The sequence below is a fragment of the Anolis sagrei genome, chromosome 6 (assembly GCF_037176765.1).
Source record: "Anolis sagrei isolate rAnoSag1 chromosome 6, rAnoSag1.mat, whole genome shotgun sequence".
Lineage (NCBI taxonomy): Eukaryota > Metazoa > Chordata > Lepidosauria > Squamata > Dactyloidae > Anolis > Anolis sagrei.
This window is the reverse complement of record NC_090026.1, coordinates 124,053,401-124,125,489: the sequence shown is the minus strand read 5'-3', so window position 1 is coordinate 124,125,489 and position 72,089 is coordinate 124,053,401. Positions and strand designations below refer to the sequence as shown.

General features: G+C 43.6%; 1 protein-coding gene across 1 annotated transcript; it reads left to right on the top strand.

Moving 5' to 3' along the window:
* The first annotated feature begins 17,843 nt into the window (after positions 1–17,843).
* On the top strand, positions 17,844–67,717 carry CSRNP1 (cysteine and serine rich nuclear protein 1). Its single transcript, XM_060782627.2, has 5 exons — positions 17,844–18,029; positions 48,118–48,325; positions 61,194–61,453; positions 62,974–63,270; positions 64,372–67,717. The coding sequence occupies exons 2-5, from the start codon at positions 48,142–48,144 to the stop codon at positions 65,386–65,388; spliced, it is 1,758 nt and encodes a 585-aa protein (XP_060638610.2). The 5' UTR covers positions 17,844–18,029; positions 48,118–48,141; the 3' UTR covers positions 65,389–67,717.
* Positions 67,718–72,089: the final 4,372 nt, after the last annotated feature.

Sequence of the window (72,089 nt, the reverse complement as noted above, 5' to 3'; positions counted from 1 at the left end):
CCGGGGAGCAATCACCGAGAAGGCCCTGTCTCTCGTCCCCACCAATCGTGCCTGTGACAATGGCGGGACGGAAAGCAGGGCCTCCCTGGAGGATCTTAATCTCTGCAATGGTTCATAGGGGGAGATGTGTTCGGACAGGTAATTTGGGCCAGGGCCGTTTAGGGCTTTATAGGCCAAAGTCAGCACTTTGAATTGTGCCCGGCAGCAAACTGGCAGCCAGCGGAGCTGGCCTAACATGGGAGTTGTATGCTCCCTGTATGCCGCCCCAGTTATTAACCTGGCTGCCTCTCATTGGACTATTTGAAGCTTCCGAGCAGTCTTCAAAGACAACACCATGTAGAGTGCATTGCAGTAGTCTATCATAGATGTAACAAGAGTGTGGACCATCATGGCCAAGTCTGACTTCCCAAAGTAGGGGTGCAGCTGGTGCACAAGTTTTAATTGTGCGAACACTCCCCTGGACACTGCTTCAACCTGGGATTCCAGGCTCAGTGATGAGTCCAGGAGAACTCCCAAGCTGCGAACCTGAAAGCAATAAAAAGAGTTTATGGTAACTGTAAAAGAGAGCTTGACACCCATTTCTTTAAAGAAGGGTTGTTTGAGGAAAGAGAAGGCAGACAGGTCTATTTTGCACTAAAATTATTATGTCTTTGGCTCCATCCATCTTGATTACTATCTTTGCCAGGGACAGGGAAAAGAAAGCAAGGTCCTGTTGTTGGTTTTTTCCCTGTATGTTCTATTACAAAAAGTACATCAGGACAGGATTGCATGAAATTACAGTTTGGCACACTTTGGGCAGGTTTTGTTGACTCCTGAAAGGAGAAGCATTACTGCAGGTGAGAAAGGTGGACCTCAGAAATTATGGTTTAAAACTGTGTTTCTAATGCTGTGACCCCTGTGTCTTACCATTATAAACTTATAAACCACTGCTTTCTTTGATCTCTGCTTCACTCCAGCAGCCGGAAAGGGTGTAATCCAGTGTTTCTCAACCTTCCTAATGCAGCAACCCCTTCATACAGTTCCTCATGTTGTGGAGACCCCCAACCATAACATTTTTTTAGTTGCTACTTCATAACTGCATTTTTGCTACTGTTATGAATTGCAATGTAAATATCTGATATGCAGGATGTATTTTCATTCACTGGACCAAATCTGGCACAACTTCCTGATATGCCCAAATTTGAAAACTAGGGACTGGTGGGGTTGGGAGGGTGGGGGTAATTTGATTTTGTCCTTTGGGAGTTGTAGTTGCTGGGATTTATAGTTCACCTACAATTGAAGAGCATTCTGAACTCCACCAATGATGAAATTGAACCAAACTTGGCACACAGAACTCCCGTGACCAATAAAAAATACTGGCATTGGCCCTAAGTTTTGGAGTTGTACTGTAGTTCACCTACATCCAGAGAGCACTGTGATGGACCCAAACAATGATAGATCTGAAACAAACTTGGCACTAGTACTCAATATGCCCAAATGTGAACCCTGGTGGAGTTTGGGGAAAATAGACCTTGACATTTGGAAGTAGTAGTTGCTGGGATTTATAGTTCACATACAATCAGAGAGCATTATGAACCCCATCAATGATAGAATTCGGCCAGACTTGGTGCACAGAACCCCCATGACCAACAAAAATAACTGTGTTTTCTGATGGTCTTTGGTGATCCCTCTGACACTTCATGACCCCCCCCCCCCCGAGATACTGAACCCTAGGTTGAGAAACACTGGGTAAAATATATGGGTTGCATCTACACTGGGTAGGCAGTTAGAAATTGGGGACCATCCACATGACCAACAGAAAATACTGTGTTTCCTGATTGTTTTTGGTGATCCCTCTGACACCCCCTCACAATCCCCTCAGGCATTCTGACCCCCAGGTTGAGAGACGCTAAGGGCTCTTCCAGGGAGGCCAACCTTTCAGTCAGTAGTCCTGCTGGCATAAGGGTTTAACCCATTGCGCCACCAGGGGCTCTGCAATATTTGAACTGGGTTATCTGAGTCCACACTGCCATCTATTCCAGTTCAAAGCAGAAAATGTAGGATCTTCTTCAGCAGTGTGGAAGGGGGCGTAGGCTCATATAACGCAGTTCAATGCATTATTCCTCCAGTGCATTTCTATGGTATGCTTCCACCGAAGGTAAGTCAGGAAGAACTTCCTGACTGTGAGAGCCGTTCAGCAGTGGAACTCTCTGCCCTGGAGTGTGGTGGAGGCTCCTTCTTTGGAAGCTTTTAAACAGAGGCTGGATAGCCATCTGTCAGGGGTGATTTGAATGCAATATTCCTGCTTCTTGGCAGGGGGTTGGACTGGATGGCCCATGAGGTCTCTTCCAACTCTTTGATTCTATGATTCTAAGTTGTTTACTTCAGTGCTCTATTACACTATGTAACACAATCCACATTATCTGCTTTGAACTGGATTATCACAATCTACAGTCCCTGGTCAAACCCTTGTGCCTGCAGGACTGCTGACCGAAAGGTTGGCAGTTCCAATCCAGGGAGCTGGGTGAGCTCCCATATGTCAGCTCCAGCTTCTCATGCGGGGACATGAGAGAAGCCTCCCACAGGATGGTAAAACACCTGGGTGTCCCTTGGGTAACGTCCTTGCAGAGGGCCAATTCTCTCACACCAGAAGTGACTTGCAGTTTCTCAAATTGCTCCTGACATGGAAAAAAAAACAAAAACAAGAACTGCTGTATAATTCAGTTCAAAGCAGATAATCTGGATTTTATATGGCAGTGTAGAAGGGGCCTATAAATTGTTCCATGGTTTAGAACTTCTAGTAACACAATGTAACACAATTTTTGTTCCTGGGTTATAAATGTCATTTCCTCATTGGTTCAATCATAAAAACATGGAAAAGTTTTATTAAACTGCAAAAAAACTTTGTTTTTGTGTGACATCCTGCAACACATTTTGCTATAGTTTTCCAATGAATATCTCAACCAAATCAAGCTAGTTTGTGTCAGCCACAAAAACAAAGTTGCTGGAGAAGAACAACTACTTTCAAAGTAACTACCGCACAATTAAACAGGAATAACACTTTCAAACCAGGAACAGAAAAGTTTGTTACATAGTGTTATTGGCTGTTTTGATGATCCATGAAATGTCCTGGAATGTATCCATTACAAATAAGCAGGCTGTACTGTACCATGTTTTCCCAGTATGTGTTAATGTGCATTGAACATGTTTTCAATTGTTTAAAATTTATGTTTTAACTGAATGGGTAGTTTAGTGCTTTTAAGACTCTCTCACCACCTATTGTTCTTACTATTTTGCTTTAACTTAACATTGTAAACTGGTTTGGGTCCGATGGTGGACCCAACTCTGCAGTCTTACTTTTCCTGGATGCTTTGTGGATAGATAATGAACACTGACTAAAGGCCCTAAAGCAGTGGTTCTCAACCTTCCTAATGCCGCGACCCCGTAATACAGTTCCTCATGTTGTGGTGACCCCCCAACCACAACATTATTTTTGTTACTACTGCATAACTGTAATTTTGCTATTGTTATGAGTCGTCATGTAAATATCTGAGATGCAGGATGTATTTTCATTCACTGGACCAAATTTGGCACAAATACCAATATGCCCATATTTGGAAGTCCTGTCGGGGAGATAGAGCGATATATCAATAAAGTTTTGTTGCTGTTGTTGATTTATTTGACTACTGGTGGGATTGGGTTGATTTTGTCATTTGAGAGTTGTAATTGCTGGGATTTATAGTTCACCTACAATCAAAGTGCATTCCAAACTCCACAACGATGGAATTGAACCAGACTTACAACACAGAACTCCTATGACCAAGAGAAAATACTAGAAGGGTTTGGTGGGCGTTAACCTTGAGTTTTAGAATTGTAGTTCACCTACATCCATAGAGCACTGTGGACTCAAACAATTATAGATCTGGACCAAACTTGGCACAAATACTCAATATGCCCAAATGTGAACACTGGTGGAGTTTCAGGAAAATAGACTTGAAATGTGGGAGTTGTAGTTGCTGGGATTTATAGTTCATCTACAATCAAAGAGCATCCTAAACTCCACCAATGATGGAATTCAACAAACCTGGCACACAGAACTTCCATGACCAAGAGAAAATACTGGAACGGTTTGGTGGGCGTTAACCTTGAGTTTTGGAGTTGTAGTTCACCTACATCCATAGAGCACTGTGTACTCAAACAATGATAGATCTGGACCAAACTTGGCACAAATACTCAATATGCCCAAATGTGAACACTGGTGGAGTTTCGGGAAAATAGATATGAAATTTGGGAGCTGCAGTTGCTGGGATTTATAGTTCACCTACAATCAAGAGCATCCTAAACTCCACCAATGATGGAAGTGAATCAAACTTGGCTCGCAGAACTCCCATGACCAACAGAAAATACTGTGTTTTCTGATGGTTTTTGGTGACCCCTCTGACACCCCCTCACAACCCCCCCAGGGGTCTGGACCCCCAGGTTGAGAAACACTGCCCTAAATGTCTTGCCCCTTTTTGGATGCTAAGCAGGGCCCACCCTAGTTAGTGATTGGATAGGAGACCGCCAAGGAATCCTTGGTGCTGCATTTCAGAGGAAGGAGCTGGCAAAACCACTTCAGAGGATTCCTCTTTTGAGAAATGACTATAAAATTCATGGGGTGCGACAGGTGACTTGGAGGCATGCGCTCTCCAAAGGTGAATTAAGGACAATTGTGATTCACTGTATAGGTTAGTTATGCAATGTCCTTGTATACATCCATAAGGTGTCATGCCATGGTGCCAACTCTACCAGTCTAATTCTATATCCGCTCCATTCTTCATGTCTGGAAAATACCTTCAATTCCCAAATGTGTTTATCTGTTGCACTGAGGTCTAAAAACTCACCAAGAGATACAATTGCACATTTTCTGCTGTAAACCACAGCCAAAATATAGGGACTTGTCATGGAGAAAATAAACACAGGTTGCATACTACCTGTATTAATAGGATAGTCAGTAATGAAAACAGTATAATAATGAAGTTAATTCTTCTACATTGTCATATAAAATCCAGATTATCTACTTTGAACTGGATTATATGGCAGTGAAGACTCATATAATCCAGTTCAAACCAGATAATGTAGATTGTCTGCTTTGATAGGAGTCCCCGGTGGTGCAATGAATTAAACCCTTGTGCTGGCAGGACGGCGGTTTGAATCTGGGGAGCGGGATGAGCTCCCATCTGTCAGCTCCAGCTTCCCATGCAGGGATAAGAGAGAAGCCTCCCACAGGAAGGTAAAACATGTGGGTGTCCCCTAGAATCATAGAATCATAGAGTTGGAAGAGACCTCATGGGCCATCCAGTCCAACCCCTGCCAAGAAGCAGGAATATTGCATTCAAAGCACCCCTGACAGATGGCCATCCAGCCTCTGTTTAAAAACCTCCAAAGAAGGAGCCTCCACCACACTCTGGGGCAGAGAGTTCCACTGCTGAACGGCTCTCACAGTCAGGAAGTTCTTCCTCATGTTCAGATGGAATCTCCTTTCTTGTAGTTTGAAGCCATTGTTCCCCATGGCAATATCCTTGTAGATGGCCAATTCTCTCACACCAGAAGTGAGAGAATTGCAGTTTCTCAAGTCAATCCTGACACACACACAAAAATCTGCTTTTATAATCTGGATTATATGGCAGTGTAGAAAGGGCCCTAGTTGTTCAGGGAAAACCAAACTGTTGCGGTCTCTCCAGCCCTTTCTCATTCTAGTTTGATTGCACACTGATATGGCAAATATCCCTGTTTGCAGGTCATGCCAGAAGCCCAAATCACAACTGTTAGGGTCACAATCACAACTTTGGAGCTGCAAACCATGAAAAAATGGTTCTGCTCAGAACAAAACTACTCTCAGCACTCTGACTTGGTTGTTTCTCCAGCCTGTGGTTGACCCATCTTGTGCGTGGAGATAAAGAGGGCCTCTCCTTATCTGGGTAAACATCACAGGAACATGATGAGCACAAGGTTGAGGAAGGTTCATTTCTCCCACCGCACTTTCTGCCGGAGGTTACAACCAAGAAAACAATAACAGCCCCGAGCCCCATCTGCTTAAAGCTGGGGGAGTGAGAAAGCTGGACCGAGGAATGTGCTTCTCCCCAAGGAAATTGGAGTGGGGGCTATCCCATCCTTACGCTAGCCACTGCATTGCCCAGGAGTTTCTAACTGGAAAGGCTTTGCATACCTCAGATGTAATCTGGGAGGCATTCAAATGCATATTTGCCACTTAGCAAGACAGCAAAGGTTGAACTGAGTAAATCAGGGGTTTCCAAAAAATGAGCAACTTTAGAGCAGGTTCAGATTTCCAAGCCTGCAGAAACCACAGGCTCTTGATATTTAGTTCCAGGATTCAGACAGGAAGAAAGTTTTTGGGCAGGAGCCAAGGGGTGCTGTGGAGTGTTTTAATTACTTGGATAGGTTTTAATGGTTTGGGGTGGTTTTAACTGTTTGTTTTTCGGAATTCAGTCTTTAGTTCTATTCCAATGTTTGGTTGTAGGTTGTAAATTGTATTATCGGACACAGCATATTATTTGAGAACACAGAAATGCTGGATCACTCTCACAACCACCATGTCAGACTACACAAAGAAGCCACTGAAATCCACAAGCATGTGGACAATTTCAACAGAAAGGAAGAGACCATGAAAATGATCAAAATCTGGCTGCCAGTATTAAAGTACAACAGCAAAACAACAAAGAGTAAACAATCAGGCACACCTAATCACCTCTCAACAAAAGATTCCCCCAGGCACTGCGAAGCCATCAAATGCTAATTAAGGTGGTCAGTTGAAACATTCACACCTAGCTCCAGCAGACAAGAGTCCTTTGTCCCACCCTGGTCATTCCACAGATATATAAACCCATTTTCCTACTTCCAACAGACCTCACTACCTCTGAGGATGCTTGCCATAGATGCAGGCGAAACGTCAGGAGAAAATGCCTCTAGAACATGGCCATATAACCTGGAAAAACCTACAACAACCCAGTAAATTGTATTTTTTAGGCTATTGTTTTGGTTGAGAATTCTAAGACTCCAAAAGTAACTTTTCCAAGCTCTGTGCTCAGGCAAGTGTGTGTGTGTGTGGGGGGGGGGGGGGTACTGCATTTTAATCTTGCCTTTCTTCCAATTTTGGGTAGGAGGCATACATCTTTTTCTCCTTTTTATGCCCGAAACAGCCCTGTGAGGGCTGTCCAAAGGGTGATTCTCCCCAATGCTTCTCCTTCATCCTGGAAAGCAGTGACGAGTGGAGTGCCACCCGCAGGGTTCTGTCCTGGGCCTGGTTCTGTTCAACATCTTTATTAATGACTTGGATGAAGGGTTGGAAGGTTTGATCATCCAGTTTAACACCAAATTGGGAGAGATAGCCAATACTCCAGAAGACAGGAGCAGAATTCAAAATGATCTTAAGAGATTGGAGAGATGGACCAAAACTAACAAAATGGTGTTCAACACTGAAAAATGCAAGATATTCCACTTAGGCAGAAAAAAAAATGAAATGGGGGGTGTCTGGCTCGACAGCAGTACATGTGAAAAAGATCTTGGAGTCCTCGTGAGGAGGAAGGTGAACATGAGCCAACAATGTAATGTGGTGGCTTAAAAAGCCAATGGGATTTTGGCCTGCGTAAATAGGAGTCTAGTGTCTAGATCCAGGGAAGTCATGCTACCCCTTTATTCTGCCTTGGTCAGACCACACCTAGAATCACACTGTGTCCAATTCTGGGCACCACAACTGAAGGGAGATGTGGACAAGTTGGACTGTGTCCAGAGGAGGGTGACTAAAATGATCAAGGGTCTGGAGAACAAGCCCTATGAGGAGCGGCTTAAAGAGTTGAGCATGCTCAGTCTGAAGAAGAGATGGCTCAGAGGAGACATGATGCCCATGTATAAATATGTGAGAGGAAGTCATAGGGAGCAGGGAGCAAGTTTGTTTTCCGCTGCCCTGGAGACTAGAATGCAGAACAAATTACAGGAAAGGAGATTCCACCTGAACATTAGGAAGAACTTCCTGACTGTGAGAGCTGTTTGGCAGTGGAACTCTCTGCCCAGAGTGTGGTGAAGGTTCCTCCTTTGAGGGCTTTTAAGCAGAGGCTGGATGACCATCTGTCAGGGATGCTTTGAACGCGATTTTCCTGCTTCTTCGCAGGGGGTTGGACTGGATGGCCCACGAGGTCTGTATGGTTCTATGATTCTATGATTCTAGGGAAGATAGGCCAAACATGAACACGGCTGAATCATTGGGAGCATCTCCACTGTAGAATGAATGCAGTTTGGCAGCAGTTCAACTGCCATGGTTCAATGCTGCAGAATCATGGGAGTTGTAGTTTTAGATGGTCTTAAGTCTTCTCAGTCAAAGCGCTGGTGCTTCATAGAATCATAGAATCAAAGAGTTGGAAGATACCTAATGGGCCATCCAGTCCAACCCCTTCTGCCAAGAAGCAGGAATATTGCATTCAAATCACCCCTGACAGATGGACATCCAGCCTCTGTTTAAAAGCTTCCAAAGAAGGAGCCTCCACCACACTCCGGGGCAGAGAGTTCCACTGCTGAACGGCTCTCACAGTCAGGAAGTTCTTCCTCATGTTCAGATGGAATCTCCTTTCTTGTCATTTCAAGCCATTGTTCTGCGTCCTAGTCTCCAGGGAAGCAGAAAACAAGCTTGCTCCCTCCTCCCTGTGGCTTCCTCTCACATATTTATACATGGCTATCATATCTCCTCTCAGCCTTCTCTTCTTCAGGCTAAACATGCCCAGCTCCTTAAGCTGCTCCTCATAGGGCTTGTTCTCCAGACCCTTGATCATTTTAGTTGCCCTCCTCTGGACACATTCCAGCTTCAGCAAACTACAACCCCTGACAATTCCATTTGAAGAAATTCCTTGTCCATGAAAATTATTTTCTGCCACTGAGCCAAAATTTTTAGGAAAACACAGCTTTGCACCATTGTGAATTTAAAATATTGTCAACTGTGACACTGTTCCCCTTCCTTTAGCATCTCTCTCTTTCTTTCCACTTTCATCACAGATAAGCTCTTCAAGAACAGACATCTTGGCTTCAAAACAAAGATAAGAGAATTTGGGATAGGGTCAGGGAGGACAGAAATCCATCTTGTTCACTCCCATGTTTTGGACAGATCATTAATCAGTTCCATTCTGAGGGACTAGAACTCCTAGAATCCCCTTGCCAGTGGCTGGGTAATTCTAGGAGGATGTAAGGTGCATCTACACTGCCAAATTAATGCAGCAACAATTATTATGATTAATTATCCTGCTTCTTGGTAGAATGGGGTTGGACTGGATGGCCTACGAGGTCTCTTCCAACTCAATGATTCTATGATTCTATGAATGATGTCCTCAAATTTAATTACCAGTCTTTACTCGAGTCTAATGCGCCATTTAATCTAATGTGCACCTCAATTTTCAAAATCCTGAAACCAAAAATTTGCTGCTGAATGTAATGTGCAAAGGCAAAAAGGGTGTTCCTTGCAATTTGGCCCATTATTGTTACTGCCTGCTTAGAATGCCTTCATTGTAACAATGGTGTTAGAGCACAAACTATTACTGCTGTTGTTGTATTTATTTATATCCAGCTTGTATTTCAGGAACCAAGATGCAAAGTGGCTCGTAGCTTTTGAAAGGCTATATAACTAAAAAAGTAAAAAATGTAAATATTAAAATACAATTAAATGTTACCACTTCCTTAGTTAAAATCCGGGACTCTCAGTGGTGCAGTGGGTTAAACCTCTGAGCTGCTGAACTTACAGACCTAAAAGTTGTTGGTTCGAATCCAGGGAGTGGGGTAAGCTCCCGTTGTTAGCCCCAGCTTCTGTCAACCTAGCAGTTTGAAAACATGCAAATGTGAGTAGATCAATAGGTACTGCTCCGGCGGGAGAGTAATGGACTCCATGCAGTCATGCTGGCCACATGACCTTGGAGGCGTCTACGGACAGCACTGGCTCTTCGGTTTAGAAATGGAGATAAGTATTAACCCCCAGAGTCAGACACGACTGGACTTCATATCAGGGGAAAACCTTTACCTTTAGTTAAAATTACATAGAAACAAATAAATTTAGAACATTCAGCAAAGGACAAGAGGGATCCTCTCACCTCTGCAGAAGTCTAATGTATACCATGCAGCTGTGGACAAGTCTATATAAGGACCCCCAAATGTAGTGACCAAACACGAAACAAGGAACATGAAAGGCACCGCAGACAACTTCAACCACAGAAGTCAGTCATAGCAGAGCACCTGATGAACTAACCTGGACACAGCATATTCTGGACCACAGAAATTCTGGACCACTCTCACAGCTACCATGTCAAGCTACACAGAGAAGCCACTGAAATTTACAATGTGGCTTCTAAGGAGACATGCCGCATTATCACAGGCTGTCTGTGCCCTTTACCACTGGAGAAATTACACTGTTTAGCCAGCATTGCACCACTTGACAACCGCCAGGAAACAGCAGCCAGTAATAGAAGGACCAAGGCAGTGACATCTCCAGCCCATCCCCTGTTTGGATATCTGCCAGCATGCCAATACCTTAAATCAAAAAATAGTTTTGTAAGATCAACAGAGATACTTGCAGGAACACCTCAGCAAGTGAGAGTCCAAAAGTGGCAGACTAAAACCCAGAACCTTAATACATGGCTGATATCAAATGAGAGACTCCCTTCTGGGCACCAGAATACTGGGTGACTTGGAAGGCACTGAACAGACTGCGCTCTGGCACCACGAGATGCAAAGCCAACCTTAAGAAATGGGAATGGAGTCCACAACATGTGTGTGTGGAGAAGAACAGATCACATATCACCTGCTACAATGCAGCCAGAGCCCTGCCACATGCACAATGGAGGACTTTCTTATAGCAACACCAGAGGCACTCCAAGTGGCCAGCTACTGGTCAAAGGACATTTAGTATCATGCCAAGTTTTAAAACTTTGTGTTTTCTCAAATACATCACAATTGTACCCTTGGATCGCTCCTTATATAATAAATAAATAAATAAATAAATAAATAAATAGTATTGAGCCTTGGCAGTTAAAGTGATGCCAAATGGCATTAATTTGACAATGGAGTCCCAAAAGTAACTTTGCTCTTGTTTGGCACTTGGCCTTCTTTGCTGGAACTAGCTGCTCTCTTCTCTCCGGACAGAACAGTGCGCTGAGTCTTGACAATGTGCGGCATGGACTGAACAAACAGTGCTCCTGTTGCCGTTGTTTGCAAGTTGGCTGATCTTGTACCAGCCTCCCCCCTCTTTCCAACCCTTACCCCTTTTTATCCCCCCCCCCCCCTTCAAACAACAAAAGCCTATATGTTTGAAGCTTCCCTGGAAAATGCATCAGGTAAAAGTGATTCATCGATAAGCTATGCAAGCCTGTACTTTACATTCTGGCCCGGGCTGTTAATGTGCGTTTGTTGAGTTTAATTGAGAAAGAACAGACCGGTTTGTGTTGTTAGGAGAAGTGTGTATGGGGGGGGGGGGGGGAGGAGTGAGATATACAAAGTGATTGCAGCCAAATAGCAGAGCTTAGAAAGTGGCTCATTACAAACAATACCAAGTGTGTCTATACTGTCAGATTAATACAATCTGACACCACTTGAACTTTTTTTTTGGTCGTGTCTGGAGTGACTCCTGGTGTGAGAGAATTGGCCGTCTGCAAGGACGTTGCCTAGGCGATGCCTGGATGATTTGATGTTTTTATCATCCTTGTGGGAGGCTTCTCTCATGTCCCCGCATGAGGAGCTGGAGCTGATAAAGGGAGCTCATCCGCCTCTCCCTGGATTCGAACTTGCGACCTGTCGGTCTTCAGTCCTGCTGGCACAGGGGTTTAACCCACTGCACCACCAGGGGCTCCCACCACTTGAGTTGAAGTTTTACAAGGTCTCTATGTCAGAGAGAGCTGGTGACTCACCAAACTACAGCTCCCAGACACCTACAATCAAAGAGCATTCTGAACTCCACCAATGATGGAATTGAGCCAAACTTGGCACACAGAATTCCCATGACCTACAGAAAAGGGTTTGGTGGGCATTGACCTTGAGTTTTGGAGTTGTAGTTCACCTACATCCAGAGAGTCGTGGTCCACATCCAACAATGATGGATGTGGACCAAACTTGGCACAAGTACTCAATATCCCCAAATGTGAACACTGGCTCAGTTTGGGGGAAATAGACCTCGACATTTGGGAGTTGTAGTTGCTGGGATTTATAGTTCATCTACAATCAAAGAGCATTCTGAACCCCATCAGCAATAGAATTGAGCCAAAACTTCCCACACAGAATCCCCATATCTTGAAGGGAACTGCTGGCACGAGCCTCCCTCCAGCCTTGTATGCTCTCCCTCTCCTGTACATGCACACTATACTACCATGCGCTGAACATGCCTGCTCTCCCATTCCCCACTTGGAGTCTTAGAAACAGACCTCTCCTTGGTTGAGAGGCTGGCTGAGAGGTTGGCCAATCACAGCAGAGGAGGACTTTTGGTGGGAGGATTTGGCATCTGTTTCCAAAAAACAAAGAGAAGAACAGGCAAAGGGGTTATCTGCCGAAGGGATCCCAAAGACCATCAGAAATATATGTTTTCTGATGGTCTTTGGTGACCCCTCTGAAACCCCCTCATGATCTCCCCAGAGGTCCCGACCCCCAGGTTGAGAAACACTGATTTCGATGCAGTAGTATTAGTGTACTTATAACTAGTTTCTTCTTTGGGTTAACAAAGGCTTGAAAACATTACCTTGTAACAATACCTAATGGTGCCTAACAACATTACAGTTAGCCCTCTCTATATCCACATATTCTGTTTCAGGCTTCAAAATATTAAAATAATAATAATCCAAAATAAAAACCTTGATTTTTGCATTTTGTATATGAGACACCATTTTATACCTCGAGATATAATGTGACTTGAGCATCCAGATTTGGAATCCATGGGAATCTTGGATCCAAACTGTAGCGTATACAAAGTATCTGCTGTTTAGTTACTTTTAAATTACTTCTTTGGTTAGCATGCTAATGTTTCTAGCAACTTTTTAAAGTGACTTGTTGATGGCATATTAAGCCTTTTTTAAAGATATTTGGATAGAAACTTATACAAGTTTTATACAATTCACAGATCAATCCCAAAATGTTTCTAAAGTAACATGAAAACAAACAGCAACAGAGGTAGTTGCTTTCTGGACTCTGTAATGAGTCACGACAACAGATGAGCATTTTCAAACACTGGAATGAGCTAATTAGGGGAGAAACGTCATTCAAGAAGCATTCTTTCCAAGTTCTGCAGAACGAGTCAGGAAGATATGTCTCATCTGTGGTTTACTATCTTGTTTCCAAACACACTGGTCACACTGAGAAAACTTTTGAGTCCACAAATTTCTAACATTTCAGTAATTGAAAACTTCAGTTCAAAGTTTAGAAACAAGTTTGGGCACCCAAAAGTAAGGAATGGTAAAATGACAGGGATAATGCAAGTACAAACTATCTCAGAGTGCATCTACATGGTAGAATGAATGCAGTTTGGCACCACTTTACCCGCTCAGTTCTATGGAATCTTAGAATTTGTGGGTTAACATTGTCTTTAACTTTGTCTGTCAGAGTGTTGCTGTCTCACCAAACAACAAATCCCAGGATCTCACAGCATTCAGGCATAGCACTTAAAATGGTGCCAAACTGGATTAATTCTATAGTGTAGATGGACCCTCAGTCTCAGGTGAAGGCAATTTCAACTTCCCTGCAACCAAATCTCATGATCTGATTGCCTTAGGGTCACCTTAAATCGCAAACAACTTGGAGACACACAGCAACAATACAGTCAGTCTCTAATAACTTGAAGTCACGCAACAATAAACAAACCAGTTCTTATGCTGTCATTCAATTCGTTCTGATTTGAATTGGATGGCAGTTTGCCACTTTGATTGCCTATTTGAGTGCATGGAAAGGTGAGACATGAATTCAATAAATAAACATGTGCGCATGTAGTGATTTCACCAGAATCAATAAATAAGCATGCACGCTCATAATGATTTCACCAGAATCACAATCAGCATGGCTTTCAGTCGGCTCTGGGCTGCGGCAACTCAAAGGAAGTTGGGCTTGCCTGTTACTAAATTGGGGTTGGCCCAAGGCACTTTGATGCCCGAGGCAGAGTAGCTCTTTGTGCTCCAACCTCCCATGACCCAGCCTTAGCAATATGTGTGACATTCAAATCCAATCAAGGTATTTTTCTGGGTGGGGCAGAAAATGCCACAATCAATACCCATCCCTGGCATTTTAAACAGTCAAGAATGTGAAGTAGATAAGTCACTATATAGATAAGTCACAATGTAAAGGCATACCTCTGTTCACAAAGCCTCTGACAAAGAACGTGTATTCCATGTATTGTCGAAGGCTTTCATGGCTGGAATCACTGGGTTGTTGTAGGTTTTTTCGGATTATATGGCCATGATCTAGAGGCATTTTCTCCCGATGTTTCGCCTGCATCTATGGCAAGCATCCTCAGAGGTAGTGAGGTCCTCACTACCTCTGAGGATGCTTGCCATAGATGCAGGCGAAACGTCTGGAGAAAATGCCTTTAGAACATGGCCATATAGCCCGAAAAAACCTACAACAACCCAAAGTGTATTCCGGCACTATTATTAGTAAAAATAATAAGGGTTTGCCTTCATTTTAAATAGTACTAAATGATTACAAGCTTGTTATGTTTCAATTTATTGAACACCAATCTTGAATTGTTATGGCTCCATTTGATATTATTTTAGATGGCTTGGCTTTTCTATGATGTTTTGTGTGATGGGTATCTTTTGTTTTAGTGAGCTGTGACCGCACAGTAAAGAGTGATTGATTGATTGAATCATGATGATGATTATAGTGACAACCCTGACTCTGCGAGCTCTGCAAGAAAGTGTGCCCGAGTGCGCACATTAGCTCACATGCAAATGCAGGTTTTGGAGCAATTCAGAATTTAGAAAAGGGGTGCTCAATCAATAATAATAATGATGATGGTGATCATCATCAGACCATCCAATCTGATCTTCTGCTATGCAGGATTCACAGTCCAAGCCCTCCCAACAGATGATCATCCAGCCTCTGTTTGAAAACATTGAGATTCCACCACACTTTAATACTACTACTACTACTAATAATAATAAGAATAATAATAATAAGAATAACAATAATAGATTTATGCTGATTATTCGAGCCCTGACTCACAAAGTTGCCAGCACTATTCAGAAAGTGAACACGGAATTTGGAGCATTTCAGATTTTGAATAAGAGTTGTTCAAATAACAATAATAACAATAATATCATCATAAAGTTGGAAGGATCATCCAGTCCAGCCCTCTTCTACCAAGCAGGAAGATACAATCAAAGCATGCTTGACAGATGACCATCCAACCTGTTTCTATACCTCCAACATATCATCATCCTCCAATCTCGTATATGAGTCTTGATTCTGCAATCAGGAAAGCTCTGCAACCATGCAAATACCACATTGATACTGCCATATAATGAAGCTTCAAATAAGCGTGCCTGTGCGTGCACCCTAGCTCCTGTGCTAATGTTGATTTTTGGAGCCGTAATCTATATAAATAAAAATGTAATGTTCGTTTGTGGGATTAACATAATTTAAAAACCTCTGGACAAATTGACACCAAATTTGGACACAATACACTTATCAGGCCAACAAATTACCAAATGATGGAAGGAAAGAGTGAGGGAAGGAAGGAAAGAGAGGGAAGGATGGAACAAAGAGCAAAGGAAGGAAGGAAGGAGGGAGGGAGGGAGGGAGGGAGGGAGGGAAGGAAAAGGGTAGAGAAGAAAGGAGAAAAAGGAGAAGGGAAAGAAAAGGGGGAAAGGAAGGAAAGAAGGAGGGAAGGAAGGAGAGAAAGAAAGAAAAGGAGAGAAAGAGAGAGGGAAGGTTGGCCAGAGCAATGCGTACCAGTACAGCTAGTATAATAATAATGATAGTCACATATGAGGTGCAAGCAGTAAAGGTCTGCAGCTTCACAGAACCTTCAGTGACAGTTAAGAAAATGAACTTGGATTCTGGAGCATTTTGAGTTTTGGATAAGGGATCTAACTAATAATAATAATAATATCGTAGAGTTGGAAGATACCCTGGAGATCATCCAATCCAACCTCTTTCTGCCATGCAGGAAGTCATAATACAAGCACACTTGATAGATGGCAATGAAGTCTATGCTTAAAAAGATTCCACATTATTATCACTACTGCTATTATTATTATTATTATTAATAATAATAATAATAATAATAATAATGTGATGATTATTATAATATGAATCCTCTGTGAGCAGAAGAAGTCTGCAGTCTCACAGAGCCATGGATGCCAATAAAGAAAGTGAATGTGGATTTTGGATAAGTGATGCTTAATAATAATAATAATAATAATAATAATATCCTAGAGTTGGAAGGAGCCCCCGGTGGTGCATTGTGTTAAAGCACTGAGATGCTGAACTTGTTGACTGAAAAGTCACAGGTTTGAATCTGGGGAGCGGGGTGAGCTCCAGCTGTTAGCCCCAGCTTCTGCCAACCTAGCAGTTCGAAAACATGCAAATGTGAGTAGATCAATAGGTACTGCTCTGGCTGCTGGCAGGATGGTAACAGTGCTCCATGTGATTTTTAATGCTTATATTGTCTTGTTATGTCTATGTTTATGTTGTTTCTTTTCCCCCCAAACTCCATCTGAGTTCACATTTGAACATATGGAGTATTCGTGCCAAGTTTGGTCCAGATCCATCGTTGTTTGAGTCCAAAGGGCTCTCTGGATGTTGGTGAACTACAACTCCCAAACTCAAGGTAAATGCCTATCAAACCCATCTAGTGTTTTCTGTTGGTCATGGGGGTGCTGTGTGCAAGGTTTGGTTCAATTCCATCATTGGTGGAGTTCAGAATGCTCTTTGATTATAGGTGAACTAGAAATCCCAGCAACTACAATTCCCAAATGTCAAGGTCTGTTTTCCCGAAACTCCATTTGTGTGCATATTTGGGCATATGGAATATTCGTGCCAAGTTTGGTCCAGATCCATCATTGTTTGAGTCCAAAGGGCTCTCTGGATGTTGGTGAACTACAACTCCCAAACTCAAGATCAATGCCCACCAAACCCTTCTAGTGTTTTCTGTTGTGCAAGGTTTAGTTCAATTCCATCATTGGTGGAGTTCAGAATGCTCTTTGATTGTAGGTGAACTATAAATCTCAGCAACTACAACTCCCAAATTACAAACTCAATTTTTTGAGTGAAGGACATACATTGGGTCAGTAGGTGTCTTGTGTCCAAACTTGGTGTCAATTCGCCTAGATGTTTTTGAGTTTTTTTAATCCCACAAACGAACATTACATTTTTATTTATATAGATAGAAGATTGTTATTCATAATAGTATTATTAATAAGGGGGTGGTGATGGTGATGCTGTCATGAGCCCCGGCTGTGCCAAGAGCCGAGCTGCGCAGAGCCTCCAGGCTGCCGGTGTGCCCGCGTGCGCGCCTGGGCTTCACGTGTGAATGCGTCCCGAGGAGCAGGAGCCGCTGGCTGGGCTGCGCCAGTCCTCCTCGTGCAGGAAGGGAGGCAGCTGAGCCGAGCAGAGCCGAGCCCAGCCCGCCGCCCGCCTGTCTGCCTGCCTGCCTGGCTGCTCCTCCTCCGGGGAGGCGGCTGGCTCCTCTCCTCTCCTCTCCTCTCCTTTCCTTTCCTCTCCTTTCCTCGGAGTCGGCCGGGCAGGAAGCGTGGCGTGGGCCGGCCTCTTTCTTCCTTTCTCTCTCTCTCTCTCTGCTGCCCTCCCTCTTTCTCTCTCTCTCTCTCTCCGTGTCTGGGGCTGAGACTCGGCGGCTCCTGCGTCAGAGCGCAGGAGTTTTCCACTGACGAAAAAGGGCAGAAGGAGGAGGAGAAGAGGAGGAGAGGGAGGAGGAGCCGCTCCAGCCTCGGCTCAGTTCAGCGCCAGGCGCAGGCGAGGCAGGATGCGCAGCTGAGCTCCTCTTCTCGCCTCTCTTTTGGGCTCCTCTCTCGCTCCCACCGGCTCTGGTAAGTCCAAATCGGGGGCGTCAGGGTCAGCTTGGGGGGAGGGGGCTCCCTCCTTTGCCACCCCCTTTCCCCCCTGGGGTCAGATTTCGCCTTGGGAAGGGAAGGGACCCGTGCGTAAAAACCTGTGCGTAAAAACCCGTGCGTAAAAAGCGGTGCGTAAAAGGAATTCTTTGGGGGTCTTTTCTCTCCTTGGGGATTTGGGGGGAAACAAAAAAAGGAGGGGCGTTTGGGGAGGAATGGGGGGGGGGTTGAGGGCACCAGGTAGAATGGGGGGCAGTAGTTCCCGCAGCGTCCAAAAGGGGGCGCCCTAGAGCAATGGGGTTTTTGGCGAAGTCTGCGCGCAAGGAGAGAGTGGTATTTTCTTTCCTGGAGAAGGTGCTCAAAAAGTGATTCCCAAACGCTACTCTTCTCGGTGTTTTGGGATTTAAAATCCCAACAAGCCTCAGACGACAGGAATTTGGAAAATTCTCACAGAAACTCCAGGTATCTTGGCAAGTGATCAGGAATTCTGGGAACTGAAATTCTGGGAATTTTAAGTCATGAACTCTTGGAAAGAGCAGAGTTTTGGGGAAACACAGAAGGAGCACCCTGGGAAAATGATGTAAACTTCGAAAAAGTCCCCAACTTAACTTAGAAAGGGCTCCAGAGGATATCCGGTCAAACATCAGGAATATTACTATTATTTTTATTACTATTATTATTATTATTATTATTATCGATGCCACTAAAGTGTGAATGTATATTATTGTTCAATGTATTGTCGAAGGCTTTCATGGCTGGAATCACTAAGTTCTTGTGGGTTTTTTCGGGCTATATGGCCATGTTCTCACCTCTGAGGATGCTTGCCATAGATGCAGGCGAAACGTCAGGAGAAATGCCTCTAGAACATGGCCATATAGCCCGAAAAAACCCACAAGAACTTATATTATTGTTGTATTGTCGAAGGTTTTCATGGCCGGAATCACTGAGTTGTTGTGAGTTTTCCTGGCTGTATGGCCATGTTCCAGAAGCATTCTCTCCTGACGTTTCGCCTGCATCAATGGCAGGCATCCTCAGAGGTTGTGAGGTCTGTTGGAAAACCCCATTTTCCTAGTTTCTAACAGACCTCACAACTTCTGAGCATGCCTACCATAGATGCAGGCGAAACGTCAGGAGAGAATACTTCTGGAACATGGCCATACAGCCTGGAAAACTCACAACAACCTATATTGTTGTTTTAAACTGGTCAGTTTAATATGTTTTATACTTTTTATCAATATATTTGGACTGTTGTTTACATAATTTTAATATGTTTTAAACCACTTTGGGTCCACTGAGTGAGAAAACCAGGATATTAATAATAATAATATTTATATTTATATTACACTTTCTACTCTTAAACAAGGCTCAAGGTGGCTTAAAGCACTCAAAACAATTGGCACAGTCCAAGCACTCAATTGAAAATCTCCCAAGAAAGAGGCGCCACCACACTGCCAGCCGAGGAATTGCATGCTTTGAGGTTGGTGGCATCAGTTTGGGGGTTGGGAGGAAAGAAGGAAAGGAAGGAAGGCAGTGTCTCTGGAGAAGCAGAGGAGGGGCGAAGAGAGCACTTCCCAGCCTCTTCCCTCATTTGCTCTGCCCTCAGGGCATGGATTTATTCAGCAGTGGTTTCCAACCTTTGATCCTTAGGGGGGTGGGATGTCAGCTCCCAGAATTCCTGATAATTGGCCAATATACCTGGGGCTTCTTTGAGCTGAAGTGCCAAACGCCTGGGGTCCATCTATATTGTTGAATTAATGCAGTTTCACAGCACTTTAACTGTCCTGGCTCAATAATACAAAATTATGGAGTTAAATTAATGGAGTTAAAGTTTGGTGAGGCATCAGAAACTATCAAAGAAGGATAAAGACAGTCTAAAACTACATCTCCCATGATTTAGTAGCATTGACCCATAGCATTTATTTATTTATTATTTACGACATTTATATGCCACCCTTCTCACCCCGAAGGGGACTCAGAGCTTACAAGTAAAAAGTAAATACCATATATTATTATCATAGCACAATATTAATATTATATATTACATTGTATTATAACATTATACTGTAATATTATTACAGTACCCTGGTCATTCCACAGATATATAAACCCATTTTTCCTACTTCCAACAGACCTCACTACCTCTGAGGATGCTTGCCATAGATGCAGGCGAAACGTCAGGAGAAAAATTGCCTCCAGAACATGGCCATATAGCCCGGAAAAACCTACAACAACCCTGTAATATTATTAGTAATATTACATTTAATATAAAAATATAACTATAATATATTATTAGTAGTAGTATATTGTATATTGTAATTAACTTGGTGTCAAACTGCTTTAATTCTTGTTGCGGCATCAAAAACTATTTGTCAAAAAAAAGGATAAAGACTGGGTTATTGTGAGTTCTCCAGGCTGTATGGCCATGTTCTAGAAGCATTCTCTCCTGCTGTTTTGCCTGCATCTATGGATAAAGGCAAGAGAGAAAGCTTCTGGAACATGGCCATACAGCCTGGAAAACTCATAACAACTCAGTCATTCTGGCCATGAAAGCCTTCAACAATACAAGGATAAAGACCTTGTAAAACTACATCTCCCATGATTTTGTAACATTGATTCTTAGTGTTAACTTGGTGTCAAACTGCTTGAATTCTTGGTGAGGCATCAAAAACTATTTGTCAAAAAAGGATAAAGACTGAGTTGTTGTGAGTTTTTTGGGCAGTATGGCCATGTTCCAGAAGCATTCTCTCCTGATGTTTCACCTGCATCTATGGCAGGCATCCTCAGAGGTTGTGAGGTCTGTTGGAAACTAGGAAAATGGGAGTTATATATCTATGGAATGATGATCAGGGTGGGAGAATGAACTATTGTCTGTTAGAGGCAGGTGTGAGTGTTGCAGTTGACTACGTTGATTTGTACGTAATGGCCTAGCAGTTTCAAAGTCTGGCTTCTTACTGCTGGGAAGAATCCTTCTTTTGGGAGGTGATTAGTTGGCCCTGATTGTTTCTTGTCTGGAATTCCCCCATTTCACACCTACCTCAAACAGATTAAGAGTTCTTTCTCCTAGCCTGAGCATTCCACAGATAATATAAACCAAATTTTCCTAGTTTCCAACAGATCTCACAATGTCTGAGGTTGCCTGCCATAGATGCAGGTGAAACATCAGGAGAGAAAGTTTCTGGAACATGGCCATAGAGCCCGGAAAACTCACAACAACCCAATGATTCTGGCCATGAAAGCCTTCAACAAAACAAGGATAAAGACCTTGTAAAACTACATCTCCCATGATTTAGTAGCATTGACCCATGGCAATTTACTTGGTGTCAAACTGCTTTAATTCTTTGACAAATGATTTGTCAAATGATTTGTTAAAGAAGGATAAAGACCTTGTAAAACTACATCTCCCATTGTTTTGTAGCATTGACCTGTGGCAATTAGTGCGGTGTCAAACTGCTTTAATTGTGCAGTGTAGACGTCTGCTGGACCAAAAGTTGGGAACCACTGGATTAAGGGAAAGTTGTGGTCAGACATTTGGGAGCATTGGAGCAAATGAGAGTGAGCACACCGACTGGCACTGATGCCAGGCGGCACACATCCTGTCTGGACCAGAATGTATCCAGATTTGGAAATTGTGCTGATGTGAGGGCCATGGAGGGCAAGTTTGTGGCACTTTCTTTTCAGATCCAAAATAGGAGGGAGAGTTGTGACCTGATATCAAGAGTCTGAGATTTGTAGTGTGGCAGAGAGGGTCCACTTTCCCTTCCCTTTTGCTACCTGATCCCCTCCCCAGATGTCCTAGCATTGCAGAGGGGATCTTGCCCCTCTGGGGTGGATCATGGCCCCCTGTGCCCCAGCAAGCGATATCCTCAGCGACTCACAGTGGCCTTTCTTCACCTCCCGCCGTGATCTTAATCCGATCTTTCTTGTCTCTCAGTCCTTGCACCTGATCTCCGATGAGGCACCTCTTGGGGGCTGTCTGGGACCTTCTTTTGTCAGGAGGCTCAGACAGGCACCCCCTTCTTATTATTTCCTATGAAATTGCCTCTTCCGTTCATGTTTTTCTGGTCAACCCCTTGAGTGTAAGATTGTGCAAGATGTGTATTTCTTTCCCTTTGTGATTTGATCAGGAGACAACCTGAGCCATTTGCTCCCTTTCTCTGTTTTGGGTGTCAATCAAGAGATAAGAGGGATATTAATAAATATAATAATTATTTAGTATTATTATTGTTATTTCTCCAGTGCTCTCCAGTGAAAGACAAAAGAGCAGATCAAAAGAGTTTCCCAAATTTTCTCGGCCATGAGTGATGCGAAGAGTCCTTCCATTGGGTTGCTGTTAGTTTTCCAGGCTGTCTGGCCATGTTCCAAAAGCATTCTCTCCAGATGTTTCATCCACATCTGTGGCAGGCATCCTCAAAGGTTGTGGGGTCTGTAGGAAACTAGGCAAGTGAGATTAATATATCTGGAATATCCAGGGTGGGAGAAAGAAGCCTTGTCTGTTTAAGGCAAGTGTGAATGTTGCAATTGGTCACCTTGATTAACATTAAATGGCCATGCCTGGCGGCTTCCTGCCTGGATATAAACCTCACTTGCCTAGTTTCCAACAAACCTCACAACCTCTGAGGATATCTGCCATAGATGTGGGTGAAACATCAGGAGAGAATGCTTCTGGAACATAGTCATACAGCCCACAACAACCCATTGATTCTGGCCATGAAAGAGTTTTGACAACACAGTCCTTCCATCCTTTGGCTCCATGCTGGTCTATCAGCAAAGTTCAAAATGTGTGAGAGTAATTGTATTAGAAAACAATAACAACACCCAAAGAGGATTGTTGTTTCTCTCTTTGGGCTGACCCTTTGCAGAAACAGGATTCCCAGTTGCACCGCTTGCGGAAGTGAAATTGGTCTGGAGTTTGTGTTTGTGTGTGTTTACCTGTCTTCTCCTAGGGAGTTTGTTCCCGTTGTTGTTGTGCCTGTGCCAGGGAAGGACTGCGCTCAGCTCAAGTTTGATGCCAGAGTTACGAGTCATAGGACCGTAAACACTACCGGTTCTTGGTATTTTCTTTGAAATGACCAGGTCTGCCAGTTAATGCCATTGCGTCATGTCCAGCTCATTTGGTGCACAACAGGGCTGAATAACAGCACTGGAATCCAAAGCTGATGTCACACCAGGGCTTCCCAAATGTCTGAAAAGACCAGCCTGCATTCCTTCTTGCTGTCTTAGTATTTTGTTCTCTCTTTTTCCATGAATTAAAACGGCACAACAACACGCAACAGGGGAGCTGACCCTTGCTTGAGGGCAATGCTCCCCCCTCCTCTCGATGTATGTCCCAGTGTACAGTTCAACAATTTATTGGGTCACTTGGATCAGGCACATGTACCCTGGGCCTTTGTGGTTGTTAAAATTAATTCCTTTTGTCATGGAATTAATTAGCTGTTGACAGAGTGACAGGGAAGAGGTTGAGTCTTGGCGAGGTCGGTATTTAAACCCAGATTGTATAGATTGTGAAAGGTCTGATGTTTAGTTTTTGGATTGGGTTGCTTTTCTTTCCCCCCTGGTGCCTGCCTGGAAAAAGTTAAGGCTAGGTTTCCAAGAGAGTACATTTTTGAACTTTAGTTACTAGTAAACAGCCATGGCTGTTGTGGTCAAGCTCCTCTGGAAAATCTGATTTTAAGTTTGGTGTGGCTTACTCCTGAGAAAGCATAGTTGGCTGAAGTCACAGGGAAATACAAAATGAGGAATTCCTAGTGAATTGCAACATGGAAGCAGAAATTAATCGCCTCTTTGCCCACTTTCCAATTTGCTCATCCAAAAAATACTTCCATTACTGGTAGCGATTGTGTGGTGTTTAGATTATGCTTCCCAAACAAACATAGCCAGTGGATGATGGGAGCTGCAATCCAACAACATCCTGAGTGATATGCATTGCCTAACCTTGTCCCAAAGATGTGCTACATTTGTATTTACTTGTTTAAAGCATTTGTGTTACTCTTCAATAAGTGGATAACAGGGTGCATCTACGCTGTAGAATTAATGCAGTTTGATACCACTTTAAGTACCATGGATCAATGGATTAATGAATTGCTTATTGTGCCAGCCATCGGCCATGACATCAAATAATACACAATCTTTAAAAGTATTTTCCAATATAAACATTAAAACTTAATATATATACAGGCTCTTTCAAATTATAGTAGCAGTGACATGATAATAATAACAAATGTCTGATTTGTATCATCCCAAACTAGCTCCATTTCCATTTCTAGCCTCCACTGTGGACTTTACTAATTTAGCTCGGATTTTTTGGGCTACGACTGCAAATATGCAAGCTTTAATGTTATATTTTGGAGTAATCTGCTAACAAGTCACAGATAACTGCTGGCTGTTGCCATGCTGCCATGGCTCAGTGCTATGGAATGAGTGGGAGTTGTAGTTTGGTGAGTGAGCCGCACTTTAAGCTGAGCAGGCTAAAGCCCTTGTAAAACTATAGCTCCCAGGATTCCTTAACACTGGGCCATGGCAGGGTTTTTTTGTGTCAGGAGCTACTTGAGCAACTGCAAGTCGCTCCTGATGTGAGAGAATTGGCTGTCTGCAAGGACGTTGACCAGGGGATGCCCGGATGTTTGGATGTTTTACCATCCTTGTGGGAGGCTTCTCTCATGTCCTTGCATGGGGAGCTGTAGCTGACAGAGGGAGCTCATCAGTGCTCTCCCTGGATTTGAACCTCCAACCTGTCGGTCTTCAGTCCTGCCAGCACAAGAGTTTAAACCACTGCACCACCAGAGACACCTGGTAGTTAAAGTGGCATTAATTCCACAGTGTAGTTGCACCCCTCATCTTAGTGAATGATTTAAATGACTTTAAATATACTTATCAGTTACTTTTCTGCATATCCGGGGGCTAAGATAACTTTCTTTTCCTGCCTGTCAGCGTTCTGTGGAATCTGGAAGCCTGAATGTGAGCCAATCTTTTTGTTGTGCTGTTTGGTTCGTGTTTCTCTTTCTCTAGGACCAACAAAGCAATAGCAGTTTCTGTTCCAGTGCGTGTTTTATAAGAACGCACAATGCAGTTTTCTTTTCTCACTCTCGTTCTGTCTGTAGCTACAGCAACACCTACTGGCACAAAGGCGGACTCGGTCGGAACAGCTTTGTTTGCCAAACTGTTCTCTGGGTGTGACAGTCTGTAACATTCGCAGATAGGAGGATACGGATTGTCCTTTACTCATTCTCCCCAGAGGCTTTTTACAACACACTGTTATGACAGTTTGTGTGCCAAACATAATTTCAACAGCAGTGTCTCTTGCTGGAGAATGAGAGCGATAGTGCAGTCAGAGCCTGGAAAGCATTACCTTTGGGAGTGCATCTATATTGTAGGATAAATACAGTTTAACACCACTTTAGCTGCTGTGACTCAGTGCTTTGGAATCCTGGGAGTTGTAGTTTTAGAAGGTCTTCTCTGCCAAAGAGTGCTGGTGCCTCATTAAACTACAACTCCTAGTATTCCATATCATGAAGCCACAGCAGTTAGTGGTGTTAAACTGCATTAATTCAACAGTTTAGATTAGAGGTGCTCAACTTGTGGGTCCCCAGGTGGTTTGGTCTTCAACTCCCAGAAATCCTAACAGCTGGTAAACTGGCTGGGATTTCTGGGAGTTTCTGGAGACCCAGAGGTTAGGAACAAGAATGTAGATGCACTCTTGTACTCAGTTAATTTTTTAGACACCAGCTCCTTATTGACTGATGATGATCCTTGCATGTTTCATCTGGTTTTTAAAGGCAAGGAATACTTTGAGATGGATTTGCCTAGTTTCTTCCTAGAGGTATGTCATAAACAGGAGGTAGGAACAGTTCACTTGGTGCCACATCTTCAGCCGTGCACAGACCTCTGACGTCAATTCCTGTGCCAGAGTTGGGATGAAGGTATTACTTGCGCACACTCCATAGGTGGGATAGTAAAGGTGGAGTAAACAGAATGTACAAAGAGCTCTGTCAAGACTCCTTTTGTGCATAATCCTAGGGAATTAAGTGGTACATCGAAATCACGGATGGATCATTATAGCCAACCTTTGGTATCCATGGATTCTGCTTCCATAGACTCCATTATCCACAGCTTGTGTGTGTGTGTGTATATATATATATAGAGAGAGAGAGAGAGAGAGAGCTATAGCTATATAGGTAAAGGTTTTCCCCTGACATTAAATCCAGTCATGTCCGACTCTGGGGGTTGGTGCTCATCTCCATTTCTAAGCCGAAGAGCTGACATTGTCCGTAGACAGCTCCAAGGTCATGTGGCCAGCATGACTGCATGGAGTGCTGTTACCTTCCCACCAGAGCGGTACCTATTGATCTACTCACATTTGCAGAAGGTTGGCAGAAGCTGGGGTTGACAGTGGGAGCTCATGCCGCTCCCTGGATTCGAACCTGCAACCTTTTGGTGAACAAGTTCAGCAGCTCAGTGCTTTAACCCACTGCTCCACTGGGAACTCCATATATAGAGAGGGCAATTCTTCTGCCAATTTATATAAGGATACCATTGTAACAAGCTAATTATGTATAATTGGATGAGCATCCCCAGATTTGGGTTTCCACAGAGGGTTTTGGAACCAACCCCCAGCGGATATCAAAAGCTCACTGTATGCACCATCTAAAATGCTGATTCCTAAACTCTGGTCTTTTGGGTGCTTTGGACTTCAGCTTTCAGAATCCCTGATCATTGGCCAATTAGCTGAGGCTTCTGAGTGTCAAGTTCAAAACTTCAAGAGGACTAGAGTTAGGAATCAATGCTCTAAAGCAGGCCTGGGCATCTTGCATACTCCAGGTGTTTTGGACTTCAACTCTCACAGTTCCTAATAGCCTACTGGCTGTTGAAGTCCAAAACACCTGTAGAGCCCAAGTTTGCTCATGCCTGATCTAAAGTGTGCAATTATGAGGATGGAATCCTGTTGGTTCATCCCCGTTAAGAGTAGACCCACTGAATCAGTTGTTGAGTGGTGAATCAACACATAGATAAATGTAGTTACAGGTTCCCCTCTAATTGGGACTAACAATAGTATTTAGGCCCATCTGAAGTGGTTAATTCCCCATCTGCACTCATGAATTAAATATTTCATTTGCCTAGCAGTGCTCCAAAATGTACAACTGCCCATCTAAGTGCTAGCACAAGTCTGAGGGTGCATCTACACTTTAGAATGGATGTGGTTTGGCACCGCTTTTAACTGCCATGGCTCAGTGCTATAGAACCACAAGAGCCATGGAAGACTTAGTTTTATAAGTTCTCTAGTCTTTGCCAAACACTAGTGGTGCCCCCAACAAACTGAAATTCCCAGAATTCCACAGAATTGAGCGTAGCCAGTTAAAGTGGTGTCAAACTGCATTAATTATACAGTGTAGATGCATCCTCGGACATGCTTGATTCCACATCTTGATGATGGATCTGTGGTACTGGAAGTGGCCAAAGAAACGCTGACTCTTGGACAAGAAAATCCAAATACACATTAAAAGCAATGAGCAGGAGGCATGATCCACCGGTAAATTCTCCCTGAAACGAGGTTAGCATTAGCCAATATTCTGTAGCAGCTCCAGTCAAACCAGGACGTCATAACTTGTGACCCAGCAAAGCTTCCTGCAGGCATGCAGAGCAGCCCAGCAAAGGTTGGATAAGTTCCCCCAGCTTGCTGACGTCTTCGAAGAAAATGGACATTGCAATCTGCACTCAGGGCTCCAAGAACAGTGCTTACAAAGTGTGCTGTACTTAAGCAACACACAACTCCATAAATTGAAATATGGCATACTCCTCAGCAGAGTGGAGACAGAGACTAATGTAGTGTGATCGGGTTGTGAGTGAGCCAATTATTAATTATAACAATCAGTGCATGAATTGAGTGCCTAAGCTCACTCACCTTCTACACTATGAATGCAGTTTGACACCACTCTAACTGCCATGGCACAACGCGATGGAATCGTGGGAGCCGTAGTTTGCACCAGCACTCTTTACTAGAGTGCCGGTACAAATTACAAGGCTAAACACCTTGTAAAAGTATACTTCCATTGCATTGAATTGTGGCAGTCAAGGTGGTGTCAAACTGCTTTGATTATACAGTGTAGCTGCAGCACAAATTCCTTCATGGAATCTCTTGTTCAAACCCTGTGTGTGATCACTGAAAACACTGTCTGTTCACTTTCCTGTCTGTTGGAATATACATCTAAGCCAGGCGCACTGAGAATACTCCGTGTACTTCATACCGAATTAGCTTGGAGACCAGGCGCTGCCCGGGTTATTTGAGAAAGGCATTGTGTGCCAAGGTTGGTCTTTATCAGTTATTTATGTGGCCTCAGGAAGTTAGTGAAGGTACTGCGAGTCCCATCGTCCATGGTCCATCCTCCTCCAAACAGCACCAGGATGTAGAGTGGATCATGGGGGCTCTGTGTTCCAAATTTGGTCTTTATCAGTCATTGGATGAAGTTTGTAGCAGTCTCTGGAAGTGAGTGAAGGTACTTCAAGTCCCATCATCCGTGGTCCATCCTTATCCAAACTGCACCAGGATGTAGAGTGGGTCATGGGAACTCTGTGCGCCAAGTTTGGTCTTTATCGGTCATTGGATGAGGGTCGCAGTGATCTTGGTATGTGGGTGAAGGTACTCCAAGTCCCATCATCCATTGTCTGCACCGGGATGTAGAGTGGGCCATGGGGGCTCTGTGTGTCAAGTTTGGTCTTTATTAGTCGTTGTATGTAGATTGGAAGGGATGCAGTGATCGATGCCCTGGACCTAACTCCGCACACAGAACCACCATGTTCAACTGAAAATACTGGAGGGCTGTGGGAGGAACTGACCTTCATTTCTGGGAGTTGTAGTTCACTTATATCCAGAAACACTGTAACCACCACCGGTGACAGATCTGGACCAAACTTGGTACTGAGAACCCCTACGACCAAGTGAACCTACTGGAGGGATTTGAGGGGACTGACCTACCATGGTGGGAGCTGTAGTTTATCCTGCAGCCAGTGATCACACAGAAGCCCACCGATTATGCACTTGGAGCAAACTTGCCCAGCATGACAAACTTTAACTACTGATGGAGTTTCAGGGGGTTAACCTGGCTCGATGTGAGTTGTAGTTCACCCACAACATGCATTTCACAATAACCCAGGCAATGCCAGGTACCCAAGCTAGTATTCATGATAATGTAACAGAGTTAGAGTAACAGAGTTATACTGTTTTACTGTATTATAAAAAAAGTTTGTAAAGAAATTTAGAGTAGTGTTTCCTCAATTGTTTTTTCCAGTTGCTTGAGAATTCAGGTAGCTTGAGCGTCTAGGAGTATAGGTTCTTCTATTGCTTGCTCAAAACCTTCTTCCCTTCTCTATTTTGGAGGGGAAGCAGAAGTCATTGTTATGTTAATCCCACCCAGATTTGGAGGCTTAGCGCTGGCATGAAGTAGATGTCTTACCTCACTTCGAGACCAGTTTCTTGCATTATTGAATGGGGGTGTGATGCGCTGTGTAAAGTTAAAAAGGTAAAACATACTGTGCGTACTCACCGGAGGACAAACAAGAGAGCGGCCCTGAATTATTCATCGGTAATCAAACAGCTTTTTTATTTTTTTGCCTATAGACCAAGGGAGGGAAGTTTATATATTCTTGCATATGTTATGCTGGCATCCGCATTTGAATTTTGATTTTTAAGCATATGCCATTGTTTAAAACAGCCAAGCCTATTCATCATTGTAGTTCACCTTTTGCACATCCTGTGCGTTGAGCTTTTGCGAGAAAACATTTGGGTTTGGAAGCCTTTGGTTGGCTGTAGCATCTCTTGCTGTGCGTTTATACTGCCAAGTTAATGCAATGTCTTCTCAAAGGCATTCATGACCAGAATCACTGGGTTACTGTGAGTTTTCCAGGCTGTATGGCCATGTTCCAGAAGCATTCTCTCCTGACATTTCGCCTGCATCTATGGCATGCATCCTCAGAGGTTGTGAGGTCTGTTGGAAACTAGGCAAGTGGGGTCTATATATCTGGAATAATGACCAGGCTGGGAGAAAGAACCCTTGCTTGTTTGAAGTAAGCATGAATGTTGCAGTTGGCCACCTTGATTAGCATTGAATGGCCTTGCAGCTTCAAAGCCTGGCTGGTTGCTGCCCATGGGAATCCTTTGTTGGGAAGTGTTAGCTGGCCCTAGTTGATTCTTGTCTGGAATTCCTCTGCTTTTTGAGTATTGCTCTTTATTTACTGTCCTGATTTTAGAATTTTTAAAATACTTCTAGCCAGGTTTTGTTCATTTTCATGGTTTCCTTCTTTTTGTTGAAATTGTTCACATATCCTCGTGAAAGAAAGAAAGAAAGAAAGAAAGAAAGAAAGAGTTTTTTCTCCCACTCTGGACATTCCACAGATACATAAACTCCAGTTGCCTAGTTTCCAAATCCCAAATGTCAAGTACATTTTCCTCAAACTCCCATCAATGTTCACATTTGGGCATATTGAGTATCCATGCCAAGTTTGGTCCAGATCTATCATTGTTTGAGTCCACAGTGCTCGCTAGATGTAGGTGAACTACAACTCCAAAACTCAAGGTCAATGCCCACTAAACCCTTCCAGTATTTTCTGTTGGTCATGGGAGTTTTGCGTGCCAAGTTTGGTTCAATCCCGTTGTTCTTGCGGTTCTGAATGTTCTTTGATTGTAGGTGAACTATAAATCCCAGCAACTACAACTCCCAATTGACAAAATCAATCCTCTCTCCCAACCCCACCAGTATTCAAATATGGGCTTATTGGGTATTTGCGCCAAATTTGGTCCAGTGAATGAAAATACATCCTTCATATCAGATATTTACATTATAGGTTGTTGTAGGTTTTTTCGGGGTATATGGCCATGTTCTAGAGGCATTTTCTCCTGAAGTTTCGCCTGCATCTATGGCAAGCATCCTCAGAGGTAGTGAGGTCTGTTGGAACTAGGAAAAGGGGGTTTATATATCTGTGGAATGACCAGGCTGGGGCAAAGGACTCTTGTCTGTTGGAGCTAGGTGTGAATGTTTCAACTGACAACCCAGTGATTCCGGCCATGAAAGCCTTCGACAATACATTTACATTATAATTCATAACGGTAGCAAAATTACAGTTATGAAGTGGAAATGAATATAATGTTATGCTTGGGGGTCACCACAACCTGAGGAACTGTATTAAGGGGTCATGGCATTAGGAAGGTTGAGAAATATATGAAAGCGTTGGACTGAACTGATGATGCAGAGACATTTCTCATCCTTGCTGGGGCAAAAGGATTGCCTCATTGGTTTCAGAGAAAGAACGAGACCTTCCTCTCCTTGCCTCTGATTCATGCTTTTATTCTGGGATATGAAGTGTGTGTCTCCCCGCTTTCCATCCCGCAGCCAGCTCCGGGTCTATTTTTAGCCAATGAGAGGTTATGAAACCGTAGAGCCGGCCAGGGTTTTTTCAAAGAACGAACCCTCTTGAAGGGAGCGGGAATTCCAGTTTACCCTTCCCGAAATAAAACTGCTGAATGCGGGTTCGCCCTTCCTGAAGTCATCCTGTGTGCAAAAAATGGGGGCTTCTTCTTGCAGAGGTTTCTCTGTATAGATAATCACAGGGTGCTACAGGGAAGGTGGCTGGAAAAAAAGGAAAATAAACCCAGCATCTACTATGAAATACACCCCCCCCCTCCCACTTTTATTCCTGTCCTCAGAAGTACTACTTGTAGTTGCTGGATCAACTCTTGTAGGAAAGTGCCAGTTTCTTTTCCTCCTCTGTCCTTTTCTCCAGGGGAAATGCACCAACATCAAATCCAGGCCTGGAAAAAATGCTTGAAATTCCTGGGCATGTGCCTCACATTTCTAGGTCTGCAGGAAGCCAGGCAGCATTCCTCTCTTTTAAATGTGACTCTGAACCATTGGTTTTATGCATGCATTGAGCTTCCCTAGAGGCGTGGGATGGATTATCCAAAGGGCCATGTTTTCCTATACGAGCCTTTCTTGACTGCATCTGCACTGTAGATTGAATGCAGTTCGACACCACTTTTAACTTTTTTATTTGTCGTGTCAGGAGCGACTTGAGAAACTGCAAGTCGCTTCTGGTGTGAGAGAATTGGCCGTCTGCAAGGACGTTGCCCAGGGGATGCCCAGATGATTTGATGTTTTTGTCATCCTTGTGGCTTCTCTCATGTCCCCGTATAAGGAGCTGGAGCTGATAGAGGGAGCTCATCCGCCTCTCCCTGGATTTGAACCTGCGACCTGTTGGTCTGCAGTCCTGCTGGCACAGGGGTTTAACCCACTGCGCAACCAGGGGCTCCACCACTTTTAACTGCCATGGTTTGATGCTATGCAGTAGGCCTGGGCAATGCATGGTTCTAAATGGTTCTAACAAAATTTTCAAAATTTAATTATTATTTCATTATTGGCGATTTTTATGACTGAACCAGTTAGGAACTGCCATTTTTAATGAAATTTTGAGAGTTTTGTTAGAGTTCTGAAATTTTCACCACCAGAACTTTAGTTTTGTAAGTACTTTAGAACCATTTAGAATCATGCATTGCCCAGGCCTACTATGCAGTTCTGGGATTTGTAGTTTGGTGAGGCAGCAGCACACATTGGTAGACCTTATCAATCCAGGCAGTAAAATGGGTGCCAAACTGCATTAATTCTACAGTGTAGACCAGACATGGGCAAACTTTGATCCCAGGACTGAAGGGCCATGTTTTCCTATATGAGCCTTTCTTGAGTGCACCTACACTGTAGATTGAATGCAGTTCGGCACCACTTTAACTGCCATGGTTTGATGCTATCCAATCCTGGGATTTGTAGTTTGTTGAGTCATCAGCACACGTTGGAAGACCTTATCATTCCAGAACTCCATAGTATTGAGCCATGGCAGTAAAATGGGTGCCAAACTACATTAATTCTACAGTGTAGAGCAGACACGGGCAAACTTCAGCCCTCCAGTTGTTTTGGATTGAAGGGCCATGCTTTCCTATATGAGCCTTTCTTGGGTGCATCTACACTGTAGATTGAATGCAGTTCGACACCACTTATTTGACACCAAACCCTTCCAGTATTTTCTGTTGGTCATGGGAATTCTGTGTGCCAAGACTGGTTCGGTTCCATCGTTGGTGGAGTTCAGAATGCTCTTTGATTGTAGGTGAACTATGAATCCCAGCAACTACTACTCCCAAATGACAAAATCAATCCCCTCCAACCCTACCAGTATTGAAATGTGGGCATATTGGGTATTTGTGTGAAAATTGCTCCAGTGAATGAGAATACATCCTGCATATCAGATATTTACATTACGATTCATAACAGTAGCAAAGTTACATCTATGAAGTAGCAACAAAAATAATTTTATGGTTGGGTGGGTCACCACAACATGAGAAATTGTTTTAAGGCGTCGGAGTATTTGGTAGGTTGAGAACCACTGATGTAATGGAATCTTGGGATTTGTAGTTTGGTGAGGCACCCACACTCTTTGGCAGAGGAGACCTGTAAAACTAAAACTCCCAGCAATCCATATGGCAGTGCCAATCTGCATCAGCTAAAAGTGCCAATCTGCATCAATTCTGCAACGTGGATGCCACCCTCATTTGAAGTTTCGAGGAGCCTTCCCTTGTGAGAAAGCTAATCTTTTTTTCTTTGAGTGAATCTTGTGAAGTTTCTTCAGGAAAGGATGAGAGTGCTCTTGCTGTTATTTACAGCCCTTGGGATCCGAAAATAGCTCCCGTGTAGGTGGGTGTTTGCAGCCTGAAAACTGGTGAAACATGCGTGTGTGTGTGTGTGTGTGTGAAAAGAGAGAAAGAACGAAAGATTCAGAGAGAGATTGAGGTTGGTGCCATCCATGGGGCTGGCATGTTTTTGCAGGGCAAGGCCATCAATCATTGCTGGCTGATCTGAGCGCCCACACAGTTGGCATCGGCTCCATTGCAGGCACAAAACCAATGTTGGAAGATGCCGCTCCTGCTTCTGCAAAGTTGGCATTTTTATGCCATGGCACCCTGCAGCCTTTGGCTCTGTTTATGAGCACGCATATAGCCAGGTGTGGCATGAGAAGACCACCCCCCCCCCCCAGCCAAATGTTCTCTGCACCACTTTTCCAAAAACAGACCTTTCATACATTCAGGCAACTCAGAAAGTAGGAGTTTTCTTGGGAGATAGAGAGTGTAAAAACACATTCTCCCATTGGGAGTAATTATTGTCCTCTAGCAGCCCTGCAGACCAGAGGTTTGGTTGAGGTTGCCCATTTGGGTATTCTTGATCATATCCTCAAGGGCAGTGCTTTTTGCAATATTGGCTTGGAGCATTCCAAAAATGAGTCTTTGGGTACATTGAATGCGATTTTCCTGCTTCTTGGCAGGGGATGGCCGACAAGGTCTCTTCCAACTCTATGATTCTATCATCTACACTGTAAAGTTAATGTGGTTTGACCTCACTGTAAATTGTACACTGTACGAGTCGTCATTTTTCGTTTGTCTTGGGGACTTGAAGACAAATCTGTCATGGGGTTTTCTGAGGTTGAGAGTGTGTGACTCACCCTATGGGTTTCCATGGCTGATTAGGGAATCAACTCACTGGTCTTGATGTGTCATAGGATGCATCCAGACTGTAGATGTAATGCTGTTCAAAACCACTTTAACTACCTTGGCTCAGTGCTTTGGAATCCCTGGAATTGTAGTTTTACAAGGCCTTTACTCTTCTCTGCCAAACCGTGATGGTGCCTCTCCAAACTACAACTCTTGCAGTTCCACAGCATTGAGCCAAGGTAGTTAAACTGCACTGATTCTTTGGTGTAGATGCATCCCTTGATTTTGAAACAAAACTCAGGATATTGTCGAAGGCTTTCATGGCTGGAATCACTGGAGTGTTGTAGGTTTTTCGGGTTATATGGCCATGGTCTAGAGGCATTCTCTCCTGGCATTTCGCCTGCATCTATGGCAAGCATCCCCAGAGGTAGTGAGGTCTCACTATCTCTGGGGATGCTTGCCATAGATGCAGGCGAAACATCAGGAGAGAATGCCTCTAGAACATGGCCATATAACCTGAAAAAACATACAACAACCCAAGACTCAGGATTTTGAGGCGCAAACGTCTTCTTATGAGTGATTGTAGGTTTTTTGGGCTATATGGTCATGAGAATGCCTGCCATAGATGCAGGCGAAATGCCAGGAGAAAATGCTTCTAGAACATGGCCATATAGCCTGAAAACCTACAACAACCCAGTGATTATGGCCATGAAAGCCTTCGACAATACACCTTCTCATGAGCTAAAATGCAGCATGGCTTGAAAAATGACTGTTTTGAACTACATTTCCCAAAACATTCCTGACCACCAGGTTTTCATTAAAAACATACCTGTCACAATGCCTCCCTTGCTAGTATACTAGCATATCTAGTGTATACTCTATTTGTAGAATTTGGAGTCAGGTATCAAATCTTGTGTCGTGACAAAACACAACTTTGTTTTGGTGGAAAAGGAAGTAGTCCGAAATCTGGTAAGACACGTGAGAGTTGTGCATTGAAATATCAAAGGCAACATATTAGTTTAAACATGGACATTAGAATTTACTCTCAAATGTTATTGGTGTGTTATTGTTGGTATATTTATGTCCCATTTCTATTGACATGCAAAGCTGATCACAGCCTTGGGAAGCGATGCAATTTACAATCTAGAGCATGCAAATAGTAAAATAGAATTAAACATACAAGCCAATTAATAATACTTAATTGACTTGTATAGTAAACACTTTAAAACCGCTTTTAAAAAATACCCTTCATTACTCCCTGGCTTGCTCTTAAAAGTACACTTCTTTTTATGTAAATCTTGAAAAATGCTTGGCACCGGAATGTGTCCATGTGCAATCCGTTTGCACATGGATATTGGATTGCTCCATTTCAGAGAGAGGTTTTATTTATGGCTTTATTTGGAGGTGGCACTTCCCTCTTTTCTGCTGGTTTAAGCAAACCCCAACTCATATATCAGCATGGTTTTGACACATCTGAAGCAGGAGGATTATGGCTGAAGCATCTCTTCATAGGCACACATTCCTGCGCACTTTTGAGATGGCGGTACGTCTCTCTCCCCTCCCCTTTTGTGCCACGACCTCCACCCCTCTTCTGAAAGCCAAAATGTTCAAATCAGACTGGAATGCACATCTGGGCCGAATATTTTGCGAGGAAAGTATTCCCAGGATACGGAAGGTCGGGGCTGTGCCAAAAGGAGAATTCCTGCGGGTTTGATGTGCTCCATCATGTACTTTCTTTTCTTTTCTCTCTTTCCTTTCCCCCACTTTAAAAAAAAAACACTGTTCTCGGTCAAACAGGATGAGTAAGAAGTAGAAGCCCAGAACAAAATGTTTCACTTGGCAACTTCACAAGAGAAGATGAGATTGGTGTGTGTGTGTGTGTGTGTGTGTATACACACACCACACATATATACATAGAAACACATAAATATATTGTCATATATACCCAGTGTTACCCAGGTATGCATTCTCTTTCTGGTGCAGACTAGAAACTAATTGCTTGGAATCTGGGGAGCAGGGTGAGCTCCCATCTGTCAGCTCCAGCTTCCCATGCAGGAACACAAGAGAAGCCTCCCACAGGATAGTAAAACATCTGGGCGTCTCCTAAGTAATATCCTTGCAGATGACCAATTCTCTCACACCAGAAGTGACTTGCAGTTTCTCAAGTCGCTCCTGACATGAAAAAAAAAATCAACTGCCATTTTGATTGTAGGTGAACTATAAATCCCAGTAACTACAACTCCTAAATGACAAAATCAATCCCACCCCAACCCCACCAGTATTCAAATTTGGGTGTATTGGGTATTTGGTCCAGTGAATGAAAGTACATCCTGCCTATCTGATATTTACATTATGATACATAACAGTAGCAAAATTACAGTTACGAAGTAGCAACGAAAATAATGTTATGGTTGGGGTCACTACAACATGAGGAACTATCTTAAGGAGTTGTGGCATTAGGAAGGTTGAGAACTACTGGTGGTAGATGGACCCAAGGACTGATTCTTCTGGATTTGGGGGCAGAAATGCTGAAATGCACCGGACAGATACAGGGTAGAAAAATGCTCCCTGTACAATTGCTTCTAGATATTTTAAAGTTGCTATTTTTATCCTGTGGAATCATGAAAGTTGTAGTTTTGCAAGGTGTTTCTCTACTGAAGAGTGTTGGTGCTTCACTAAACTACAACTCCTAGGATTCCATAGCAAAGAGCCATGGCAGTCAAATTGGGATCAAACTGCATTATTTTCCTTCAGTGTACATGCAGCTTAAAAAAATTCTGTTGCAGAGTAAATTGAAAACTGAAGTAACAGCCAGGAATCGAAGAGTTGGAGCAACTAGTTCGGTGAACTTTTTGTGTTGTGCGTTGTTGTGTGTTTTCTGGGCTGTATGGCCATGTTCTAGAAGCATTCTCTTCCTATATTTCGCCTGCATCTATGGCAGGCATCCTCAGAGGTTGTGAGGTCTGTGTTGTGTTGTGTTGTGTTGTGTTTGTTGAAACATCTCAAACCATTATCCGCTTGTATCATAATTCTGAAATTGTTGATTTAGTGGGTTGTTGTAGGTTTTTTTTGGGCTATATGGCCATGTAGAGGCATTCTCCTGACGTTTCGCCTGCATCTATGGCAAGCATCCTCAGAGGTAGTAAGGTCTGTTGGAACTAGGAAAAGGGGTTTATATATCTGTGGAATGACCAGGATTGGACAAAGGACTCTTGTCTGCTGGAGCTAGGTGTGAATGTTTCAACTGACCACCTTTATTAGCATTTCATGGCCTGGCAGTGCCTGGGGCAATCTTTTGTTGAGAGATGATTAGGTGTCCCAGATTGTTTCCTGTCTGTTGTTTCGCTGTTGTAATTTTAGAGTTTTTTTAAATATTGGTAGCCAGATTGTGTTCATTTTCATGGTTTCCTCCTTTCTGTTGAAATTGTCCACATGCTTGTGGATTTCAATGGCTTCTCTATGTAGTCTAACATGGTGGTTGTGAGAGTGGCCCAGCATTTCTGTGTTCTCAAATAAAATGCTGTGTCCAGGTTGGTTCATCAGGTGCTCTGCTATGACTGACTTCTCTGGTTGAAGTAGTCTGAAGTGCCTTTCATGTTCCTTGATTTGTGTCTGTGTTTGGTGGTCCCTATGTAGACTTGTCCACAGCTGCATGGTACATGGTAGACTCCTGCAGAAGTGAGAGGATCCCTCTTGTCCTTTGCTGAACGTAGCATTTGTTAGATATTCTTGGTGGGTCTGGAGATAGTTTGTATGTTGTGTTTCCTCATCAGTTTCCCTATGCGGTCAGTGGTTCCCTTGATGTATGGCAGGTAGACTTTTCCTCTGGGTGGATCTTTGTCTTTACTCTCATGGCTTGTTCTCGGTCTTGCAGCTCTTCAGATATCTGTGGCGGAGTCTCCATTGGTGGAGTATCCATCCATTGTTGATTTAGTGTTTGGTGCAACTCAAAAGTTGGTTTGTTGGTAGTCATGTAGGTATCTTCTTTACCCACCCCAATGATGAATAGGAAAAATACAACATGCTTTTAGAGCCAACGAAAGGAAGGGAGAACCAATGCTTCTACAGCAGACGTGGGCAGACTTTGGCCCTCCAGGTGTTCTGAACGTACATTATTGGCGACTATTTGGGAAAGGCTACCTGTGCCCTTTTTGCAGATCCCTGCCTTGGACTCTCATTCATTGAGCCTTTCTTCCCAGAGAGGAACAGGATGTGCATGGATTCCCACCCGGTCCTTTGCGCCGTGCCAGAAGCTAGGACAACGGAAGAGAGCGACTAATTTGGGCTTCCTCTCTCTCATTGCTTTCGCATGATGTGCGAAAGCTGCCCTTTGGAAACTTTATCTGGGCGCCGTTCCAGTTTGGGCTAATAAAACGAGGGGTTGGAAGGAAGACAATGGGATTGATGCGTTTGGGGTGAGCCGGGGAGAAAAATTACACTAAAAGCTTTCTTCCATTAATTAAGAATAAAGCAATGCTTGATCTCCATGTGCCTTGCCATAAAAATTCACGGGGAGTCGCCTCACCCTTTGTAAGTGCTGCTTTTCCTCGCTTTTGGAGAGAGAGTTTTTTGGACAGGGTCTTTCTTTCCATATAGGAGCCCCCGGTGGCGCAGTGGGTTAAACCCTTGTGCCGGCAGAACTGAAGACTGACAGGTTGCAGGTTCAAATTTGGGGAGATCATGGATGAGCTCCCTCTCTCAGCTCCAGCTCCCCATGTGGGGACATGAGAAAAGCCTCCCACAAAGATGGTAAAACATCAAAACATCTGGGTGTCCCCTGGGCAACGTCTTTGCAGATGGCCAATTCTCCCACACCAGAATCGACTTGCAGTTTCTCAAGTTGCTCCTGACACAAAAAAAAATCCACATGTTTCATAGCAGGGTGTTGTTAAAATTAGCATTTGATCCTCTCAAAGTTTGGAGGAGCATCTGACCATGTGATGAGTGCATTATTTCCATGGGTGTGTCTACAATGTAGAATTATCGTAATTTGACACTACTTTCACGATCGTGATTATTTGGAAGACAAGGCCAAAGACCTTGTGAAACTACAGCTCCCATGACTCCATAGTATTGAGCCAACACACTTCAAGTGTTTTTATTTCCATATCAGGAGTAACTTGAGAAACTGCAAGTCGCTTCTGGTGTGAGAGGATTGGCCGTCTGCAAGGATGTTGCCCAGGGGATGCCCATATGTTTTACCATCCTGTGGGAGGCTTCTCTCATGTCCCTACAGGGGAAGCTGGAGCGGACAGATGGGAGCTCACTCCACACCCCGGATTCGAACTGCCAAACCTTTGGTCAGCAGTCCTGCCAGCACAAGGTTTTAACCCATTGTGCCCCTGGGGAGTTCCAGTTCAAGTGGTATCAAACTGTATTAATTCTGCAGTGGAGATGTACCCCATCTACAGGGGGTAAGTAAAGGTAAAGATTTTCCCCTGACATTAAGTCTAGTAGTTCCGACTCTGGGGGTCGGTGCTCACCTCCATTTCTAAGCTGAAGAGCCAGCATTGCCCGTAGACACTTCCAAGGTCATTTGGCCAGCATGACTGCATGGAGCACTGTTACCTTTCCACTGGAGCGGTACCTATTGATCTAATCACCCTTGCATGTTTTTGAACTTCTAGGTTGTCAGAAGCTGGGGTTAATGACAGGAGCTCACCTTGCTCCCCAGATTTGCACAGCTGACCTTTTGGTCAGCAAGTTCAGCAGTTCAGCGGTTTAATCTGCTGCTCCACAGGGGATACACTCCTCAGTTTAACATGGAAATAGGAAACTATGGATAATAGTGAACCCTATAGAAATGAACTACTTCTGGAAGATATCATACAGTTCTGGAGGACCTAGAAAATCCCTAGAGAGAGAGCTTTTCCAGGTCCTCCAGGGCAATTCTATGGAAGCATACCTTAGAATGGCATGGTGAGAGTTGACACTGATAGGATGACGTTTTGCATTTTCCCTGGGAATACCAGGGCACAACCCTTTCACGGTGTGGCTTTGTGATATATTTAGGGCCACACCTATCGAAAGCAGCAAAGGTTCAGGCAGGTAGATGTTTGATGTGGGTTTTCCTTTCAGGGTGTTCCTTCTTCCCAGTTTGGCTCTTAGATCCAGAATCCTCAATGGCTTGCAAAGTTCTGCAGATAATACTCTGAATGCCATTGCTACCAACGGATTTTCTCTTGAAGTGCATCTACACTGTCAAATTAATGCAGTTTAGCATCACTTGAATTGCCATGACTCAGTAGTATGGAAACCTGGCAATTGTAGTTTGACAAGGCACTAGCAGTTATTGACAGAAAAGGTTAAAGAACTTGTAAAACTACAGCTAACCATAAAATTATTTTCGTTGCTATTTTACAACTGTAATTTTGCTATTGTTATGATATGCAGGATGTATTTTCATTCACTGGACCAAATTTGGCACAAATACCACATATGCCCAAATTTGAATACTGGTGGGTTGGGGCATGGGGATTGAGTTTGTCATTTGGGAGTTGTAGTTGCTGGGATTTATAGTTCACCTGCAATCAAAGAACATTCTGAACTCCACCAATGATGGAATTGCACCAAGCTTGGCACACAAAACTCCCATGACCAACAGATAATACTGGAAGGGTTTGGTGGGCATTGACCTTGAGTTTTGGAGTTGTAGTTCACCTATATCCTGACAACAGTGGTGGATCTGGAGCCCAAATGTGTACACTGTTGGAGTTTGGGGAAAATAGATTTAACATTTGGGAGTTGTAGTTGCTGGGATTTATAGTTCACTTACAATCAAAGAGCATTCTGCACCCTACCAACGATAGAATTGGCCAAACTTCCCACACAGAACCCCCATGACCAACAGAAAATATTGTCTTTTCTGATGGTCTTTGGCGACCCATTTGACATCCCCTTGCGACCCCAGGTTGAGAAATGCTATTCTATAGCATTGGTCCAGGACAATTGAAATATTGTCAGTCTGTATTCATTCTATAGTGTAGGTACACTGCTGGTAAGCCTTGTGGAAGGAAAGCAGAGGTTTGAAGTCTGAAAATAAGATTAAAAAACTGGTCTGTTTCACGGAAGCAACATTGGAGCAACCACTTCCTCATATCAGCAGAATTGCAGACCCCATGCCTCTTTCTGGTGAATGTTTAACTTTTTTCCTGCAGTCCAAAGCGGCCTTTGGTAAAACACGTCTTATCACAAAGCTTAACCTTTTAAAGGCTGTCGTGCAACGGAGAGCTTCGTGTCCGCTTTCTGCACAGGTTTCCAAAGATAGAGAGATTGCAGTGTGTTAATATTTTGTGTGACATTTCTACAAAGTGTAAAACCTTCCCCTGCAGAAGTTTTAAAACCTCGACTAGTATGGAATGACTCTGAACATGGAGTGATAAATACCGCAGAATAAAGAGTACAGACTGAAGAAAAAGTGTTACCTTCATTCAAGTGAGCAAAAATAAATCAAATGCCATCAAAAGTAGAGGGTTGCGTTGAGATCTTTCTCTCTGCTCAGCTAGCTTTTGACTTACAAGGAAATTGTGCAATAATTGGTACAGGCATGTGTCAGAATGAGGTAATTGGATGGATTTTTAAACAGAGACTGGATGGCCATCTGTCAGAGGTGATTAGAATGCAATATTCTTGCTTCATGGCAGGGGGTTGGACTGGATGGCCCATGAGGTCTCTTCCAACTCTTTGATTCTATGATTCTATGATTTTCAGTGTTGGGGGTCGCAAGGAGGGTTTTCAGAAGGGTTCACTAAAGACCATCAGAAAGCATATTTCTGATATGTCTTAGGAGCCTTTTGGCAGAGAAGGCTGAAGATCTCTTTGCCAGTCTTTCTCTTCCTTTTTGGAAACGGACAGTGAATCCTCCCACCAAAAGCCCTTCTCTTGCTCTCTGGATGTAGGTGGACTACAACTCCAAAACTCAAGGTCAGTGTCCACCAAACTCTTCCAGTATTTTCTGTTGGTTGTGGGAGTTCTCTGTGCCAAGTTTGGTTCAATTCCATCGTTGATGGAGTTCAGAATGCTCTTTGATTGCAGGTGAACTATAAATCCCAGCAACTACAACTCCCAAATGTCAAGGGCTATTTTCCCCAAACTCACCTGCATTCACATTTGGGCATATTGAGTATTCGTGCCAAGTTATGTCCAGATATATCATTGTTTGAGTCTCTGGATGTAGGTGAACTACAACTCCAAAATTCAAGGTCAATGCTCACCAAACCCTTCCAGTATTTTCTGTTGGTCATGGAAGTTCTGTGTGCCAAGTTTGGTTCAATTACATCGTTGATGGAGCTCAGAATGCTCTTTGATTGTAGGTGAACTATAAATCCCAGCAACTACAACTCCCAAATGACAAAATCAAACCCCTTCCCAACCTCACCAGTATTCAGATTTGGGCATATGTGGTATCTGTGCCAAATTTGGTCCAGTGAATGAAAATACATCCTGCATATCAGATATTTACATGACGATTCATAACAGTAGCAAAATGACAGTTATGAAGTAGCCATGAAAATAATGTTATGGTTGGGGGTCATCACAACATGAGGAACTGTATGAAGGGGTCACTGCATTAGGAAGGTTGAGAAACACTGGATTATACCCTTTCCGGCTGCTGGAGTGAAGCATAGATCAAAGAAAGCAGTGGTTTATAAGTTTATAATGATAAAACACAGCTAATTTCCCTGCAAGTAAACAATTAGCAAATCAGGGAAACGCAACCAGACGCAATGCTCTTCTCTTGCTCTGATATTTTGTTTTGTATTCACATTCTGCTACATGTGAATACAAAGGTCATTCATATGGCACTGGCATATGGTTAGGGACGTATGTGACATTACAATGCAATGGTCTCTCTTTGAAGTTGGTTAGAAAGCCAGGCGTGATCTGCTGACGATGTTGCTGGCGACTTCTGCCTAGGAATAACAATGCATGTCCAGCTTTCTAGTTTTTTTTCTGAGCTTACCACCCACTATATTCAAACGGAAAGATGCGAATGAACATCTCTGCGTCCATCACATGCATCCTTTTCCCAACATCTAGTTTGGAAAGGCAGGTTGCGCTGAGTTGCAACTCTTGGTATCTCTTGCTTCTTTAGTCCTGTAATTCGGCAATCTCTCTGTGTGCATTATACGGAGAAATCAATACGAGCCACTGTGGTTGGTGTCACTTTGTGAGTAATCTCGACCCTAAGACGTCTAGTTTTGTGCTCACCCAAGCTCAAATAAACAGGCAGGCATTAAGTTTCCTAACAGCCACTGGCATACTTTGATTTTTTGCCTTTTGAAGGGAAGGAGAACTATTTCTTCTATCTGAAAAATATTTTATAGACTATATGGATGAAGAGGTTGGCAGGTGAGAGGAAGTGGCTTCTTTTCTTCAACATCCTTGCTTGTTGTTGGGCTGGTTGGGTGGCATTCCAGGTGTCATCCGGAGCAGTGCCTTCCTTCTTCATGATGCTAGCCAGATACATTCAAGGCAAGTAACTGGGGCTTGGTTGGAAATCTGATAGGTGCTGAGCTTCCTCTGGTCCATAGTGGGGCTGAAAGGATGTGTTGGTCCCAGGTGTCATGCATGTCCAGCCTTTTCGCTTGGTCAGCAGTAGGATATGTGTTGAGTATCACTTATCCAGAATTCGGAAATATCTCCAAATCTAAAATTGTCCGCCAGTATTCAAATTTCGGCATATTGGATATGCGTGCCAAATTTGGTGCAGATCCATCGTTGTTTGCATTCTCAGTGCTCTCGGTACCTAGGTGAACTATAATTCCTATAAATTAAGGTGAATTTTCCCCTAAGCCCTCCTGTATTTATTGTTGGTCATGGAGGTTTTGTGTGCCAGGTTAGGTCCAGAGCCATTGTTGCTGGGGTCCAGAGTGTTCTTTGATTGCAGATGAACTATAAATCCCAGTGTCTACAATGGCTATAAATCAAGGTGAATTCCCCCCAAACTTCTCTAGTATTTTTATTTGGTCATGGGGGTTCTGTGTGCCAAATGTGGTGCAGGTCCATTGTCAGTGGGGGTCACTCTGACTTGATGCAGGATAAACTACAACTTCCATCATGTGGAGTCAGTTTCCCAAACCCCTCCAGTATGTTTGGTTGCTGATTAGTTCTGCTCTGTTTGTTGTGCAAACAGAGTTGAAAAGTGTAGAAAGGAGTTAAGGGAGAGGCAGTAGGTGGGGTCATGCAAATTCCATTCCCACGGAAAGAGAAAGGAACCCTGAGATGTCCATTCTGGAGGAAAAACAGAACATCTAGGATGAAATTGTTCCTGAATGAAATCCTTCACTTGGGTGGTGGGCAGTATTGTGTTTGGGGAGGACATTGGCAGGGGTTGGAAGACATGTTCATGACATCCACTACAACCTGCAATGTCCTTGGCCAGGAGTACTTTGGTGGCTCCCCAGCACGGTGGGTTAAAGCTGTTTGTGGAGGCGGGAAGCTGTCTGTGTGAGTGGACATCACCACATACACATTTCCACTTTTATTACACATTTCCACTTTTATTATGTGTATAGAAGATGACTGGATGTTCTTAATGTGAGAAATCCTGATAGGTGTACAGTCAGCATTGTCTTTGTGGGAGCTATGGTGCTGGTTGATAGTGAGAATGGTTTTCTTTGGCGGTTAAGGCTCAGACATATAAGTTACCAAAAGTTTCTTTTCAGGTTCTGTCATTGGTATTTTTATACAGTCAGAGTTTGGATGCAGCTTGTCAAAAGGAATAGTTTCCTACTACTTGTCCCTCAATCTCCATGAAAAAGTTGGTGTCACTGGTGGTAAGGTCTTAACAGGTTCTGGGTGTGTTAGTCTAGCATTAGTGGATTGGTGCCTGTCTCAAGATCCTGAGAAGATTTCCCAGTGACAGTTACCACACTTTATAGCTCCTTTAAAAGGGGAATCTGGAAACTGCCTCTTCAATTAACCACAATCTCATCAGATTGATAGTATCTGTGGTGTACTGTATGTAATTAAAGGCTTGGCTCCCACACTGAGTTGACATATGTGCTGAGTTGACATATGTGCCCCTTGCACTTACCAGAAACTTGAAGAACTTCCTTCCTTCCCCTCTCTCGTTTCTGTTGTTGTTCTTGTTGTGTGCCTTCAAGTCATTTCCAACAGGACAACGTTTCCATTGAGTTTTCTGTGATTTAGAGAGTAATGGGTTTTCATGACTGAGTGGGGATACATTCCCTGTTCTCTGGAGGTGTAGTCCAACCCCACATCAGCTCCCTGATTCTGTGAGCTTTCATCTCCCCAAATAAACCTTTCTCAAACTCTGGATGGCTTTTGGTGCGCAATGGCAAAGCCAACATCCTCTGGGTGATGTTCCATTGAAAATCCTTGTCTTTGCAATGTTCATACACACCAGTAAAACCCTACAAGGAGCTTTTGTTTGTTTGTTTGAATAATTGCAAGAGAACTCCCAAAAAGAAACTAGCTGCCCAAAGCAAGTGGTTTCCTTGGACCGCTTTTTTGGTTTTCCTAGCTCATGTTTTGGGTTCTGTAGACCACTTTTTGGTTTCCATGGGTCACTTTTTGGTTTCCTTGGCTCTAGTTGTTCCAGGGGGAATCCTTTGCTTTTGCAGCCAAGGTGGCTCAGCTGGATGGCTGATAAGGAGATGGGAGTCTGTGCTTTCTTTCCTGGGTTTTGGCTAGTTGGCTGCTTTGTGCGTCTCTCCCCACATGGGACGGCCACTTTCCTTGCTGCTCTCTGCAAAGTGGCTTAGTTAATTAACGCAAGCGAAGGCTGCAGCCGCGTGGAAAGGGATGGAATTAAAGGCCCAACCCGTGCGCAAGAGTGCAGCCAAAACGTGGGGCTCCCTCGTGGCAGAACGTGTTGTACTCTGATCCCTGGGCTGTGTGTTTTGGTTTGTCTTAGGGCTTGCCTTTCCCTCGTCTCCTTTCCTGGCTTAAGGGTAAAATTACACTCAGATGCAGGGAGGGAATAAAAAATCAGCTGTTCGGCTCAGGCTTCTCAAATACAATTTCTTTGGATTATTTTACTTCCACAAGATCAGAATCACCAGTGCTTGGGAAACCTGGGAGTTGTAGTGCCACAAGAGTGGGGCAATGCAAGATCCAAGGGTGCATTTACGCTGCAGAATGAATGCAGTTTGACAGCACATCAATTGCCATGGCTGTATGCTATGTATGCCATGGATGTATGTTGCCATGGAAGTTGTAGTTTTTCAAGGTGTTTCTCTGCCAAAGAGCATTGGTGCTTCACTAAACTACAACTCCCAGGATTCTCTAGCAGTGAGCCATGGCAGTCAAATTGGGATCAAACTGCATTTTTCCTTCAGTGTACATGCAGCTTAAAAATACTGTTGCAAAGTAAATTGAAAATTGAGGCAACAGCCAGGATACAAAGAGTTGGAGCAACTACTTTTGTGAACTTTTTGTGTTGTGTTTGTTGAAACATCTCAAACCATTCTCTGCTTGTATAATAATTCTGAAATTGTTGATTTTGTGTTTGGTGCAACTCAAAAATTGGATTGTTGATAGGAGAAATACAACATGCTTTAATAGCCAGTGAAAGGAAGGGAGAACCAATGTTTCTATAGCAGGCATGGGTAAACTTCGGCACTCCAAGTGTTTTGGACTTCAGCTCCCACAATTCCTAACAGTCAGTGGGAGTTGAAGTCCAAAACACCCGGAGGAATGAAGTTTGCCCATACCAGCTCTATGGGATATTGGACTCCCAATTCCCATTGTTCCCAGCCTGTAAGACCTGGGGGTTGGGATGATGGGGTTTCTAGGCCAACAGCTCGGTTTAGGGATCATTGTGCCAGCCACTTCTGTTTGCTATAAATTTGGGAACTCTCCCAAAAGATGTGAGCGAGAACAACTGTAATAGCAGCCAAGATGTATCTCCAAGTGCATTTGGAAGCCAGCGAAATACTCGATGGGCAAATTGTAAATACTTCTTCATTGGAATAGACTCAAGGAATGCCTCGGCAGTATCATGCCAGGGGATTCTGGGAGTTAAGTGTCCAAGAAAGTGGATTGCCAAGCTCTGGGACCACTGGTTACGCTAGTTGGTACCACATCCGGTTCAATGTGTATTGGAATAGAAGACCTGAGGTTGGTTTAATCTCATTCTCACTCCATACCCAATCTAGTGGCTGATGGTATGGGGAAATGTCATCCAAATAAAAAGTTGGAAGGCTACATTTTGATCTAAGCTGATCTTCTAATGCAAAAATCCCAGGCAAAATATCCTTGGGAAGCCCCAGAATTTCCTGCAGCAAGGTGTGACTTTTAGCACCTCCTTTGCAGGTACCTTACAAAGGGGACATGAGAGAGAAGCCTCCTACAAGGATGATAAAACATCAAAACATCCGGGTGTCCCCTGGGCAGTGTCCTTGCAGACGGCCAATTCTCTCACACCAGAAGCGACTTGCAGTTTCTCAAGTCGCTCCTAACATGACAAAAAAAACTTTACAAAGATTTCCTTTCTGTGTGCCTGCATTTCACTCAAGATTCTCAATCCAAAACCTTGCAAATTTTTACTTACAGCTATGTTTTTCTCCTTTCTCTTTTGCCCCCCAGTTATATGAAAAGCCCTCTGTAACCATGACTGGAGTATTAAAAAGAAAATATGAAGAACTGGAAGACGACGCTCCCTATTCCTCCTCGTCTTCCTGCTCTCCTTTTTCCTCCTCCGCATCTTCAGCTTCTTCCGGATGGGAATCCGACGAGGAAAGCTCCCGAGGAGGTGGCATCAAATCCCGTTTGGCCTTAAGTTCTGACTTCACCCGTAAGTATTAATTTATGTACAGGATGGGCATACCAAATCTGAAATTGTGCATACAGGTGGCTGATATTGTGATCCCTTTGCTTTCTTCCTTTGTGTATAGACACATAAATGCATTTCATTTTCAGATTTGGGTCCCATCTCCAAGATATCTCATTGTGTAAATGCAACAGTTAAAAGGTTGGACAGATAATACCTGGGAGAGGTATTGATTGATTTTAGATATTTATAGCTGGACCTACACTACATTATATGGGTCTACACTGGCCATATAACATGTTGGAGCATGTAAGAAATCAGTTAGCATGTAAGTGTGTAAGTGTGTAAGTGTCAACTGTAAAATAAGATGCGCGAAGCTGATTAGCTGAGGAGATAGCTGAGCCTGGGACTTTTGGTTACTGTCACATTTTTGAGGCTTGAGCTATGCAGGTGCTTGCAGAGAAACAGTGAGACAATTTTGGAGTGTACTCTTGCTTTATGAACTGCTGAAAGGAGGTTATAAAGCAAGAGGACAAAGAAAGACCATTTTAAATCTCTCTAAAAGGACATTATGTGAGTCAGTGTGACTGATCACATGATTGTGCATATGTTGTTCAGAACTACGAAGAGTAAGCTACTTGTTCTTTCTTGATAATCTACTTGGTATATTTTCTTTCTCTGGCAAGATGGTGTGTGGACTGACCAAACGTGAACCACATGTGGTTTATTTTACATTATGCCACATAATGCAGTTCCAAACTGCATTATATGGCAGTGTAGATCCAGTATAGATCCAGCCCAAGCAGCCCAGGGAATTCACTTCATATAAGGATGATTAATTGGAACTGAAGGGTAATGATGGTATGTTTTGGAAAATGCTTCCATTATTGGCTGGAATACATCGCATCTTAATCCAAGTTCAATGATTTTTAATATATTTTTGTTTGTTTACATTCTTCTAAAATGAGCAATTACATACGGACAAATTATCTTGAGACACACACAGTTAACAAACAAACGAGCTGATTGAATGCAAGTGGAATCCAGTTATGGATAATTCCGGCTTATTCAGCAAAACTATCCAGCCTCCTAAATTAACATTTCTCTAACTGTGCTCCGCTGAGGTCTTTTTCCTCCCGTTTCCCGTCTTCGGCAGACGTGAGCTACACCTACGTCCCGCAGAAATGCCATCTGCTCGCCTTCTAACGAAGGGCAAGAGTTTTTGTCGATAAATCTTCCTTGGGACCGCTGGGAATATTTGGTTTCTGAGGTCCACTTAGGAGACCATTTGCAAACCTGCCGCCCCGTCTCCAAATGCTTTGGGAAGTCGCGCAATGACAAAGGCGCCTTTCTTTTTGTGTTCTGGCTTTTGTGCGGCAACAATGACCTTTCTGTGTTCCTTGCCTTGATTTGAAAAAGGAAAAGAAAAAGGAAAAAATGCATTTTGGAGGAAGAGGAATGACTGTAAATATTTAAACGTAACAACAGCAATAGTTATCATACATATCCTGATCGCTTTCCATTCTCCCTGGATAATGAACACAAACACATAAATGTACATACATACAATAGACTTTGAGTTAACTGGCACCCATGGGGATTGGTAGATGCCTTCTGGTTGCTTGAGAGTTGCTAATAGTATGCCTCCTACAATACCATACCATCAGCTCTGTATTGACTTGATATTCATATTGAAATACAGTCATTAAGAGCCAATTAAGACTGATAGAGACAAACTTAATGTAACACAGTTTCATTGTATTACGAAAACAGCTTTGTGAGTGCACTACACAATTTGAGTTAAATGGCAGTTAAAATTGATTTTGATTTAAAGTATTCCTTTGAAGCTTTTGCCAGTTGCTTGAGAGTTCTGGTTGCTTGAGTTCCGGGTTACTGAGAATCTACTACACTTACTTACTTAGGCAATTCCTCGTTGTCCAAGGATGATGGTTCTCCCAAGTGTTGGGTCTTGGTGGTGGGTCCGTAGGTGGCTATGGAGCCCTATTCTTGATCCACATGTTCTCCCGCAGTGAGGACATCGCTTTCCAGATGAAAGGCAGTCCCAGTCAGAATTGGCATGATGCACCTTCCTCTTGGCATGTTTCTCCCTTTCGCCCACCATTCATGCCTCTTTGAATTCTGCAGCACTGCTGGTCACAGCTGACCTCCACCTAGAGTGCTCAAGGGCCAGAACTTCCCAATTCTCCATGTCTATGCCATAGTTTTTAAGGTTGGCTTTAAGCCCACCTTTGAATCTCTTTTCCTGTCCACCAACATGATGTTTCCCATTCTTGATTTGGGAGTATAGTAACTGCTTTGGGACTCAGTGATTGGGCATTCAGACAACATGGCCAGACCAGCAGATTTGATGGCCTAAGAGCATACACGCACGCACACATCTATATATACATCAATGAGCAAACCCATTTGTTTGATGGGGAAAGTGATATAAACCGAGTCACATATTTAGCCTCCTTAACTGAGCCTTATCTTTGCAGAAGTCTTTTTGTGACTGCAGTGGTCACTGTTTTTGGCAACCACTGTTTCATCACACAACTGACAAAATCACAATGCAAGAACTACATGAAAGAAAGACCCCAAGTAAAACTTTCCTGAGCCAAATTGGACTTGTTTGGATTTCCAGAAACTATTTATCCAATCTCCATGGGTGCCCTATTATTATTATTATTATTATTATTATTATTATTATTATTTGTAACACAACAAGATGAGAGCACAGCATTACGTTTCCTTTTCTTGATTTGGGAGTATAGTAACTGCTTTGGGAGATGGTGATTGGGCATTTGGACAGTGTAGCTGGCTCTTGCATTGGATCACACATCGGACACTTCCCAAGTGTCTAGGACTGTGTGATGTATCGGCGAATAATGCATGCAGATCTCAGTAAGGTGGCCTTCTGCAGCTGGTAATTTTTTCAGCACCAATTGTGTTTAAGTGCCAAGGTCTTTAGGCAATGCACCCAGTGTGCCAATCACCACTGGGACCAGGCATGTAGCCAGGGGGAGGGCTCGGGGGGCTTCAGCCCCCCCCGAAATTTTCATGGTGGTTCGCGAAAAGGCCTTATTGGTGCATTATTTAAACTGTTATGTTTATTCATGTCATGATCTGATCACCCTATTCAATATATCCCATATGCATGGGGGTATTGGGGTAATGATACAAAAGGTTTGCTAGGCTAGACCCTCTTTCACTCAGACTCAGCCCCCCCCCGAAACTCAGCCCCCCCGAAACCCCCCCTGAAAAAAAATTCAGCCCCCCCCCCCCGAAATGAAATCCTGGCTACGGGCCTGACTGGGACCATTTTTACTGGCTTGTGCAAGAGTCATTGTCATTATTATTATTATTATTATTATTATTATTATTATTATTCTCTTATCTCTTAATTGAGATATGAACTGAAAGTCTGCTATGCCTTTGGTTTTTCTTTTATGCAAACCCACTTCGTTTTTGATACAGAAGTTGCCAAGAAGTAAATACATCCATATTTGGGGGGAACAAGGGATTAAGCGGGAAGATGTTCCTGCAGCTTGAATCTTGCAGGCCTTGCATTTGAGCTCAGCTTTGGATCAGCGCTATTGCTGATAACTGATTTTTTGGTTTGTTGGAAGGATCAAGGTTAGCAGCGTACCTTCTTTGGCTGAGCTTGCCATCTTCGCCTGAGCAAACCGCCTTTGTAGAAGGAGGGGAGGTTGGAAACTGGTCACTATAGATACTGCATTTTTAATCCTGGGCTTGCGGATTCCTTAGCAGCTGTTGAGCCTCATTCCTCTCCCCGGAGAGAGGCATGGGCCTCATTATTTAATATAAGGAAGAGTTGTGCCAATTTTAAGTAAATGGATTCCAGATCGATCTGGCTCAACCGGCACAAACGTGTCTCATGGATGCACTCAGATTGCTTTGACCCCTGCGTATCTCTGTTTAATTGAATTTCTGTAAATTGCTATCTTAAGCTAAATGGCTGGAAGCTGAGAGTGTGCCATTATTCATTGTAAGAGAGTGGGGTGCGATTTCTCGGTGGGTTTTTTTTGCCGAATTGTGGGACCCACTTTGGCGGTTTGGGAGAGCGACGACGGGCATTTTTATGTCCGTGCCTAATTGAAATAAATAGTTCGGAACAGAGGGACACGTCCTGTGAGTGGCAGAGTTTGCAGCCCGTCTGCATATTTCGGCGACATGCGGTTCATTTGCATGTGATTTGCATAACCACAGCAGGTGTCAGCCCACAGCTGGTGGGCATGCTGGGATTGCGTTGCGATTGTTGTGGAATTCAAAGCCCCAAGATGGGGGTGCGGAGGGGGAGGCACGACCCAAATGGCTGAAATGTGGGGCACGCTGAGTCCGCTTTGGAGTTCGGTTTTACAGTTTGTTGCGACTGGGTACTTTTCTATTCTTATTTATGTATTACTAACTTGGGTACCCGGCAGCACCCAGGTTATTTGAAAAAGGTATGGTTTGTTTTGAGAGTTTAGGTAATATCATTTAGTTAATTAGTAACACTATCTATTTGGAAAAAGCTAGAATTTTGTTTTTTATAATGATGTGGGTGAACTACAATTCCCAAAATTGTGGGTCAATCCTCTCCAAACCAGACCTGTATGCACAGTTAGCATGTTGGGTCAGTGTGCCAACTTTGGTCCAGATCTGTTGTCAACTGGGTTTAGTACTCTCTGGATAAGGGTGAACTACTACTCTCAGATTCCCAGGACAATCACCCCCAAACCAAGCCAGTATTTAAAGTTGGTCATGTTGGGTCTGCGTGCCAAGTGTGGTCCAGATCAGTCGTCAGCTGGGCTGAGTACTCTTGGGATGCAGGTGAACTACACATCCCAAAATCAAGGTCATTTTCCCCAAACCCCTGCAGTATGTTCACTTGGTCATGGAGCTTCTCTGTGCCAAGTTTGGTCCCGGTCCATTCTTGGACCCTCTGTTTAGTTACTGATCAATTCCTCTGTGTTTGCTATGTGCCATAGGAAAGGGTAAGAAAAGGTGAAGGGAGAGGCAGTGGGCAGCATCATGCAAATTCCAAACAAGGAACCCTGGGAAGACTGCCTGTGAAGGAGGAAACACATCAAATCTAGGATGCAGTTGTCCCTGAAGGAAAGCATTCCTTGAGTGGGTGGGCTGTAATGTTTAGGGAGGACATTGGCAGGGTTTGGACTACATGGTCATGATGCTCGCTATAACCTGCAATGTCAGTAGAGGGAGTGCCTTTGGAGGCTTCTCAGCACTTGGAACCATAGCCTGTTTGTGTGGGTGGGAGGCTGTTTGTTTAAGTGGACACCTCTGCCACATAAGCACATTTTAATGTGTATAGATATATATAGTGGTTTGAGCATTCTGCTATGAATTTTGAGACGAGAGTTAGAGTTCCTGCTCAGCTATGGAAACACGGTAGGTAACCATGGGCAAGTCACATTCTCTCAGCCTCACAAAGGCCATGAGCAAATCTTGCCAAGAGTTGTCATAGGGGTGCCATAGATTGGAAATTGACATGGAAGGTGCACCAGTAGCTATCCTCCAGTGAACCCAAAATGGAGCACATGGCCTTCATGTTTCCTACTTTGTATGATCACAAGAATACTGTGAAGTAGGTCAGACAGAGAGAGCACGCCAGAAGCCTAATGTCACTCATTGAGCACTGAAGTCACGCATCGAGCTCTTCATAGTACTGTTAGGGCTGAAAACTAAGTTCTGTGTCTGAGTTGAACAATCTGCCTGGCTTTTCTCAAACTTTTTAAGTTGGAGTAAAACTACAAATAATTTTGAGGTCTCGGGGAATCCCCACATAAAACTTAATGTGCCCGAATGAGTTCATGGACAGAGGGATGATCTGAACTCGGCTCCTCGTGGCTTTCCATTTGCGCAATTAGCTGTCATCCATCCTGCAAAATTCCCCTCCTCAAATTGCCGAGCGGCTGGATCAAAACTGTAGAATTAATGCAGTTTGACACCACTTTTCGCTGCTAAGATTTAGTGTTGTTGTGGTGGCAGGACTGAAGACCAACAGGTCGTAGGTTCGAATTCGGGGAGAGGCGGATAAGCTCCCTCTATCAGCTCCAGCTCCTCATGTGGAGACATGAGAGAAGCCTCCCACAAGGATGATAAAAACATCAATTCATCCGGGCGTCCCCTGGGCAACGTCCTTGCAGACTGCCAATTCTCTCACACCAGAAGCAACTTGCTGTTTCTGAAGTCGCTCCTGACACGGAAAAAAAACACGAATTGTAGTTCTGCAAGATCTTTTTGCCTTCTCTGCCAATGAGTGTGAGTGCTTCACAACACTACATTTCCCAGGATTCAGCAGCCATAGAATCAAAGAGTTGGAAGAGACCTCATGGGCCATCCAGTCCAACCCCCTGCCAAGAAGCAGGAATATTGCATTCACAGGGTTCCGTCCTGGGCCCGGTCCTGTTCAACATCTTTATTAATGACTTAGATGAAGGGCTAGAAGGCATGATCATCAAGTTTGCAGACGACACCAAATTGGGAGGGATAGCCAATAGTCCAGAGGACAGGAGCAGAATTCAAAACGATCTTGACAGATTAGAGAGATGGGCCAAAACTAACAAAATGAAGTTCAACAGTGACAAATGCAAGATACTCCACTTTGGCAGAAAAAATGAAATGCAAAGATACAGAATGGGGGACAATGCCTGGCTCGAGAGCAGTACGTGTGAAAAAGATCTTGGAGTCCTCGTGGACAACAAGTTAAACATGAGCCAACAATGTGATGTGGCGGCAAAAAAAGCCAATGGGATTTTGGCCTGCATCAATAGGAGCATAGTGTCTAGATCTAAGGAAGTAATGCTACCCATGCTCTATTCTGCTTTGGTTAGACCACATCTGGAATATTGTGTCCAATTCTGGGCACCACAATTCAAGAGAGATATTGACAAGCTGGAATGTGTCCAGAGGAGGGCGACTAAAATGATCAAGGGTCTGGAGAACAAGCCCTATGAGGAGCGGCTTAGGGAACTGGGCATGTTTAGCCTGAAGAAGAGAAGGCTGAGAGGAGATATGATAGCCATGTATAAATATGTGAGAGGAAGCCACAGGGAGGAGGGAGCAAGCTTGTTTTCTGCTTCCTTGGAGACTAGGACGCGGAACAATGGCTTCAAACTACAAGAGAGGAGATTCCATCTGAACATTAGGAAGAACTTCCTGACTGTGAGAGCCGTTCAGCAGTGGAACTCTCTGCCCCGGAGTGTGGTGGAGGCTCCTTCTTTGGAAGCTTTTAAGCAGAGGCTGGATGGCCACTTGTCAGGGGTGATTTGAATGCAATATTCCTGCTTCTTGGCAGGGGGTTGGACTGGATGGCCCTTGAGGTCTCTTCCAACTCTTTGATTCTATGATTCTATGATTGATTCTATGATTCTATGAAATCACCCCTGACAGATGGCCATCCAGCCTCTGCTTAAAAGCTTCCAAAGAAGGAGCCTCCACCACACTCCGGGGCAGAGAGTTCCACTGCTGAACGGCTCTCACAGTCAGGAAGTTCTTCCTCATGTTCAGATGAAATCTCCTCTCTTGTAGTTTGAAGCCATTGTTCCGCGTCCTAGTCTCCAAGGAAGCAGAAAACAAGCTTGCTCCCTCCTCCCTGTGGCTTCCTCTCACATATTTATACATGGCTATCATAAAACTTAATGTACTTAAAGCCATGATACTTAAAGTAGTGTGAAACTGCTTTCATTCGATAGTGTAGCTGCATCTTGGGTGAGTTATGAGCCAAAGTATGTTTTCCTCCCGGCTTTCCATTTGTGCACTTAGCTATTTACCTTTTTTCCTTCCTGCAAAGCGCTGCTCTCTGTCGCCAAGCAGTTTCTTGTCTGAATTACTTCTCATTTTTGGCAAGCTACTCTCAACCCTCCCTAGACCATTGTGCCGGCTGCTTTCGCTATTCCCAGCGTATGCATCTTTTTAAAAGTCTCTCTTTCTGAATTTGCATCAGCCCAGGGAGGAAACACCTGATCGTTGCCTGGCAAGGTTAAATGCTAAACTTTTCTAAAATGCATCGAACTCTTGCGTTTTTTTTTGCAGGCGAGGGCTTTTAAGATCAACCCCAGCCGTGTTTACACTGGGATCACCTGCATAAAGATTAACTGCTGTGCAGCTGCTCTCAAATTAGCCCCTTGAGATTAGGCTATAGATTTACAGTTCCTCCCAGCGGAGAGCAAAGGAAATGTCATCAAAGCAGCTGTTTTGATGGTTTCTATCTCTTGCAAGCTCTCTCTTTCTCTGTCTCCCTTGTTTGCTCCTTCCTGCAGGCTCCGGCAGCTAAACTGTTTGGGTGTCTGTGTTTCTTTTCTTCCTTTCTGTGATATATATATATATATATATATATATATATATATATATATATATATATATATATATATATATATATATATGGCTGCTGCGGCCTCTCCAAGGCTCCTGGCTGACAGCACACAGATGGCGCGCTTAGGCGGTTAAAGTAACATGCGATGAATATTTCATGTCCCCGGTTGCTGCTGTCGGGAGGACAAATTTCCTTGAGAAAGAAATCGCAAGCGCAGCAGCAACGACAACAATAACCGCTACCTTGTGGGATTGCTTGCGAAGGCTACTCGGTGTGTGAGCGAGCAAAACTGTGCCGAAATCCATGCCACCGCAGAGGTGTGCTATGGCCCTTTGGGACTGTTAGTGCTCTGAAAATGCATGGGATCTATCAAATCATTGTGGCCAAAAAACGTGAGTGGAAATGTCTCCCGAGTGAGGCCTCACCTGATCAGTCGACTCACCTGGGCTCAACATTCTCTGTTTGAGGATGGTGATGAAGCCGCACTACCTTATAGGGTTGTTGTGCGGACATCGTTAGAGGCTGGATGGCCATCTGTCAGGGGTGATTTGAATGCAACATTCCTGCATGGGCAGGGGGTTGGACTGGATGGCCCATGAGGTCTCTTCCAACTCTTTGATTCTATGATTCTATGATAGTCAGACCTTGATATTTGACTGCATTACTGTTTGGTTGCATTTAGCAAATGGACAGGATGCAGATGAAATAACTAATGTAAAAGCCCTTTAAGTACTCAGAAGTCTTAAATAAATGGGTACAAGGCAACAGAGAGTTTATGTGTAGCCTTTACTCCCTTACTAGAAGGCTATCAAGTTCTGTTCACACAAAAGGTGTGCACACACTTATGTACTTGCCAGGTAATAATTTAGTATCGGGGACTGCAAGAGCCAAATCCCGATTCCAATATGACCAGCCAATCTTCTTTGGAGGCCTCTGTTTTAAAGGCCTCCAAAGAAGGAGACTCCCATGCCCTCCACTATCAAGGAAGGACAATGTCTCCTTAATGTGTTTTATTTCGTTGCATGTTAATAGCTTTTGTACATTTTTGACAGTGGAGTATGCACTGTCTCCATGCAGTCATGCCGGCCGCATGACCTTGGAGGTGTCTACGGACAACGCTGGCTCTTCGGCTTAGAAATGGAGATGAGCACCACACTTCAGAGTCAGACATGACTGGACTTAATGTCAGGGGACTACCTTTACCTTTTTATGCAGCTTTGGAGAGTGGCTGAAACAGAATAGCCATTTGTTGGGAGTGGTTAAGTTGTGTATCACTTCATAGGAGGGGATAGGTCTGGATTGGAAGAGTCCTTTGGGGTCTCTTCCAATTCTGTGATTCTCTTCAATTCTGTGAGTCTCTTTGGACTGTTCGGTCCCAAACCAGGATACAAATGCACTGAAATTATAAATATGTCAAGGTTTATGATATAGTAAAGGTAAAGGTTTCCCCTTGACATTAAGTCGAGTTGTATCCAACTCTGGAAGGTGTTGCTCAGATGCCTCCAAGGTCATGTGGCCAGCATGACTGCATGGAGTACCATTATCTTCACACCAAAGCAGTAGCTGGGTTGTTGTAGGTTTATTCGGGCTATATGGCCGTGTTCTAGAGGCATTCTCTCCTGACGTTTCGCCTGCATCTATGGCAAGCATCCTCAGAGGTAGTGAGGTCTGTTGGAACTAGGAAAAAGGGTTTATATATCTGTGGAATGACCAGGGTGAGACAAAGGACTCTTGTCTGCTGGAGCTAGGTGTGACTGTTTCAACTGATCACCTTGATTAGCATTTGATTGCCTGGCAGTGCCTGGAGGAATCTTTTGTTGAGAGGTGATTAGATGTCCTTGTTTGTTTCCTCTCTGTTGTTGTGCTGTTCTAATTTTAGAGTTTTTTTAATACTGGTAGCCAGATTTTGTTCATTTTCATGGTTTCCTCCTTTGTTCATTTCTGAACAACAACAGAGAGGAAACAAACAAGGACATCTAATCACCTCTCAACAAAAGATTGCTCCAGGCACTGCCAGGCAATCAAATGCTAATCAAGGTGGTCAGTTGAAACATTCACACCTAGCTCCAGCAGACAAGAGTCCTTTGTCTCACCCTGGTCATTTTCCTAGTTCCAACAGACCTCACTACCTCTGAGGATGCTTGCCATAGATGCAGGCAAAACGTCAGGAGAAATGCCTCTAGAACATGGCCACATAGCCCGAAAAAACCTACAACAACCCAGTGATTCCGGCCATGAAAGCCTTCGACAATACATAAAGCAGTAGCTATTGATCTACTCCCATTTGTATGTTTTTGAACTGCTAGTTTGGCAGAAGCTGGGGCTAACAACAGGAACTCACCCTGCTCCCCAGATTTGAACTGCCAACCTTTCGGTCAGCAAGTTCAGGAGCTCAGTGGTTTAAACCGCCGAATCTCCTTGGGCTCCTATGATATAGTGGTTAGAATGTAATAGTAATTTCAAGCAGATGCAAATCTGAAAGGTCACTGGGTGTTTTTGGTCTCTCGTTATCACATAGCTACTGCGCAAGGAGGTTGTGTGTATAACATGGGAGATCTTAGCGAACTCTTTGAAGGAAAGGAAGGACAACACATGAGGATAATTTACCAGGATGTTTTGAATGTTTTCAGAAACATGAATCACAAATTAGGGAAGCGAATGTAAATGAGCTCACTGGATACCTTTGGTTGCGGAGTTGAGGCTTGCTTTGGCTTCCTGTTTTCCTTTTGACATGGCACATGACACTGCCAATATCGTACAAAAAGAGCCCCTTTTCTTGCCAACGCGTTGTGCAATATAAACAAGCAAACACACAAACAAAATGTTCCTTTCTTTGCCATCATTTGTCATTTCTCTTTAAAAAGGGAGCAACAAATTGCAGCATAAATTGAAACTGTGTCATATTTTCTGGCTACAATCATAATTACAGAGCACACGTGACGGCAGTCATCTCTCCGTGGGTGTTTCCTGTGGCTAATTTTTGCTGCCTTCCTGCAAATCCTGATTTTTCTTTTGGTTTCTTGTAACAGTTGAGTTTCTGTATCTCACGGATATGGAATGGCAGCTTTAATAACTCATTTCCTGACACAAATCACATACTTGGTAGCAACAAGGATGCAAAAGAGCCAGCATCCTATGCGTTAGACTAGGGTTGCATCTACACCAGCGTTCCTCAACCTGGGGCCCATTGGGGGGTCGTGAGGGGGTTTCAGAGGGGTTGCCAAAGACTATCAGAAAACATATATTTCTGATGGTCTTAGGAACCCCTTTGGCAGAGAAGGCTGAAGATCTCTCGACCTGTCCTTCTCTTGCTTTTTGGAAACAGATGGCAAATCCTCCCACCAAAAGCCCTCCTCTGCTGTGATTGGCTGGCCTCTCAGCCAAGAGGAGGGCTGTTTCTGAAACTCCCAAGTGGGGAGGGGAGAGCAGGCATGCTCAGAGCATGGCAGTGTAGTGCGCATGTGCGGTCAAGTGAAAGGGTGTGAGGCTGGAGGGAGGCTCACACCAGCAAGTCCCTTCAAGGCGTGGAGGTTCTGTGTGGGAAGTTTGGCCCAATTCTCTTGTTGGTGGGGTTCATAATGCTCTTTGATTGTAAGTGCACTATAAATCCCAGCAACTACAACTCCCAAATATCAAGGTATATTTTCTCCAAACTTCAGATATGGACCAATCATAGATGCGGTCCATATCTATCATTGCTTGAGTCCACAGTGTGCTCTGGGTGTAGGTGAACTACAATTCCAAAACTCAATGACAATGCTAACCAAACCCTTAAAGTATTTTCTGTTGGTCATGGGAGTTCTGTCTGCCGAGTTTGTTTCAATTCTATCGTTGGTGGGGTTCAGAATGCCTTTTGATTGTAGATGTACTATAAATCCCAGCAACTACAACTCCCAAATATCAAGGTCTATTTTCCCCAAATTTCAGCCGTGTTCACATTTGTGCATATTGAGTATTGGTGCCAAATTTGGTCCAGATCTATCATTGTTTGAGTCCACAGTGCTCTCTGGATGCAAGTGAACTATAACTCCAAAACTCAAGGTTAATGCCCACCAAACCCTTCCAATATTTTCTGTTGGTCATGGGAGTTCTGTGTGCCAAGTTTGTTTCAATTCTATTGGTGGTGGAGTTCAGAATGCTCTTTGAGTGTAGGTGAACTATACTCCCAAATGGTAAAATCAGGCACCAACTCCAACAGTATTAAAATTTGAATGTATTGGGAATTTGTGACAATTTTGGTCCCATGATTCAAAATACATTTTGCGTACCAGATATTTGCATTACAATTCATAACAGTAGCAAAATTACTGTTATGAAGTAGCAACAAAAGTAATTTTATGGTTAGGGGTCACTACGACGTGAGGAACTGTATGAAGGGGTTGCAACATTAGGAAGGTTGAGAAAAACTGATCTACACTATGGAATTAATGCAGTTTGACTCCGCTTTAACTTACAAGGCTCAGTATTATGGAATCCGGGTATTTTTAGTTTTTCCAGGTCAACGTGAAGGCACGTAACAAAGTCTAATCTTCTCTCCCTCTTTTCTGTCTCCAGCGACGTCCATCCTGAAGAAAAGCAAGCGGCTAAAACGGAACAACGTGGAGTTTGACCGGGTGACTGTCTTCTACTTCCCTCGCTGCCAGGGCTTCACCAGTGTGCCTAGCCGCGGGGGCTGCACCCTGGGCATGGTCAGCAGGCACGGCTTCTCCCGGGAGTTCACGCTGGCTGAGTTTTCCAAGGAACAGGAGGCGGTGCGGCGAGAGAAGCTGAAGGAGCGCTTGAAAGAGGAGAAACTGGAAGCCTTGAAGTGGAAGGTGAGCCTCCGAGACAATCTCATCTGTTCAACATTCTAAGGGTCAGACAGATCAAGCAGTATAAAGCTGGTTGGATAGCCTAGACCAGGCTTGGGCAAACTTTGGCCCTCCAGGTGTTTTGGACTTCAACTCCCATAATTCCTTATAGCCGGTAGGCTGTTAGGAATTGTGGGAGCTGGAGTCGATAACATCTGGAGGGCCAGAGATTGCCCATTCCTGGTCTAGACGCTGGCTCACTGCTTCTTAAACTGTGGGTCCCAACCTCAAATGGATTACCTTTATCTCAATGTCAGGGTAGCTATAATTAGCAACAATACAAAGATTTCTGAATGCCATCTAGTGGCTTGTTTTAGGCATTTACACAAATCTTAGCAAAAATATGCAGTGTTTACAACATGCAGAAAACGTTTCAGCGGTACTACATAAGAAGAAAAATTCAGCGTGTTTAGCAAGCCTTGCAAATGTCAATTTGTTTTCAGTGAATGTTTGATTTTTGTCCCTATTTTATATATCGGAGTCATGTAAAAGCTTCTCAGGTCGAAAGAGGTCACAAGTGGAAAAGTTTAAGAAGCCTTGTTCCTGAGGGCACTGGGTTGGGAAAGGACCATCTGTTTATTTCTAGAACCCCAAAGTCCAGAATCGGACTGAACTTCATCCCAAACTGTTAAGGGAAGGACTGTCAGAAATATTCAAAATTAACTGGGTATTTTTTATTACAAAAGTGTGAGTCAAGCACTGACAGAGTGAGTAGGCCAAAGCCTGTTAGAGTCAGTGGGCCAAAGATAGTGTTGCCCTGGGAAGTGTGAGGTAAACCTGTGTGAGAAGAAGCCTCATGTGAGAAAGCTCCAGTGTGAAGGCTGCTGTGTGTATAGCTACTATGTATTTGTTTATTTGTGTTATGGAAACTTTATTTTTGTAAATAGTGCAGCTGACAAAGAAAAGCCTCCTAAAGAATATATAACATTTGTCAGTGTGCTTTTGTTATTTTTATTACTTTGGGCTACTGGTAGTGGGTTACGCTGCTGCTGATAAGTTACTCTGCTGTACATTCATGAGGAGGGTCTTTTGTTAATAAGCCCTCCTGCCCACAAGAACCATTCGTACAATCTCCTCCAGTAGCAGCATCCACTATTGTTGGCTGTGTCTCAACTAGAGTACTGAAGGCACCTGTATCAGAGAAACAGTGTGGGGGGTGGTGGTGGTGGTGGTGGTTGTTGTTGTTGTTCCTGTCTTCAATGAGACTTAAAGTGGTTTTGGCATTGGACTGTGACTCTGGGAGACCAAAATTGAAATCCCTACCCACTGGGTAACTTTCGTCAAGTCATGTTCTCTCAGCCTCAGAGGGAAGCAAAGTCAAACCCTTTCTGAACAAGTCTTGTCAAAGGGTCTCCACAGATGAGAAACGGCTTGAAGGCACTCAACAACCACCGCCACCGCCACCACCTCATATCAGGGTAGTGAGTCTCTGGTGTATTCACTTCCCTTAGTTAACACTGCCTCTATGCCTTTTCCCAAAACAGCTCACCATGAACGGTACAAAGGAGTCCGAGGAGGCCAACCAGCTCACCACGGAAGACATCTCAGACGATGACATCGAAGCCAATGGCACTGAACTGGAGGACGGCTTTTTCCTCCAGCCCTACCCGGCTAAGAAGAGGCGAGCTCTGCTCAAGGCCATGGGCGTCAAGAAGATCGACAAGGAGGAGAAGCGGGAGCTGCACAGCATCCGCCTCTCTCGGGAAGACTGTGGCTGCAACTGCCAGGAGTTCTGCGACCCGGAAACCTGCAGCTGCAGCTTGGCCGGCATCAAGTGTCAGGTGGGTGGCCTTTCCTTGAAGAGGGCTGCGAGGATCACAGCAGCGCAGGACATTCTCATTCTTTTGCAAAGGGTCCCCAGTGCAGATGGTATCAGGCTCGAGTAGGAAGAGGCTGTTTGCATCCGGATAAGCCATGCATTTGAAGCTGGCTACCTGATATTGCAGAGCTTCAAATTAGTGTGGATAGACAAGAAATGGTCAGAGAAGAGTGCAAAAGAAAGCATGCTAGTGCTCTGTAGTTTGTGTAATCACCATCTGGGCCTCAAATTGGTTCCAAGATTTCCTATAGGATCATCTCCACAGTGGAACTCCTTTTGCAATACTGGTTTGAGACTGACTTAAATGGTCAGTGCAGATGTGCTCTTTGTCTTAAGAATTATCACTGCAGCCATTACCAGGGCTTCCAAGGTAAACACTACTTTTTGCCAGAAGGCAAATGTTAATTTCTGCTGTCATGACTTGTCAACACAGCTGTTGGTTGTCCTTGCCAATCTGTTCCTTCTCTGGAGCTTTCAGCTTCATACTTAAATTGGCAATGCTGAATCTTCCTGTTAGCATATTGCTTAAGGCTACCCAATACGTCCATGGCGAAGCCAGCTCAAATCTGTACTACTCGTGGTTTGTTGCCTAGACCAGGTAATACTCTGGTCTCTCTCACTCCCGAGAACTTTATTATGGATCAGAGCTAACATCTGTAGTCCTGGTAAAACATGAAGCAGAAGGTTCAAGAGCAAAGCACATGCTAAACAAATTATATGGGTATTGTTTGACATTTAAAGCGGCGACAGGGTAGTGCAGCTGAAAGAAGAGATTCTCTTCTGTATCTATGGATCTGGGCAAGCCCTTTGTCTTTGGAGGTCACATAAGCATAGATGAGCAATAGCTTTCAAATTGACACAAATGGAGCTTCTATGTTTTCCTATGGGGACAGTTCCTATGTTTGGTCCTCTGCTGGTTAGAAATGCATTTCAAATGCATGTGCAACATCAGCCTCTAGTGACTTGTAGCTAAGATGCAAAGAATTGAGCCAGTGGCATCCAGATTCATTTTTATAAACCAAATAGAAGGTAAACTTGACACAACTTCCTTTTTTGCCAACAGATGGATCACACTTCATTTCCTTGCGGTTGCACGAAAGACGGCTGCGGGAACACGGAAGGGCGGATTGAGTTCAACCAGGCTCGTGTTCAGACGCATTTCATTCACACTATCATGAAGCTGGAGCTGGAGAAGAACCAGCAAAGCAGCGAGAGAAGCCTTGAGCCCGAATCCCCATTCAGGGAGCGTCTCCATCCGTTCGGCTGTGTGGCAAGTAAGGCAGCGTTGGAGGAAAGGACCAAGCTTCTGATGCCCGCCTTCCAGTTCAACACTGATTTGGAGACCATCGGAGAGAACAGTTGCAGCAGTGACATGACTGACTCGTCCCTCTCATCCGGCCAGAGCGAGGATTTGGAAGAACCGTATGAAGCTGCTCCATCTGAAAAGTCGCAATCCGATGTCGATGACGACGGTTTGGCACGGATTCTCCATTTCAGTGATTCGGAGGATGATGGCACTGCTTCTGGAGGATGCCAGGATAACTTGAGTTCTTTTCATCCGACCGGCTTCTTCAGCGTGGATGTGGAAAACCAGTGCGTTGCTAATGTGGCTGAGAGGTTTGACGGCAACAGCGGATTGAGCCATTTGCCGCATCTCACCGAATGTTTGGACGAAAATGCCAACCAGGAGGCGAGCAGTTTGCTTGAGGCCTCCTCGTCCTCCTCAGGAGCGCAGAGCAACGAGAGCTTCTCTTCCTCCGGGGAGCATGGCTCCAAAAACTACATGGACCTGAGCCTCTCCTGTGACTCTCTGGATTTTTTCCAGTCCTTCTCAGACTACAACTTGGGACCCCTTTATAACTCTTTGAAGGAATACGAGAACCTGGACAACTTTTCAGCCCTCCAGCTCCAGCTGCCAAATTTCCCCAGCTTGCCCCAGTCCGGGGATCAAAGCACCTGCTTTTTGGAGTCCCTCATCGGTTTATCCGAATCGGTCCCAGAAACTCCCGCACCTTTTACAGACAATCAGCTTCTAGAAGATGCCATTAAGTCATCCCTCATGGAGACAGTGAAGGTTTAATTTTATATGATGTGTTAATGTGTTGAAAGAGTCAAGGGAAAGAAACTTTTGAGACCCACCGTGAATAAGGAATCCTTAAAAGAGAAGGAGATGCTACGAAAGACTGAGGGCAAATGAATATTGTTCGTTTTGGGGAGGGAGGGAGGGGAGAGCAAAAAACAAACAAACTGCAGCTACAATCAGTTTTCTTTACAGCTCTGGCCTTTGGATGGCATTGGGAAGGAAAACAAGATACCTTTTGCAAAACACCAATTTACCTGCATTTTGTACAGGTGGGCAGGGAAAACTTTGTGAATAAGTATTCCTTGCATTTTAACACTGTGGATGCTCCACAGGGCACCTTCTGCCAATGTTTTCAAATGTTGGCAGACAATTTTTCTCAAGCTACTTTAAGAGCTTTCTCTATATATTTATTGTGAAAATGATTTGCAAAAGGGTTCTCTCTCACTTCAGACGTTTACAGGAAATACAACAAGAGGCCCATACACTATTAGAGGCACCATTTCCCTCCCCGCTCTATTTATTGCAAAATTCCACAGTTTATAATAGCCCCCGATGCTTGAACCAAGCACGGAATCTTATTTAAATTCATCATACCTCGGATGTATTATGTGTACAATCATATTTCTGCATAATATATCTGCCTTTATTTATTTATTACATTCGCATACCTGAGTCTCACTGGGGCTTGCTAAGGACCTGAAATGAAAGGAGGTTTTTTGGCACAACAGGCTTTAAGGCTGTGTTTTGTTCTGGTTTTTTTTCCTGTTAGGGAAAATATTAAGAAGGTGTTCCCTTTCAATGCAATCAAATGCCTTTTCTCGCCCAAACCCAGGCTTCATATTCAAAGTACATCCTTTGGAGTGAGAGGGACTGACACCAGTATTGTCTAATACCTAACTCATTTCAGGGGGTTTACTCCAGGCATGGGCATATGTCAGCCCTCCAGGTGTTTTGGACTTCAACTCCCACAATTCTTGGTCTCAGGCCCCTTCCTTTTCCCCCTCGGCCACTTAAGCGAGGCTTGAGGCCAGGAATTGTGGGAGTTGAAGTCCAAAACACCTGGAGGGCTGACATATGTCCATGCCTGGTCTACTCTTAAAGTGTCTTGAAGTCTGGATCTCATCCAGTGTCTTTTGAAAAAAGCCTTGTTTCTCCATGTCAAACATAACATTCTCTTTTACTCTCTTGGATTCCAAGTTTCGCCCTGGTCTCCTTGACCTTTCCTGGTGTTTATTAAACTGGTTTCAAACCAGTTTATTTTGCAATGTGGACACAGGGTGAAATGTAGTGTTGTACGCAATTTGAAGAGTGCCTTCTTTTCACAGTGGCAACTCCTTTTGCTGCTTTTGCAACCTGGGTGCAGTGCAGTCAAAGGGCATTTGGAGGAAAGGGCACCAATTGGATCAATTTCTTTGTGGCTGGAAAGAGCAGTTGAATTTTGGAAGACCAGCAAACATCTACCAAGTTCCTGTGTTGTGCTAGCAGTGATTCTCAACCTGTGGGTCCCTAGATGTTTTTGGCCTTCAACTCCCAGAAATCCGAACAGCTGGTAAACTGGCTGGGATTTCTGGTAGTCATAGACCAAAACACCTGAGGACCCACAGGTTGAGAACCACTGCACTATAGAAAGAGGTTGTATGTAGTGTTACTATTTAAACGAAAGGAAAAATCTCGATTTTCTTTTTCTTACCCTGTTATTCTTGCAGAAGAAGATTTGTATCTTTGTGAAGTCCATAATTCTGCTGTGGATAAAGTAATAATAATAATAATAATAATAATAATAATAATAATACCCTTAACTATTAAGAGAGAGAGAGAGAGTGCAAGAGAAAAGAAATAATATGAACTATTTAAAACAGAAAAAAAGTGAAAATTGTGTTTGTAAATTATTTTCTAATTTATTTAATTTACTTAAGGATTTGGCCATGACTTCTTGATAGAATGGATCAAATGTACCCCAATGTATGGAAAGGGAGCATCACTTTGGGGAAGAGCCAAGTTTGCAAATCAGGAGGATTTTCTAGCCTTTGCAATAGGAAGTGCAAAAAAAAAAATTATAATGCAAAACACTGTGCTTAATAAGGCTTGGGGTGTTTGGGGTTGTCTCAGGAGGGAGAGTGGACATGTGGAAGTGGACAACTACAAGTGCAATGCATGATAATACCGGGTCCAACTGTAATGTAGTTTGTGCAATGCAGTGCCCGTTCATTTCTCTTACATGGGATCCACCTAGCAATAATTGTCTCCTAATGATCTAAAAGAGGCATGGGCAAACTTGGGCCTTCCAGGTGCTTTGGACTTCAACTCCCACAATTCCTAACAGCCTACCGTGGGAATTGTGGGAATTGTGGGAGTTGAAGTCCAAAACACCTGGAGGGCTGAAATTTGCGAATGCCTGATCTAAAGTCCCACATGTTTGAATGGGATGACACAGTGGTACAAAAGTGAGAACAATGCACCATTGGATTGGGACTTTATTACAGGTGGTGCTCTTGTCCGACATCTGAATGGCACACCATTTGAAGTGCTCCTTTGATGTTTGGAAAGTGGAGAACACTTAAAACAAGACTTTGGTCAAACCCAGATATTTACAAACCTTTTACAAAGAAACCAACTAAGTAATTGAAAAAGAAAATACTGAAATTACATGGTTTTTATGTTATTGGAATATGAATGCACACACACACCACAAAACCTCTGACTGGACCTAATTTAGAGTCCTTTCAAAGGTACATCAATCTGTTTCCTGACTCTCTGTCTTGCTGTCTCTTGACTAGGTGTCTGTGATGGTTTAGAAGCCCTATTTTGTCAAATAGTTCCAATTTTTCAAGTTGTGTTATCCCCACCTTCACCTCTTTTGTTGATCATGGGCTGAGATTACACAAAATGTCTCAAGCTTGTAAGTAGGGACTGAAACCCCTTCGACCATCTGCAATTTATGGATAGTACTTGACTATATCCCACTAGAAAAGACTTCTTAGGTACTGTGAGTACGCAAAAGGATCTTGGAAATCGAGAGAACAAAGTTGCCGGCATATTCTTTCATAGACTTTAAGGCTACTGCAAGTAGATGCAGGTCGTTTGTGAAAGTTTGTGCTATCATTCTCTCACAATCTCAAAGGTGCTACGAGATCCTTTTGCATACAGATACTCCACATTAACATGTCTGAACAATACTATTGAGTGCTTTCCATACAACATATTAATTGCCCATAACTGTCCTGTAGTACGATACACTTGCCTAGTTTAATGTCTTCAGTGGCCCCATATACAACTTGGAGTAAATCGTGGCCTTCCAGATGGGAGAAAGCTATAGCCTCCATCATCCTTGGTTCTATTGCTGGGAATTTCAGTTCAGTTCAAAAAAGAATTGTGTCAACCCTGGAAGGAAGTCATAAGAAGGAGGGAGCAAGCTTGTTTTCTGCTGGTCTGGAGACTAGGAGGCGGAACAATGGCTTCAAACTACAAGAAAGGAGATTCCATCTGAACATTAGGGAGAACTTCCTGACTGTGAGAGCTGTTCAGCAGTGGAACTCTCTGCCCCAGAGTGTGGTGGAGGCTGCTTCTTTGGAGGCTTTTAAGCAGAGGCTGGATGGCCATCTGTCAGAGGTGCTTTGAATGCAATTTTCCTGCTTCTTGGCAGAATGGGGTTGGACTGCATGGCCCATGAGATCTCTTCCTACTCTGTTTCTATGACCTGTTCCTTATTCTTATTACGTATAATTCTCTAGTCACATCATAGGAATAGCAGGATCAGAGAGACAGTCTTGGCTGGAATTGGTGGAAGCTCAGTGTGCTTTGAGTTAGAAGGACCCTGAGCAGAATCGCTGCAACATAGTATAGCAGAGTACCAGAAGTAAAGTTCATAACGAGCGGAAACTTACATGTGGTAAACTAAGATAGCCTTCTATACCTTTGGATGGCACAGGATTGCAGAGTCAGAACTTTAGGTTCAAAAATATGTATTGAACTAAACGAAATACATTCTTGATAGACAATGTCTTGTAGCTAACTAGCTTACTCGTCTTCTAAAGGAGGCAAAAGGTAAAAAGATCCATGCAGCTACATTTTGCCTAGAGAGGCAAAATATGACCTTACTGTAAGGAAGAAAAGGCAGAAGAGACTGGAAAAAGGCAAATGGCCACATGGCCATTCCAGGGCAATTAAACTTGAAAGAGGAAGTTTCCTCACATAATTCCAGTGCTACATCATCAAAGGGGGAGAAGACAATGGCAGGAAGTGAAGAGGAAAGACAAAGCCCTTTAGGGAAACATGCATTGGAATGTGGAGGGGCGGGGGGAATCTCTCAGTCTAGTTTAGTGGTTCTCAACTTGTGGGTTCCCAGATGTTTTGGCCTTCAACTCCCAGAAATCCTAATATCTGGTAAACTGGCTGGAATTTCTGGGAGTTGTGGGCCAAAACACCTGGGGACCCACAGGTTGATAATCACTGGCCTAGTTCTATCTCGAGCCAAGCTACTCATTGAGGACTGGAAACTTGACAGCACAAGAGACTTGTGCAGTCCAGGGATAAAACCCAACATCATGTCCAAATGTTTGAAGGGAATTCCATGGACATTGATTACAGGTACCAGGTAGAATTCTGAGTTTTGTCCTCAGAGATCAGCTATTGAACATCCTAAACCAAGGTATTTGGACCAAAGGTTGCAGGGACTAAACTTTTGGAGGCTTAGCTCTTTTATGCCTCCCTCTTCTTAATGCTTTCCACCCAAAAAGGGATCTTCCACCCTATTAAAATAGGTTCCCAAAACTAAGAGAGGCTGTTTTTATTAATTACCACCAAAAGATGGGTCAGGATTTGTGTGTGTGTCTGCGTTTTCCATTATTATTGAATGTTTTCTTCACCTACACAATTCCCATTGCTTAACAGTGGTTCTCAACTTGAGGGCCCCCAGGTGCTTTGGCCTACAACTCCCATAAATCCCAGCTGTTAGGATTTCTGGAAGGCCAAAACATCTGGGGACCCACATGTTAAGAACCACTGGGTTAGAACAAGTCACTTTCTGGATTGTGATGGTTGGATCCCGAAATCATGCACTGCAGTTGTAGATGGGTTCTGCTGGTTACGGATTGTTTTGCAAAGGATGGATGTTCCTCCCTCTCTTGAGATACATAATACCTGGCACTTTGACCTCTAGCGGTCTCAAAAACACCAACCCCACCCCGAGCCCTTCGCAAAGACTTTGCCCTACTACGTCTATGCAAAGACTGAACGTTTTGAATTGAAAGAGTCACAACATCTACAGAACATTGCGGCATCCAGTGCAAAAGGGTAATCCCACTAGGGGCAATTTTTTTGTAAAAGTATTTAACTTTAAATATATATATATATCTCCCAATTTTAGTATTTAATTTGTGGGATCTTTTTTAAAAATCTTGCCTAAATTAAATAATTATTGCTTTAGGAGCTTTTTTGGTACTGTTTTGTATTTTATTTTAATTTTTTTGGCACTAAAGCAACAATTGTCAGAACATTCCTCTCCTCCCCCTCCCGTCAATAAATGGTGCATGCATATATATATATGTATGTATATGTATATGTATGCACCCCATTTTGAAATGAATGTTGGGAGATTGAGGGGTCAAACCCCTTCTGCCTTCATAGATTTCCCCCTCCTTTTTAATTTATTCACTTTAGTTGTGTGGGTGCCAACTTCCCTCTTTTCACACCTCAGGGTGCACTGATTGTAAATAGATATATATATATATCTATCTCCTTTCTGTATCTTGTATAAAATGTTGCCTGTTCCAACCGTTTTATTTTATTTTTCTTTAAAAAGCAAAACAAAAAAGTCCTGGGTATTTATTTGATACGATCTGTACTTATCTAATGCATCGATTGAAACACTTTGGTTTCAAGACTGCTTTACGTTTCTGCATCCTCTGTGTATATAATGTGCTTACATTGCTTCCAGGTACAAGTTGTTGTTTTTTTTTTTAAAAAAGATGTGTTTCATTTTTACCTCTTCCATTTTCATTGATATTTAAAAACACAAACAAAAAAGAAGCATTATCTGCCTTTTGAGCTGCTGTCTCTCATTTCATCCAAGCAATATGAAGAAAATTTCATGACGCTTTCAAATAAAACAACTTTTTTGCTTTCGAAGAGCCGTCTTCTGTCCTATGTGGGGATTGAGGGTTTCAGGGTGGGGTGGGGAGGAAGTCGATGGAACTCAACATCTATATGCGACCACTTGCCCGACTGGTGCGAAGCTTTGGGCTTGAGTCATGTATAAATATGTGAGAAGAAGCCACAGGGAGGAGGGAGCAAGCTTGATTTCTGCTTCCCTGGAGACTAGGACGCAATGGAACAATGGCTTCAAACTACAAGAGAGGAGATTCCATCTGAACATTAGGAAGAACTTCCTGACTGTGAGAGCCGTTCAGCAGTGGAACTCTCTGCCCCGGAGTGTGGTGGAGGCTCCTTCTTTGGAAGCTGTGAAGCAGAGGCTGGATGGCCATCTGTCAGGGGTGATTTGAATGCAATATTCTTCTTCTTGGCAGGGGGTTGGACTGGATGGCCCATGAGGTCTCTTCCAACTCTTTGATTCTATGATTCTATGATTCTGTGAGTGCCACCAGTACACTGATGACACTCAGCTCATTCTGAGGATGGGAGGGCCAGCCGGACTCCGTACCTGAAAATTTCCATCAGTGCCTTGAGGCCGTTACTGGAGG

Coding starts and splice junctions, on each gene's coding strand:
- CSRNP1 (XM_060782627.2), top strand. CDS start 48,142: ATGACTGGAGTATTAAAAAGAAAATATGAAGAACTGGAAGACGACGCT. Junction 48,326..61,193: donor CTTAAGTTCTGACTTCACCC/GTAAGTATTAAT, acceptor TTCTGTCTCCAG/CGACGTCCATCCTGAAGAAA. Junction 63,271..64,371: donor TGGCCGGCATCAAGTGTCAG/GTGGGTGGCCTT, acceptor TTTTGCCAACAG/ATGGATCACACTTCATTTCC.